General features: G+C 32.5%; 2 protein-coding genes and 1 pseudogene across 3 annotated transcripts; 2 read left to right on the top strand and 1 right to left on the bottom strand.

Moving 5' to 3' along the window:
* Nucleotides 1–22,429: 22,429 nt before the first annotated feature.
* On the top strand, nt 22,430–36,165 carry LOC114270622 (small ubiquitin-related modifier 1). Its single transcript, XM_028212150.2, has 3 exons — nt 22,430–22,694; nt 35,491–35,640; nt 35,810–36,165. The coding sequence occupies exons 1-3, from the start codon at nt 22,605–22,607 to the stop codon at nt 35,873–35,875; spliced, it is 306 nt and encodes a 101-aa protein (XP_028067951.1). The 5' UTR covers nt 22,430–22,604; the 3' UTR covers nt 35,876–36,165.
* Nucleotides 36,166–37,044: 879 nt separating this feature from the next.
* Nucleotides 37,045–48,112, bottom strand: LOC114270623 (G1/S-specific cyclin-E protein). Of its 2 annotated transcripts, none has more exons than XM_028212152.2 (10): nt 47,763–48,112; nt 47,553–47,650; nt 45,956–46,097; nt 45,570–45,866; nt 45,340–45,487; nt 42,821–43,798; nt 42,472–42,710; nt 42,312–42,385; nt 39,843–39,948; nt 37,045–37,557 (listed from the first exon to the last, which is right to left on the bottom strand). In XM_028212152.2, the coding sequence occupies exons 2-10, from the start codon at nt 47,606–47,608 to the stop codon at nt 37,510–37,512; spliced, it is 2,088 nt and encodes a 695-aa protein (XP_028067953.2). In that variant the 5' UTR covers nt 47,609–47,650; nt 47,763–48,112; the 3' UTR covers nt 37,045–37,509. The 2 variants fall into 2 exon arrangements, with proteins under 2 accessions (XP_028067953.2, XP_028067952.2); XM_028212151.2 differs by having other exon boundaries at nt 47,553–47,624; nt 47,763–48,109.
* A 1,883-nt stretch (nt 48,113–49,995) lies between these two features.
* LOC145796121 (uncharacterized) lies at nt 49,996–55,015 on the top strand (annotated as a pseudogene).
* The last annotated feature ends 17,074 nt before the right edge of the window (nt 55,016–72,089 follow it).

The raw sequence follows: 72,089 nt of genomic DNA, 5'->3' as shown, positions 1-72,089 counted from the left end.
ACCAAGATAGGCTTCCAAGTCATACAAGAATAGGGGACCAAAGATGGATATAACATGAAGTAGCACATGGAGGTCCCAAACAAGGATGAGGCCTTCTTCAATGTTGAATAGGGGCTCAAAATAAGCCTACTTATAGTTTACCTCATGCTCCAAAACAGATCATACACAAGCTAAAAATATCATGCAAGAAAATGACATTTTAGAGGGATAATGAAGCAAGTGCAAGATAGAGGGCTCAAATAGGGTTGAGCCCTTAATGAGACATGAAAATGAGCTCAAAAAAATGACCTTCTCAGTTTTGGTCGGAGCTCAAATATACAAGCATGTATGGCTTGCAAAAGATCCAAGAAAAGGGCCAAAAAGGGAAAATTGCAACTCACCGTTGAAGACCAATTCTTTTGTTGCTTCTTGGGCTAAATTTGTTGCCTCTTAGCTGCTGGAATTCCTCCCCTTGCTGCTGGATTGGAGTGGTGGTGGTAGAGCTTGGTGGTGATGAAGGAAACAAGATGTAGGACTTGGAGTTTTCAAGGAAAATGAGAGAGATGGAGGGAGGATTATGTCTCAAGGCTTGAAGACCATTTTTTCTAACCCTTGTATGCAATGTTGCCAGCTGATTATATGGACAAAAAAGGGGGAGTAAAGGAGGGGCAAAAGGTGGGGGAAAATAGGCAAGTTTTCCCCACAAAATATCCCCCGGATTGGGATATTTTCTGGGGGATAAAGCTATACAGCTGTAAAGTGAACAATGTGAGGATCATGGCCGACCAGGTATTTTTGTTTCAGGTGGCCGGCCGGCCACATCCCCTAGCCGGCCGGCTAGGGGTCAAAAGGGTCAAGTTGATTTAGTGGCCGGCCACCACACAATGGTGTCCTCCCATGTGCCCTCAACACAACCCTGTGGTTAAAAGTCCAAGAAAGTGGCTCAAGGGTGTTCAACATTGGCCCAGAAGGAGGGCTTCAAAAGGGTCAAGAAACATTAGTGGCCGGCCACCAACTTTTAGGGTCCTCCCATGTGTGTACATCACAAGTATGTGGTTCAAAGTTCAAGAAAGTGGCCCCAAGGTGTTCAACATTGGCCCGGAAGGAGGGGTTCAAAAGGGTCAAGAAACATTAGTGGCCGGCCACCAACTTTTAGGGTCCTCCCATGTGTGTACATCACAAGTATGTGGTTCAAAGTTCAAGAAAGTGGCCCCAAGGTATTCAACATTAGCCCGGAAGTGTGAAAAACGGGCATCGGAGGGCGTCGGAGGATATATAACTGGTTGTTGCAACAATTACTAGCCTCCCACCCTTCTACGGCCTTCCCAGTGATAAAACAGAGGTACCTGCCAAAAATGAACGAAAACCGTTGCAAAACGAATGCTCGGGGGCCAAAACGCACAGTTCGGGGTCCCAAAAATGGGCTGTTAAGCACCGAAAGTGGCATTCGGCCACGAAGTGGGTTTCTCAGACCCCAGTGTCCCTCAAAAGGGAGAAAATAAGATGTATGCCAAAAATCGGAGCAAATGGAGATGGTTAAGCGGTCCCGAACCGGGGCACACGGCCAACGGTCCCGAAAAATCGGAAACCGGACTCCGAAATGGGCAAAATGGCCTACGGCCACCAAATGTAGCCCACGGCCACTGAGAGATGGTCTACGGGACTTCTCCCTCCCCTCAGGAAAAGAAACAAAGAAAACTAAGCCTGGTTCGCAAACCGAGGCAAAGCATAAGAGAGGGTTCGGAAGTCCGGAGGCAGGGCTCACGGCCGCAACTCTGAAACTTCTGAACGAGCACATTATACAACATCACCAAGCGCTCAATCAGTGACGTCTGAGTCTTAAGGTCGGTCAAAAATGGGGTGTCTACAGTTGGGTCTTGTTAGTAATGAATCTTGCCCTGAAGGATTTTTGGAGTTGATAGAAACTTTTCACTGAGGCAAACTCCAATTTATAATACCATCTAACGACTAATGGTCCTAGGATGCTCGGAAACATTCAGCACATGAGTGCTTCATCGTCAGCATGCAATGTCATCACTTACTTGGTGCTTTAAACTTTTTAGGCAATATAGCCCTGGCAATATGTCGGACGAAAGAATCGTGTTTATCCTCTTCATTCGAGCCATCATCTCCTTCTCTTCGCCTGTAATACACATATGGACTTCCCTCAGATGAACTAGGACATGTCAACTCGCCCCTTCTTCCTAGGTTCCGGAGATGATGAGTCAGAAGTGCTGCTACTGTGGTGTTTCCAATGCTAGCGTCGTTGATTATCCTTCTTCTTCCCTGGCGACCAACCCTGGTCCTGGTGTGGTACGGTTTGTTGGGATTTTGCTAACTCCGTGGCCAGTTCCTTGTGTAAACGTTCATTATCAGCCGCCTTAGCTTCCAGATGTTACTCATTTCGCTTTGCTTGATCCATTATCATCTACATGGTTTCCTGTTCTAAGGTCGAAGGCAAGGATGGAGCTAGCGCATTAAAGTTCAAAGCTCTTCGTGCGGTGATATTTTCTGGACCAAACATGGTTCTTGGTGTAACATCATCTGCAACAAGCGAAGGACCTTTTGTTGTGTCTGCCATAGACGAGCTTAAGTATTCCCAAAGACGGCGCCAATTGTGGTGAAAGGGTTTGGAAATACTCTCTGATCCTGACAGACTTCCTTGATCCTCAAGATGATACCTGAAATAGGAACAAACACTTTGGTCGGTGATGCCGGAATCAGCACTATGACGAATAAGTTAGTAGTCACTTAAGTTTACTTTAGTCACAAGTTATCACTGTTTTCTCACATACCTATCATTTGGCTACTGCTCCTCCTTTTACATTGTTCTCTAGGGGCCCACTCTCTTGCTATGGACATTCCTTCCTCACAACTAGGCCTCCAGACGCTCCATAGAAAATGTTGCCTATTTGGCCCTTGAGCTAGGTTCTGCTCAGCCACGGCTTTATTCAAATGAATCCGGTCACAGGCCGACTTGTCTGCATCCGTCTTCTCGGCAATCTCATCTCGAGAGTGAAGCCTAGTTTGAGCCGACTTATATACGTCTCATTTTATTTTCGGCCCCCAAAGCTTTAAATTGGAATTGTTGCTTTTAAGTCACTAGTTTGGCAATCTAGGGTTTGTTGTTATTACTGTTGGAGTGATGTGAGAAGAAGAGTGAGTGAGTGTGATTGTGAGAATCATGAATTGTCGTTTGTTGTTTAGTGCATCCATTAGCTAAGACGATGTCGTTTATACCAAAACGATGATGTTGTTCTAAATCTCTGGGTTGTACAGAACGTGGACTCCTCTTCACCGCCTGATCTTGTCTGTGCCATGCATCTTCATCCTGTTCAATAGCTGGACCAATGCTAGATTGGGGAGTGTGGGAGAGAAACCAAATCCATAATTTCATACCCTAATATAGTAATAATTTCGGAGGAATTTACTTATTTTACTCATGAGAGTATTTGGGATTCCACATTCATTAATCTCGTAGGTATATATAGTCCTTCCGTCTAACATATACCAAATAATTATTGAGCTTAGGTTTTTGTAGTGGCATACAGGGAAATAGGAAATAAAACTATTAACTACTAGTTTTTTAAGTCAAAATTCATAACTTTTTATATGAAGGTCAAAGGCACTGACCTAATTAATAGGAGGAAGGGATTTACCTAGGTTTGCTTTGGCAATATTTAAAAAAGTCAATTTTTTAGTCTTGTGGCATTTTAAATAAGTTTCATTTATACCCATGCCACGATAGATATTAGTGGTACCTTAGTGACACTTACAAGTGCCACTACACCATCATGGCTAAAGACTTTCAATGACACTTTGATGTCATGACATACACTATTTGTGACACTATCAAGCACCATTAAAAAAGATTTAGTGACAATTCAGCGACACTTGTAAGTGCCATTACACCATCAAGGCTAAAGACTTTCAGTGACACTTTAAATGTTATGGTATACATTATTCGTGACATTATCAAGTGTCATTAAAAAAGACTTACAATCTAAAAAATGCCACTATATGAATTTTTAATGACGCTTGTTATGCCACAATTGATATTTTTAACAATTTCATAAATGCCATTAAATCCAATTCATTTGTGCCATTAAATGGATATAAGTGCCATTGGAGTTTATTCTAGCGACACTTTGCAAAGCTACTACCACTACTACGAAATGCCACTTATATGTTCTTTTCATTGACACTTTTAAAAGCCACAACTAAGCATGCGTAAATGCTTGTAAAAATTAAATTGATTTTATAAAAAAATTGAATATTAATTGCCACATCTTATATTAATTTGACATTCATTCATCCTGTAATATTTTCATAATAATAAACAAAAATATTACTACCATAGGATCATCATATCAAAAATAAAAAAAATTCAAACCATAATTAATTTTTTATCTAAAAATATAAATTTATTTATATTGCATTAAAAATCATAATCCAAATTATAAAATATTCTACCACACTAACAAAGTTAAAGCAAAAAAATTTAAAAGAAAATTATTCCAACCATAAGTTCTGAAAAGCCATAGTGATATCCATATTCCTGAGAGACAAATTAACTAAACAAATTCAGTTCTCAAATTCTCAACCTCACTTGTATAAATATTCTTGGCTAGCATCCATAACTTGTGAAATCTACATCCAAAAGATAAACATATAAACGTAATTGAAACTATATTAAGTTAATATAAATTTGTTAATGAAATTAATATTTAAGAAAGAAATATACCACAAATAGAGCAGGCCAAGCAACATGAGCTCCAATAGCTTGTCCAATTGTTTTGACAAGTCCAAATGATCGGATCAAGCTCTTAATAGGTTTGACTGGCACTTTAACATGTACCTCACAATAATCAGGTCCTAGTCCTTCCCCTTCTACTTCTTTAGATGGGTTTGTCCTTTTAAGTAATCCGATTGCAACTATTTTTGTTGGCCGAATGATACTTTTTAGAACAACTATATCTCCCACTTATAAATCAAGATTTTGCTATTTAAGTAATTATATATATACAATTAATAAATAATATTTAAAAAATAAACTAGTACAAAGTGACAGAGTGAAAATGATCACAACTGAAAATGATATGCATTTCTCTAGTAAGTAAGCAAGCCACATGATTTAATCACTTAAAAGTAACAACCGTAAGTCTTTAGACCATATCAAACAATAGCTTAAAAAATTAATAACAACCAAAGGTACCAATCAACAACAATCAAAACCATGCCCATTATCAATATCAAGATCCCTTAAACTCAACAATGTAAATCAACTGTAATTATGAAAAATGACAATCAACTAATTACTTTCAAGCAAGATTTTGCGGGAATCAGAAAGAGCTCATGCGGTAATAAATTATTGAGAGATGTCTTGTTGAAGCTTCACAAGAAAATTATAAATAAATAAATAAAGCACAAGTTTCGTCATGTCATGATTTTTAGTATGTAGCACATTTTGTCTAGATTTAAACAGTGAAATTTAGGTCCACAATATTCATTCCTTGGTTAATTATAAGACAAGTTTTGCATGATATACTAAAATAAAAGTGGAAGTAATGTGATATATATGATTAGCTCTTAGTAGGTACCTAAGTAAGAGAGGCATCTTGTATCAATGACAAGGACCATACTTGATGTCAAGCTGCCATGTTAAGAGGACTGGAAGCTGTTGTGACCTAACCAAATTTGAACTAATTAATTTTACAAACACACACACATAGATATATGTATGTATGTATATGTGTAGGAAAACATTAATAACTTATAAATTCTATTAAAAAAATTACCTAGTTAGATGTGTTTGTTAAGTTATTCGGAGCATGGGAAACTTTGGACCTTAGCTTCGAATTTTCAGCTTCCATAACATCCATTGTTGTGTCTTGGTTTGCTTTATGACCAGATGTATCTCTCTATAAATTAGACGAGGAGACACCTAATCCATACATGCGAACTCGTCCATGTTTTTTCTTTACCCATCACTTGTCCAAATGTATCATTTGGGCCCTCATTTGATAAATTTGCATTTAAAGTTGTTCTCTCATTTATATCATCCTATAAGGTTGCAATAAACATGAATTAATATATACATTGCAATCACTCAACACTATAATGTGGGAAGTGGGAATTTTAACTAATCTACAAGTTCAAATGGACAGATAATTATTTGGTACATACTATCATTGCTTTCGCTGCCTTAAGGGTTCCAGTCATCTTTGTATAACATACTTTAAACATGTGAGCACGTGTTGGAGAATGTCCAAACTTATTCTTCTACAAAATAATATATTCCAAAATATAAATTATATCATTCTATCACATCATGCATACATTATCATATTAAATATACAACATGAAAAGCTTAATTAACCTGCTCCTTTTGAACACGTGAAAAACTTTTTGTTCCAGTGGTATGATTATACTTTCGCTCTACACGACTTGTTTTATTTTTATCACTTTGTGCCTAACATTACAAATGCATAAATTAAAGGTGCCCAAACTATTGCAAGTAAAAGAACATATAACCATCAGATCAAGTATACCTTTATTTCTTCGATGGCCCAATACTTAATAAGGTGTTCCCACTGATCAGCATATACTCTACTATCTTTAAAATGGTTTTGTTGGTCAAAACTCAAGTGGTCTTTATAATAATTTTTCTTTATGTTTGCTTTCCAGTTTTTTAACTTCTTACCAGAACACTTCATAACCCAAGTCCTAGCACAACTTGGAAGATCAAACTTTGACTGAAAAGAGAGAGTGAGAGAAAGAGAGAGAGAGAGAGAAGAATAAAATAATAGAAAATTAATATTTCCACATGAAAAATTAAATATACAAAAAAGTATAAAGAGTGTTGTTTTAATCATATTACTCATGTTCACTATTTTTCACATGTGATCTTCGCACAATATTGTGTCATTTACCTATATAAGTGCTCGTATGTGATCTTTGTAATGTTCTGGGACTTTATGCCAATTCTTGTAAGTGAATGGTGTATTTTTCCCATCACGCACAATAGTTGCAATGAACGATGATAACTTTGTTGCCAATTTGTCATTAGGTTGGCCAAGTTTGTTCCAATTGACTGTTATGCATTTGAGTGGGACCTCTAGCTTTCTTTTGTCCACTGGCACCATCTAGTTATAAAAATAAATAAATAAATAATAACAATAAAGTATATACGAAGAAATAATATGACATTTTTATAAGGTTTGAACTTGCATACCTGCATTATCATTAGGTTGACTAGAGTTTGGTTGAATATTAGATGGAGTTGACTCATTAAACTCACCAACATTGCCTGAGCGAAACTGAAGATATGGGTCCATTGGCTTTTTGCTTTACAAATGAATCCTACTATGATTCAAGCAAAATAGACAAATCAAATTGTAAACTTAGAATGATCAAAATAAATTATTTGCAAATGAACAAAATATTTTAAGGAAATAAAACTCAAAAATTGTGTATTCACCTTTATTGCGTTGCTATTTTGATAGTGACTAAATGTAACATATACTGAATAAATATTTTGTAGTCACATATGAAAATGGCACAGTTAAATTAAAAATGCATTATTCATTCCTCAAACAATCAATTAAATTAACAAAAACAATTATAAAGAAAGAGAGGGAAAGAAAATTATAGAATTTTTTTCAAATATAAATAACTAGCAATGTTCAACAAGTTTAACAGTCACATCAGATCTAATTCTTCCTCATCTCCATCATCATCTCCATCATCATGAATATCGTTGTCTCTTAACACTTGAGAAAGTGGTGCATCTACAATTGTAGCAGACATGTCTATCCTAACCAAATGACAATTGACGACATAACTTCTGTAAGTGTGGAATGAAATTGAAGTTAATATCAAGTCAAATTTTAAGGAACTTCAAAACACTACTTACATGTTTATGAAACCATGTTGGAAATGTTTCACTATGAATGCGATCAATGGCCATTTCACGAAGACGTGGATTTTGCATAGCAACAAGTCTACGATGTTGTCTGTATGCCATATAAAAGATTTGTGAGTTTGTCAAAAAGTATGTAAAAAAAAAATAATAATAATAATAATAAAATTGATTAAAGATGTGGAGTGGCTTACTCAATAAATTTGTTGACTGTCTCACAATTAAATAGCACATATCGATGTGCCTTTTTCTTTTGTGCCATCATCTATTGTGTCTATTACGCCCTTACCTAATGGTCGGCCAGGTATTGAGAAAATAGATAATCCTTCTGTACCATTACCCCCCTCATCGTAATTTTGAGACATCCGGTTGAACCGTGTCTCAACACCTTCCATATGCCTCGAGCAAAATGTCAAGCATTCATTTGCAAGGTACCTTTTTTCCATACTACCCTCTAGTCGACTTCTATTTCGCATAGATGACTTTAATCTACTCAAGTACCTATGTTTTGGTCAATTCAAAAACCAAAATTTTGAATGATGTTCAATAATAACAGAAGTAAAATATCATAATGATGGTAAAGAAATATGTAATTTAATATAAACTTTACCTCTCAATAGAATGCATCCAATGATAATGCACAGGTCCTGCTAATCTAGCATCAGATGCTAAGTGAACCACCAAATGCACCATAATATCAAAAAAGTTAGGGGAAAATATTTTTTCAAATTTATAAAGTGTTATCGGAATTTGCCTATCAAAATGCATAAAGTCTTGTGCCATACCAACTTTAGAACATAACTCTCGAAAGAAATTACTCAACTTAATCAAAGGTGAAGTCACATGTGAACTCAACATTCCTCGAATTGCTAAAGGGAGTAATTGTTGCATCAAAATATGGCAATCACAAGGATTTTACGTTGCTTTAAATCGATACATCGTGAAATATTCGCAGCATAATCATCAGGAACTTTAACAGTCTTCAAAAATTTACAAAAAGCATCTTTTTCTTGTTTTTTTAATGAGAAACAAGAAGGAGGCAAGATGGTTTTATTTGTTGCATTTTCTTTTGGATGGAGTTCAGGCCTTATACCTTGAAGTTTCAAGTCAAGACGTGCATTTAGATTATCCTCTATTTTCCCCTCTAAATTCAGTAGTGTTCCAAGCACGCCCCTGCATACATTTTTCTTAATGTGCATCACATCAAGATTATGACGCACTAGATTATCCTTCCAATATGGTAATTCAAAGAATATGCTTCCTTTCTTCCAATTATATGGTAATTCTGGATTAGTACTCATCTTTCCATAAGTCATATTTAAGCCATGTAACATATCCAATACCATAGAACCAGTTAAAGGATTGGGTGCAGTTCTTTTTTCTTTAGTACCATCAAAAGATCGCTCATCATCTTGAAATGAATTATGTTTGTCCAAGAATCGACGATGACCTATGTAACAATGTTTTCGGCCATACTTCAACCACTGAAAGCATGTGTCTTTGTGGCATGAAGGGCATGCATACTTCCCCTTAGTACTCCACCCTGACAAATAAGCATAAGCAGGGAAGTCGCTGATAGTCCACATTAATGCTACACGCAATTGGAAATTTTGTTTACTTGATGCATCATATGTCTCTACTCCATCCACCCATAATTCCTTTAATTCATTTATTAAAGGTTGCAAATACACATCAATATTATTTCTAGGTGCACTACGACCAAGGATAATCAATGATAATAGAAAATTAGTCTGCTTCATACACATCCATAGAGGCAAATTATATGGTATAAGAATTATAGGCCAGGTGTTATACATGCTGCTCAATGATCTGAAAGGGTTCACACTATCATACGCCAAACCAAGTTTGACATTTCTATAATCTGCTGTGAAATCAGGATATAAGTGGTCAAAAGTCATCCAAGCTGGAGAATCGGCAAGATGTCTCATACAACCATCATTAGTGCGACCTTCTTTATACCACTTCATAGATGATGTTATTTTGGATGACATGAATAACCTTTGCAGCCTTGGTATCAAAGGAAAGTAATGTAGAACCTTAGAAGGTGTTTTATAGCTGCCTTTTTTAGAGGATGCCTCATTGTCTGAATCATTTTGGTCTGTTACATACCTAGATGTATGGCAAACATAACATTCAAAATCGATTTTGTGCTCATTCCTATACAACATGCAATCATTGGGACATGCATGAATCTTCTCATAACTAAGTCCTAACTCCATAACTATTTGCTCAACTTCATAAACAACATTTAGGCAGTGTTACATCCTCTAGGAATGCCTCATTCAATAACTCTAATAACATAGTGAACGAATTATTACTCCATCCGCCTAAATTCTTTATATGAAATAACTGAATGATGAATGAGAGCTTCGTAAAATTTCTACATTGTGGATAAAGCTCCTTTTGTCCATCATGTATCAAGTTATAGAACTTCTCTGCTTGTGGATTTGGTATATCTCCCAGATCTTCAAGGTTGTTTCCATCGACTCGGTCATCGTCATTTGAGATTCCAAATGCCTCGTGTACTAATCCATACATACTAATATTTAATTGTGGCCCATTCTGCATGTGCGTACCTATTGTAATAACAGATGATGCTTCACCATGTAAAACCCATTTAGTGTAACCCTTTGTGAATCCATTACATACTAAGTGATCATATGCAACTAACCGAGTGACAGGAAGGGTAAGTCCACGTTTGATGCATCAATATATGATCTTATCCTCATAACTTGCATTAGTAAATGAAAAATCAAGAAACATGTCAACTCCTTTCTAGTATGCATTACTTAATCTTGATCGATGCATCCATGTCTTATCCATAAGTAAACAGTCTCGATTAAATAAGTGTCCAAAGTGTTTCTACAACATTAAAAAATGCATATATCAATAACAACTATTTGTAAGTTATGATTGACAAAAACAACTAAACTTTATTTTGCAAGAACTATAAGATACTAACAACAATGTAGAACATTTTCTTAGTTCATTATATTGGTGCATGACTATAAGGCAACTCATGTCCAGAGAAAACATATAAAATATTTTAAGTATTGCAAAGTCAATGCAATATCATTATTTTAATAGCAATTCAAGTGGTGGTGGCGATTTGGGAATGTGAAGAAAGCATTGTACAAAACTGGTGTTATGTATGAATCATTGTGGTGTAGTTTGAAAGAGGCACAATATTTATTAAAAAAAAAAAAAGTAGTTAAACTATTTATAATTATGTCCAAATATTATAATTTTTTTAACTTGTTTTGTTGTAGAATCACACTAATAATCTAACTCAATTTTTAGTTATGTTTACACTAAACCGCTACAATAAGTCAAACAAAATTAAAGCGCCAAACAATATTCTGATTTAGTGCCTAAATGGAATGAAAGAGTATATCAAAAATTTAGTCCCCAAAAAAATGTTTAACTCCTTCATTACAACTTTGTGCCCTGGTCTATCTATAGTTCTTTTACGAAGAGAACCACAGTGAGTTCATCCTCCACCGTGAGTTTATCATCCACAAAATTATGCAATTTGATTTATCCTGTTTTTTTTTCCAATCACAAAAATATATATACATATATTTCAGATTTCATAAAGAAAAAATTGTGATCTATTTTGTATTACATCCGATTTCTAGATCAGATTTCAAATTTCTACTGTTTTCACTTTTATTTCGAAAATGCAAAAGTGAAGGTTGGGAATGGGGAGTGAATTCATTTATGGACTGATAAGTGGTGGAATAGTAGTAGGCTCAGTGAGGAGTTTCGAAGATTGTTTAGCTTATTTGTGGAAAAGGAAGGCTCTCTGATATAGTACAATCTGAGTAGAGACAGCACAGGGGAATGAAATCTAGTATTTAGAAGAGGACTGCGAGCATAGGAAGAGGTAGTGGTCAACAGGTTGTGTGTGGCTGAGTGGTCGTATATATACAAAGTTCATGGCAGAAAAATGTTAAGATGGAAGCCAATGAATTGACAAATATCAAATTCAAGAACTTCAAGTGGTGAGGTTACAAGATAAAACAATCCAGAGAAATCTTTACTATTAAAGGCCTAGATTTTATCAAGTTTATAGGTATATGTATCTCGATTTGAAGGTGAAGATCTCAAATGTAGTGAACCTAATGACAGGATTCTAAGAAGCAAAAAGCATTTTCTTGAGAGAGAGCTTTGTAGAAGATCCACGTGGCTTGTCCTTAAGGTTTAAGTTTGTTTTTAGTGAAAACTATGTTTGATCATGCAAGTAAAAAGGGTCATTTGTTTAGGTAGCATTATTATATAGATATAAATTGTTATCTGTGAATAATTTTAAATCTGAACAGCCCAATGATTGGCATATTAAGGAGTGGTCTCTTCCTCTTTCTATTATACAATCAAATGGCTAACACTACTACAGGTATATTGAAGGTGGAAGGGGATTTTGCTTGCCCTGATATTGTTGATCTAATTTGATCAAATTTGTTGTTGTTCTCAGTTGGATTTGGCAGTGATCTAGCTCCAGGCAAGGATTTTATATGTTATTTTGTAAGCTAACTGTTGTAGGTTTGCCTGGCCTCTTTTAGGGAAGTGTGTTGAGTGATAAGAGCCATATAGATAGGAAGTGAGTGATGTACAGAGCTTTGTGGGTTATGTGATATGAACCCTCAAATGGTTTTCTTATGTTTGATCTAATTTGTTCTAATTTGCTGCTGATCTCTCTTGGGATTAGTTTTAACTATTTGTTTGCAACTATGCTGTTAGCTAACTGTTTGCAGGTTTGGCTGGCATTTTTTACAGTATGTTGAGTGATGTGAGCCATAAAGATAAGGAGTGAGTGATATAGAGAGCTTTGTGGCCTCTTTTAACTTTTTGATTTGTAGTGCTTTTCTTCTTGGTTGGTAAATTGCCAAGGGGTGCCCCTTACCCCCAAAGGCCAATCTATAGGCTAGACTAAAAGGTTAACTATTCAAGTTTTGCTACTGGTAAGACTACTAATTCCCAAGCTATGGCCACCTATTGATCAGGAAAATACATAAACGGAATGATGAGTCCAAGCATAAAATATTTTAAACAACAGAGCAAAATACTTATCAGAAAAGTTCTGATCAATGTTTTTCCTAACTTGGAAATCAAAATACTCTTTCTTAAGTGAGAATTTTATTTGTGGATTTAATGAAATTTTTCATTTTTTATGCTAAAAATGTATTTTTTAATATAGTTATGTACGATACAATTGCTATAAAATAAATAATTATAACTTTATTATCAAGACAGCATGTTAACTCTCACGCACAGAGAGTACTTGCACTTGCATATCTATTAACTCACACACACACACACACACACAGAGTGCTTGCACTTGAAAGAAATAATAATAAGACAACATGTTTTGGTCAGTACTTGCACGTGCGTATCTATTAACTCACACATACAGAGTTATGTTAGAAATGAAAAGCTAAATTGCTAAATATAAATTTACGTCTCAGAGACAAAATTAGTAGATATCAAACAATTACATTATTAAGTCATAGCATTTTGATTCCAAAAATAGCCTTTCTGTAAGCATGGGAGATTAAAGCCATCTACTTGACTCTTTTAGCTTCCTTGATTAACATTACCAGCTTTGGAAACAAAAGACATAGATCCCTTCGATATGTAAGGATAGATATGATTGTTGGGCAGATCCACTCTACCACCAAGTTCCATGTGATAGAACCAACTATATGCTCCTAGAACGAACCTGGATCCACTATTATTTTGCTCTCCCCTCCACCTATCATCAGTGTGTGAAAGGGATAACAACAAAGTAGTCACCATTGTTAGTTCCCAAAAGCCCTTTCAGGCCAATGAATCACACATAGTGGATGCAGTAATTTATAATGAAGTGGATAAGAAAGAGCTAAGTCCTCCACCCTTAGGAATTCCATCCCAAGTTTGGTGCTATTTAATTGTGCTATTCAATAGTAAATTTTATGTATATTATGGTACCCTAAACATTGGATCACATAACTAACTTGGAAAAATAGAATTCATCTACCCATATCACCAAATTATTATCCACAAACACCCAAAAAAAATGTTTAAAAAAAAATTCATCAACAGCCACAAGAACATTGAATAAATATCTAATATAAAATCAAAACAAAATCTAATTAAAAAAAAATTCTTATTCATCCTTACAACAAAAAAAAATAAATAAATAAAGGGAAAAAAAAGAGCAAAATAATGCAAGATCTCACTGAGACATTTAAACAAACACTAGTATGTCATTATATAAAATCACAACATAAATACAATAATAGTAAATCACAATTAACACTTGATATTAAAAGATGAAAATTAATACATTCATGGGTTAAAATATTAGATTTTCATATTATATCAAGTTTTATACGAAGATCATAAATAAGAGAGAAAAATGGAGGTATTCTATGTGTGAGAGTGAGGAAGAGAGAAAGAATACCTAATAAACTCAGTAGATTGTAGAAGATGAAAAAACTACAAATTTGTGGTGTAGATGTTAGATAAGAGTGGCGTGAAAGATGAAGAATGAAAAATCATTGCTTCATTATTTTGCTCCCGCCTCTTTATCCCACCAAATTGATTTTGCTTCACCAATTTCAGATTTGTTCAACTTGTGGATTGGGTTATTGAACTCAGATTTGTCGGATTCATGTAGTGGATTGCTTCACCAAAATCAATTTTGTCCCACAACTGCTCTAATTCATTCGGTGTAGTTTAGTGATTTTTTTTCCTTTGTTTTCCCGTAAGTCTTAGTCCCCCTGTTTTTATCCAAAAATATATATATATATATATATATGGAAAACTAGTAATGAAGTGATGAATCAGTGTACCAAAAATTTATTTATTTATTTATTTTTAAATAAGTTTGTTAACATCGTAGCGTCAAAATAAATAAATATCAATTTTGGTACTTACACTCTTAATTAGATTAATTTTGATTTTTAATTTTAAATTTTGTGTCAATTTGGTCTAATTGATTATACCGTTAGTGCTTTTGACGAAAAATGATTACTGAATTAATTGAGATTAACTTACTAAATTGAGCAAAACTATAATTTTGCCTCTAAAAGAATGACATATGCGAATTTTTCATATAAAATATGCTAACAAGTAGGGCAAATTACACTGTCAGTCCTCTATTTTGGCTATTGTGTCTCTTTAATTCCTGCAATTTCAATTAAATCGATTTTGACATTAAGTTTTTTTATTTTGTCTCAAATTAGTAACTTTATCATTATATAGGAGAGCAGTTTGAAATTTTATTTATTTAGTTAATTCATATAAAATCGTTGATCAATTTTATACACGTGACTAAGTACAGCTGAAAAACATATTATATTGAGTTCAATTTATTTCTTTATATTTATTTTGTGCATTTAAAAAAATTTAGAAATATATTGGCATTTTTTTTAAAAAAAAAATGCCATTAGATAGCTTGGAAAGTTTTTGACTTAGTGGCATTTCTCAAAATGCCATAAAAAATAACTTACACCTACTTAGTTTAGTGACATTTAAAAAAAAAAAATCATTGCTACTAAAGTTTAGTGACATCTGTTGATAAATGTCACTAAAATAATTTCTTGTGTCATTCTTTTATAAAATTTCATAAAATTAATGTGACATTTCTTTATTGAAATGATGAAATGTCACTAGGACCTCATATGTTTGTGGTTCTGTGGCATTTTTCTAAAACGCATTACCAAATATTATTTTTGTAATATTTTTTAAAAATATGCCACTAGTATAGTGCCACTAAAGTATGTTTTTGTTATAATGTTATGTCATTTTCTTTTGTAGTTATAAGGTGCATATATATAAGAAATTTTATTTCTATGGCAATTTTCATTGAGGAAAATTCTAATATACACACCCTTGAAAAAGGTATATTATATGCGTCCCTAGTTATGCAATTTTTTTCTTTAGTTATAATATTATTTTAATTATGACTCATAAGAACTTTAGTTACACCTCATATTGTATTTAGTTATGATATTTTTTATAATTATGACTCAAAAATATGGAGGTATGCTATTTGCTTCTTTAGTCTACCATAATATTTCCCTTTGATTGGGTTGATTTTGATTGGGGGTCTTTCAAAAAATAGGTAAAACTAATAAACTGGACCAATCTGGTTTAAATTATCTATTGGATCTAATCGTTTGAGAATATACTATTTTAATAATTTTTTAGCTTTTTAAAAAGTAGAGAAAGTGATGGAACAATTTATAGTGATTTTTTTTTTTATTAAAACTAAAAATTGCCAAACAAGACTAGTTACAGTTATAGTTCTAGTTTTGATTTTGAAAATGATTGAACCTTTCAAATCAATCTAACCTTTTTAATATTTTTGTATGTAAAATAAAAACATAGAAGTTACAAGTGAAATTTGAATGTTAATCTTGAATGTAAAAATTGACAAACTCTAGTTGTGTGAGTAATTTTCCGACCACACTGTTAACTCAATATTTAGCTGGAGAGCACTGGCAGAATAGATGGCACTTGTCAGACCTGCAACAGAAAGAGAAGATTCCGGCGGTGGTTCGTCCACCCGGGGGCACTCCGACGATCAAGTCAGTATATCTCTCAAAGATAATCAATAGTGTTAAACTCACTATTCAGAATATAAATTGCGTACCTTAGACCCATGGAGGTGCCTCTCTTTTATAGCAAACTCAATCCTAGTCCCAATAGAAGCCTAGCTCTAATGGACTTACGATTACTGCTAATCTTGGACTCCCAGTAGGATTAGGATAAACTCTCTAAGAGTCTTATCTTTACCCAAACTGAAGTCTTCTCCCATTCTAGGACTCTTATCCCTTATCCGCTTATCTCGGATTCTGGTATTGCCGCAGAATACCTCGGCAGTGCCCCAAATATCTCGGCAAACATGATCTGCCCATGTAGCACCTCTGCCACGTGGACTACCCAAAAAATATGTCCCCACAATTGCTCCTAGGTTCTATTACCTCGGCAAACTGAGGTGATGAAACCTATATTATCTCTTTCATCTAGCACGTCGGCTAAGCTTGCTTCATCATTTATTGCCGAAGTCAGAACTCGTTGGCTCAATATGACCCAAACCTATAGTCTGCTTGCATCAAGGCTTTGGAACCAACAACCAAATTCGTTCAAGTTTCTTAGCCGAAACTGTCCTTCTAGCCGAGGTATTTGTTTCATTAAATCAAGAACTTCAAGAGTTTTCTTCATGCGTATGAGCTGGCACGTATAATTTTTTAACTATTTCTGCCACGCATCTTTCCTCTACTGAGCTGTGTCTGATACACGTCATTAAGTCGCCTTGCATCTGTGTATTTGATCAAAATCTCTCCACTCTCTTCGTCTTTTCACTTCTCCATCTTCGTTTTTTTTAAAACTTTCTCTTTCAAATCCTCTATTGCTGCTTTTGCGAAACTTTCTACAACCAGTTTCACTCTCCCCTCTAGTGAGGCTTCTGCTGGACTTCCTTGCTTACGGCCACCGTCTGATCCCGGCGAACTTTACTTCGGCTTCATTGCTTGTACTTTTTTGTTGCTTAAACAATTTATTCTTCAATGTCAGGCCGAAGTGCCTTTTTTTCTTATCTGAATGCATTTTTTAACTTCTTCTTTCAAGTGTTTTGAATGTTTACCCTCTTCTTAATGCCTTGTATGATTCCATACTTAGAATATAATTTGCATGTCTTCAACATACACCTTAATTGTGCAATCTCCCCAGGTTAACATACCTCGGACAAAACTTCCAACCTTGCTTATCTCGGTCTCGGTTTAACACTTGAAAACATTGTAACAAATATTTTCACAAATGTTGCTTTTATTTCTTAAGACTTCTGTCTTCCATTATCTTCCAAGTCTTGGTAACATAGTCACCTCGGCACGTGTATAGATACTTCTATAACCTTGGATTTAACTTCAACTTGTAAATTTTCTCAAAATTTCAACAAGTGTTAAATCAATCTTCTTTCTCGGTTTAACTTCAACTTGTAAATTCTCTCAAAATTTCAACAAGTGTTAAACATGATCTCGGTTTAACTTCAACTTGTAAACTTTTCTCAAGTTCCAACAAGTGTTAAACATCATCTCGGTTTAACTTCAACTTGTAAACTTTTCTCAAGTTTTAACAAGTGTTAAACATCATCTCGGTTTAACTTCAACTTGTAAATTCTCTCAGAATTTCAACAAGTGTTAAACATCATCTTGGTTTAACTTCAACTTGTAAATTTTTCTCAAGTATCAACAAGTGTTAAACATCATCTCGGTTTAACTTCAACTTATAAATTCTCTCAGAATTTCAACAAGTGTTAAACATCATCTCGGTTTAACTTCAACTTGTAAATTCTTTTAGAATTTCAACAAGTGTTAAACATCATCTCGGCTTGTGAAATTCCAACTCCCAAGCATCATTCTTCAGTCCTTTGCCCCCTAATGTGAACTTAAGTTCCACTTGGGTTCTCATTAGGCACGTGGCTTTGACCTTGATATTGCTCTATGGGTAGGGGATCTGCCCCCTGCATGGCTTCCACATACTCCTTTGTGGAAAAAAAAAAAAATTCTTTAACTTAGGCCAGGCTTTTCTTTTCTCGGACTTAATCATCTAAGCCGATATCTTGTCTTCTGGGATCTGGGATTCCAGATCTGGAATCTGAGATCTGCTCACTTGGGCTAGGCTCATGTCTTCTCGTGTCTAGTATTATCTCGGCTTTGCTTCGGCGAACCATTTCTTTTCTCTTGTTTAGACGCCTTTGCCCCCAGCGTGTCTTCCTCGGCTCTGGCATACTTTTCTATTCTGGCCATCAGCTCCTCCATGCTTTTCGGCAATGTCTTTGCCAGTGATTTTTGAAGCAGGCAGTTATCCTTCAAGCTGTTTTTAAACGACATGACCGCCACCTCTTGGTTGCATCCTGATATTCGGCTGAATACCTCATAATACCTTTTGGCATAGGCCCTACGGCTTTCATCCTCGCCTATCTTCAAGGCCATTAGGGCGTCTACCCTCAATGGCTGTAGTTTGTTTGTCACGAACCTGGCCACAAACATCTCGGCCAGGCCTTTCCAGGTTTTCATAATTCCTTTCGGCATCTTGTGAAACCAGTCCGATGCAATTTCCCCGAATGATAAGGGGAACACTTTGCAGAGTAACGGCTCGTTCCCAGTGTATAATGCCATCGCGTTCAGGTATAATCCGACGTAAAAGTTGGGGTCCGACTTCCCATCGTATATCTGGAACCTCAGCATACTGAATCTCTTCGGGACCTCAACTTTGTCTAATTCTTCCGAGAACGGCGTTCTCGGTTTGACCGGGGAGGTTACCTCGGCATCTTATTGCTTCCTCTATAGGTGATCTCCCAGATCCTCTTTAGCTCGTCCAAGGGCTCGGCTATCTCCGGATTTCAACCTTTTCGGGGCACTACATCTAGTGTCATCGTGAGTCCTTTTGCACCTCCCTCCACTGGTCGTGTCGAAACGGAGTTCCTTCCCCTGAACATCCCGATGTTCTTTGGTGCAGGTTTCTTTTGTTCGACGTGCCTTCTAGGATTCTCCATTCCCGATCTCCCGCGAAGACCGGTGAGAATGTCCCTTGGTCCCGCCATGCTGAGGGACTGCAGGAACCGTTTTCTGCCCCCCTTTTTGGGCACCTTTCTTGGCCGCTGGAATCGGCGTATCTTGTAGCGAGAACGATGACTACATGACGTTGTTCTGCATCATAAAATTGACGACCGTTTGCAAGTCCGCCAATTTGTTCGCCATTCTCTTTATCTCGTCGTCTCTCCGTAGGCATCTATCTTTCTATACCTGGAGGTTGTCCTCGCTATAATACCCGCTTCGGCCCGATTTCTTCGGTATACCGCCCTCCTGGCCGACGTCCTTTCCTCCGTGATTCTTATCACGAGTCTCTTTGTTGCAGTTGTTTTCTTCGACGTCAAGGTCAATATGTTTCCCACTCTCGGTAGGGATGCCGTCCCCATCCTTCTCTTTCTGTCCGTCGTTGGCCATCTATTCTCCTTTCTTTCCCACATACGACGCCAAATTGTGTGAGTGATTTTCTGACCACACTGCCGACTCAGTATTCAGCTGGAGAGCACTGGCAGAATAGATTGCACCTGTCTAACCTGCAACAGAAAGAGAAGATTCCGGCGGTGGTTCGTCCACCCTGAGGCACTCTGACGATCAAGTCAGTATATCTCTCAAAGATAATCAATAGTGTTAAACTCACTATTCAGAATATAAATTGCGTACCTTAGACCCATGGGGGTGCCTCTCTTTTATAGCAAACTCAATCCTAGTCCCAATAGAAGCCTAGCTCTAATGGGCTTAGGATTACTGCTAATCTTGAACTCCTAGTAGGATTAGGATAAACTCTCTAAGAGTCTTATCTTTACCCAAACTGAAGTCTTCTCCCATTCTAGGACTCTTGTCCCTTATCCGCTTATCTCGGATTCTGGTATTGCCGCAAAATATCTCGGCAGTGCCCCAAATATCTCGGCAAACATGATCTGCCCACGTAGCACCTCGGCTAACAACCTCGCCCACGTGGACTACCCAAAAAATATGTCCCCACACTAGTCATAGGCTTCGTTTGGGAAATTGGATTGGTTTTTGGCTATTTTAACTCAAACTAAAAAGTTCATTTTTGTTGTTGTTTTTTTTTTTTTTTTTTTACTTTTGAGAGAGAAAAAGTAAAATGATTATGATTTAAATGCGATATTTTGTCTTATTAATTTTTTTTCTATTTTCTCTTTTGTGATTAATTTAACTAAAAAGTCATCCCAACCCAATTGTCAAACGACACCATATTGACTAAATTAATTAATTGTTATTATTATGTTTATTATTGTAAAATATATATATATCATATTTTTTATTATATAAAATTTTAGAATCATAAAATGGAATGGAATCAAATTGATTTCTATGAATTAATTGTGATCCAATTACATAAATTTAACATCTCGAACTAATTCGATTATTAATTTATTCTAAAGTTATATCAATCTGATTAGTTAACTTTTATTTTGAAACTTCAAGGGGTTATCCTAGTGGCTTGAGACCTAGGATTTAGGGGTTTGCTCTTTTTTAAGTCTCAAATTCAATTCTCCCAATTAACATAAAACCATAAGCATATATAAAAATCATACAAAAAGTTTGACAAGAATGATATGTCAATAAAATTATTATAAATAAATCTATCTTCAATAGTCTTTTGTTTTGAAGTAAAAGATTCACAATAAACCACATTATTATGTACGAAAATTACGTATGAATTTTTTATTTGTGTAGTATTACTTTTTTTTATTAATCCTCACACTAATAATCTCACACAATTTTTATTATTATTATTATTATTATTATTATTATTATTTTGGATAATTGAGTGTTCGGACCAGCACCCTTTCGGAGTGTCGCACCTCGACTAATCTCAGGGCCTTGAGCCGATTGACCAGGCAAAGACGCAGTGGCCCGCCAGTAACCAACTGAGGGTGGGATTCAAATCTGAGACTAGGGGTGTGCATTGTGCGGTTTGGATGGTTTAAAAATAAAATTACAAACTAAATGGCGAGTTAGCAGATTAGCGGATTTTTGACGGATTGAAGAATATTCCAACTAATTATCATACATTTGTATAATATTTTTAGATATATAACACACAGTAATTTTACATAATATGTTTCATATATATAACCATTAATTTGTAATAAATTTCATATATTAAATCACTTTCACACTCATTTTTACATTGATATTTTATTAGAAGTTAAAAAATATATATGTATTAACTATAGCGGAGTGGAACAGTTCGGTTGATGGATTATAAATTTTAAAGTTTAAACTGCGGTTAGCAGTTAGAGCGGTGTGGATTGATGCAGATCGGTGCAGTTTTAGCGAATTTTGTGGTATTTTACACAGCTCTACCTGAAACCTAGAGAGAAGCATACTCCTATATCCCTGATTCTTTGCTCTCAACCAACTGAGCTACCCTTACGGGTTAATAATCTCACACAACTTAACTCTAAAAACAAACTAGCTCATCTAACTCTAATAACAAACGAGCTTTTAAAGTCACCACTCGCAAGAAAACTTGTTTCAAAAGGTATGTTTAGACTATAGGGAGTTAGTTTGATGTGTGAAAACTGACCCAAAATACCCTGCATAACCTTAAAAAAAAAAAAAAACTCTTATTTTGACATTATAACCTTTTCTCAGGTTTTATTGTGCGAGACAAAGCACAACAATGAAAGAATATTCCATCTATTCTTAGTTTTTTATTTTATTTTTTATTATTTTAAAATATTAACCTTTTTAAAAAAAAATTAATAACTAAAATGATATGAATTCCTTATTTTGTTATTTTTCTAAATTCACAAATACAAAAAACTTATGATAATTAATATTTTCAAAAAAAAAGTTAATTTAAAAAATTAATATTTTTAAAATATAATAATTACACTACTAAAATAAATAAATAAAATTTAGATTCTCAAAATAAGAATTAATATTTAAGAATTAAAAAAAAACAAACAAACAAATAAAACAAAACAAAACAGCACATGGAGACGAAGAAAGCAACGAAACCCTCCGTATCTGTGTCTTCTATACATATAGACACATAAGTGTGTCCAATCAGAATCCATTTTAACATTCGATCAAGAAATTATATAGAGAGAGAAAGTCTAGAGAGAGAGAAAATGTCGGGCGTTGCGAGTCAGCCGGCGGCGGAGGAAGATAAGAAGCCCAACGACCAATCGGCTCACATCAATCTCAAGGTCAAGGGCCAGGTCTGTAAACACTCATATATGTATATATGTCTCCGTCTCTCTCATGAGTGTTTGTTTGTTGATGAATAGTCTTTTTGGTGTTAAAAATAAATGATTTTTAGAATTCGTTTTTAGGGTTTTTTGGTGGAAGTGTTATTTGCTTTTATGATTAAGATAATTTGGGGCTTTGTATTTGTTTAGTTTATCATTGATTGATTGTAGGCTTGCTTAATTCACATAGGGTTTCGTGTTTTGTGATTGTTGCATAGCAGTTCATATCATAGTCCTAGTGGATTATAAATTAGGGGTTTGTTTTTTGGGTTTTTGTTTCCTACTAATAATTTTGGTGTTTTCTTGTGTATCGTGGGTTAGTTTGATGATGGATTGTAATTTTTTTTGTTTACATTGATATGGGTCTGTAATAATTTACTTAATATTTAAGAGTTTTAATTTGGTTGATGGGTTTGCTGAGTTTGGTTGTGCATAACATGTCTTGCGTTTACAAGTCTTGTTTGCCACTGCATGTAGTGTTTTAAGTCCAAGTCAGTTGTTTGAAGTAGTGAGATTGCTGTGGTTTAGTATTTAGATGCATCATCACAACATTAAGCCCTTATTCCTCTAGTGCATATTGTGTTGTGCTAACTGGACTGTATTTTGTTACTAATTTATTATGCCGTTATTAATTCAACAATGAAGGAATTGAAATACTCACCTATATATTGAAATCTTTACATATCCTGACTAATTTACTAATAACAATTAAAATCCTCACTAAAATTCTTTTTAACATTAATAACAATATCAATTGGCAAGATTCCGAAAAGTGAAGGACTCATGCAACAACTAGAAGGTCAAAAAGGAACCGCGTATCTAGACTCCAGTCAATATCCAATTGTAGTTGGTGTTAATTTTCCTATAACTAGAAGGTCAAAAAGGAACCGCGTAGAGAGGGAAAGGTTGTAGATTCAAGTTTTTGTTTTTGTGATTTGTTGGAGAATTTTAATAAGCAAATATGTGATACTCAAGGAAGGCTAGACTAGGAAAAAGGAAAGTAATGGAGAAGATGAATGAAAAAGGAGCAGGAAAAAAATATAGCTGACAATGAAACCCTCGTAGAGCCTTTGGGTTGTGAGCTAAGTAGCACTAACATGTGACACAGATTTTCAAAAAAAATATAGAACACGAATAAAATTGAAAGATGACGTGGTATATTAATGTGGATAATGATTTATGAGAGTTAAAAGCTGTAAGACAAGAAATAATTAGTTTTTGTCTAACTATATTTGAGAAATTAAATTTTATTACTCCCTCCATTCTAAAATATTAATCCCTTATTTCATTTTTCATTGTCTCAAAATATTAGTCTCTTTTCAAAAATTAAGGACAAAAATAATATGAATTTTCTATTTTTTCCTTCTTTTAAATTCATTAACATAAAAAATACAATTATGACAATTGATATTCTCTAAAAAATGTATTATCAGAGGGTAATTTTGAAAAATCAATTTTTTTAAAGTGCAATAATTGTATTACCAAAAACAGTTGGATTCCACAAAAGGGATTATTTGTTTTGGGACGGAGGGTATATATATATTATAATTTATACATACTAAAATATTTAATAAATATAATCAGAGTAGGGTTGGGGTTGGAGTTGAGGCGGGGGAAATTGTCATTCTTGGGTGAAGGATATTGGAATGGGAAGGAAACCGGAGATGGGTTGGTGAGATTTTGTTGATATTTGACTGCAATCCAAATCGATTTATTTGCGATTTGGTGATGAGATTGACCAAGAGGGTGGTAGGTGTGCATCGGGGTTCGTAGTTGTGTCGGGTGTGCACCAAAGGTTGGGATTAGAGGAGGTGGGGGTTGTGGCGGTGTGTCAGTGATGTTAGTGGTTGTGTTGGCTGGCGCAGCGATGAAGGGATGTTGTTGAAGGCATGGTTATCAAAATCGTGATCCGGATCCTACGATCCTAAATTATAAAAACGATCCAAATCGTTGTAGGATCGATATTATAGTGGGATCGCATATGATTGTATGGGATCATGTAGAATCGTATAGGATCATAGATAGAATTGTAAGTAGGATCGCTGGTTTTATGATTTTTCACCTTATTTTTAATATATAATCTTGATTTGTATTCTTAGCTTATTTTTAATAGAAAGTAGAATCTTACGATTCTCGATCCAATCCTACATCCGATCCACGAGACTCTCTCACTGATTCTATATAGGATCTCTATTTTAACAACCTTGGTTGAAGGATATGAATAAGAGAGGTAGAGGGGGGGAAAAGAGGAGCAGTTGAGTACATTGACTAGTAAGGATCAAAATTTCATTATAAAATATTGTAACTAAATTGGATAGTAAAATGTTAATTTGTATTGAAAATAGTTAGAAAATAACAATTTTTGTCAAATCTTTTTGATCACCTTCAAAAATAAGCTGGAGTTCCATCTTGACATTATGGATGTTGGATAGTGCCCACATGCAAAGAGGAGAAGTTTTTAGGCATTGTGTGTTTTGACGTACAATTCAATTAATCAAAAGAGTAGATCAAATCTTAATAATTTCATTAGTCATTATTAGTAATTGAGTGCGGGAATTAATTTTGTTTCTTTTAATGCGTTAAGGATTTAGAAAGTTTGGTTTATATGAATTATGGAAACAATAAATAAAATCTCTCATTAAATAAAAATAAAGAAAATATTTGTACGGGGGAAAATATTCATTACCTTCCGTACTCCTCGCTCCCAAGCTCGTCTTGCTCCAATAGAATCCTGTCATACTGCAAACAAACAAGGGTGAGCTACTCGGCGGTTGGGTTGCCAGAAAACCCCTTCGACAGTTAAGTTAGCTTTCTTGGAGAAGAAGAGAATAGAGAGCACTGTAGAGAGAGAGTGGCTAAAGGTTGCTTACCCTTCTGAATCTGGTCACACCCTTTATCTAGGCTGGCTATGTAGCCCCAGATTGTGCTCGCACTACCTCTGCTGTTATTTGCTGGACGCGTGGTTGTACTGCCCTCTCCATTCCTCACACGTGTACACGTCAATACTGCCAAACAACATTGGCCAAACCGCTAAACAATATTGATGCGTGCTCAAAGCGGATTTTTCTTCTTCTGCCATTAGACCACATGGAATGCCCCAACCGAACGATCACTTCCAGCACCAACAGAATGCTAGCTTAGGATATCTTTATGCCTAGCTAAATCACGCCGGCTCCCAAGTCGGCTTCGTGCTCGATCAATGCCTAAACGGTGCTGCACTCTTATACCAGTTGGTCTCGGCATGTCGGTCGGCATCTCGGCTATAGACCGCGCCCCTTGCACATCTTGCTCGGTCCTCGTATCCAGTTCACACCATGCCTAGTTCAGCCCATTCTCGCAGCCCAGACATGACCCTCTTCAACGTGACGCCTAAGACCACAAAGGTCTAGATATCGTGTCCATGTTGGTTAACTTGGCCCAACACCACATTTCGTGCTGGTTTGGCTCAACCCAACACCACGTTCCGTGTTGGTTCTACTCGGCCCAACACCACATTCTTCATTGGTTTAACTTGGCCCATTGTTCAGCACAAATCTCCCTCTCAATATTAATTATTGCAAGTGTAATTAGGATAATAATGAAGAAGGGAGCTACAACCTATGAAGCATGGACACTCCAAAATTGATGCCGTAGCAGTGTCTGACACGCGGACACGCCGGGGACACGGGGACACGCCGTGGACACGTACGGGACACGCCAGATGGCGTGTCCCTTTAATTTAATGATTTTTTTGGAAGGGGACACGGCAGGGACATGGAGGGGACACGCGTGTCCATTTCTGGACACGCCATGGGACACGGCGGGGCTCGTTTTTGAATTTTTTATATTTATTTGGGGTCAAAGTATAATATTTATGAAGTAAAAAAAAAAAAAAAAAAACAAGCCCTAATCGACACTGAGTAAGAGAAAAATCAAACCTGCCTTCTCTCTCTCAGTCGAAGCCCTCTGAAGTTGATCGAAGCTCTCTCAGTCGCAGACCTCCGACGTCGATCGCAGCTCTCTGACATCGATCGAAGCCCTCCGACGTCGATCGAAGCCTCTGACGTCGATCGCAGCCCTCAGTCTCTCCTTCAGTCGATCCAATCGTCTTCGAGGTGAGCCCCTCTCTCTCGCCTGTCTCCTACTCTTTCGCTCTCTCTCTCTCTCTCTCTCTCTCTCAGCTTTCGACTGATGAGATTGAGTTTTATTTTTATTTTTATTTTTTTTTACGTTTATGTTTTATTTTTATTTTTATTTTTTTTTACGTTTATATATTATATGTAACATACTCTTTTTTTTATTTATTTTTTATTTTGATATATATTAATAAGCCTCTTTTTTTTTTTTTTGATATATATTATATATAAGACTCTTTTTTATTTTTATTTTTATTTGTTTATATGTTTATATATATATATGTAAGAACTTTTTTTTTTAATTATATGTTTATATATATATGTATATATATAAAACTGTATTTAAATTCTGTTTTTTTTATTTAAACTCTTTATTTAGATGAGACTGTTTTTTTTAATTATATGTTTAAATTCTGTTTTATTTAAATTCTATTTAAGCTCTTTTTTTTGTTTTTTTTTATTTTTTTATTTATCCTTCTAATGTTAATGTTAATTTATAGGAAATGCCTACTTCTTTTTTTTCTTCTTCTTTGTCTCTTATTTAGTGTTTTTGTGAAAAATATTGTTGGATGTTTTCCCCTTATATTTATTGTTGGATGCTGGATGTTGAATCTTTTGCCTCTCTTATATTTATTGAATTAATGGTACTATATTAGTGTTTGTTAATTTTGATTTAGAATGAATGTAATACGAATCTACATAATAACACATAAAAATATATATATATATATATATAAAAAAAAATCGCCGTGTCCCCTGCCGTGTCCGTGTCCCCATTTTTTGGAAATTGCCGTGTCCCGTGTCCGTATCCGTATCCGTGTCCGTGTCAGTGTCCGTGCTTCATAGGCTACAACGTTTATGAATATTTTAACCTACATAATGCAATCTTTGTTTAAAATTTTCATGTCTTGAAAAGTTAGAAGAAAGTTAAACTGGAAGTCAAAAAGTGTTGATTTGGAGCTATAACTGAAAATAAAGCATAAAAAATAAATAATGAATGCTCATGCTATGAATTGGAGAAATAAATAAATTAAGCTTTTTTGTTCTTTTTCTTTTTCTTTGGTACACATTTATGAGCCTTTTTATAGGATATAACGTTGTGACTTGAACCCATGCCACAAATTTTCGAGAATGGGCCGAAGACCACAAGGATATCCACAAATGTGTTAATTGAGGGCCCCATATATATATATATATATATATATATTTTGATAACTCAGGGTGTTTGAGCCAGCTTGCGTGCACCTCTACCGTCCACTAACAGGGGACCCAATTAAAACCAGAGCAAAGTTTCATATGAACTAGCGAAACACAAGGATTGCTTCTCTCTAGGTCTCAAGGTCAAAACCTCTTAGGTGCTAGTATACACCACTAGACCAACCCCTGGGGGTTAAGGGCCCCATTCATATAACTAGTATCCACAAATTTTGAGGGCCTATTTTATGTGAGTAGCACATAAGTTTTAGACATTGAATAAAAAAATGAAAGCACAAGGAGAAAAGAAAAGGAATAAAAAGCATGGGTACTTTAAAAATATTATCATAACAATGCGCGTACTGATAAGGCTGCACATGTAATGGGTATGTGAAATATGTATATGGTACTTTTTGAATGTTGGAACGATATGAGTACATTTTGGTTGCTTTTGTGTGTACGTCAAGGCATGAATGTTATTTTTAAAAAATATAGGGGTATTGGAGGAACTATATTGTGCCTGTTTTTAATAACTTATATAATGTATTTTTGCAATTAACAATTTTTTTTAAAATACTTGGGATCTAAGAAGCATGGACATGGAAACGGAAATGGACACAAATAAAGACACTGGTATGGACATGTGACATGGTGATTTTGAAAATATTAAGATACACACACGGCGGAGACAAGGGAAAAAAATTCTTATGTATTTTTATTTGCTATGTATATGAATATTAATTTAAGGCATACAATTTTATTATTTTTTTTCAATTACTCTCTGTGTTCATATATTTTATAAAAAGAAACTCACAAAGGTGTCTTGCGGCGTGCCCAAATAGAGGAAACGAGCGTCCACGAAATTGGCAGGTTGTGTGTCTTGTCCGACATTTGGACATGGGTGTCCTCGGCGTGTTGGTGTCCCATACGTGTGCAACACGGATCTGACACCCATTTTAAAGTGTCAGTGCTCCATAGATTGGGATTCTTTTTTGGCTTCCTCTTCTCTTTGACTCCCTCTCTCCACCTCGATTTTTTTTAACAATCCTCTTTCTCTTGGAGTATCTATCTTTATCTCTATTTTTTAACCATCTCTATTACTGTTCCAATTGTTACTTTTATTTTTTAAAATTTATTTTCTAATTGTTAAATTGTTGGGATTTTCTATCAATATGAAATGGAAAAATAAATAAATTATTAACTTGGTTTTTGTCTTGGGAGCTTCATTGGGATTATGGATGGCAACAGGTCGGATTTTTAGGGTTTTGCACGCAAATTATTAGTTTAAAACTCGAATATTTTGGTAATATAATTTTGTATTTTACTCTGATCCTGACAGTTTTGACCCTCCTGCCTACATAATTTACCCTATCCTATCAATGTTCTCCCAAATTTTTTTTATTAAAATAGGGTTAGAACAAATATAATCGGGTCGGGTAATTTTGCCATTATATATATTTATTATGGAATATTGTGTCATTAATTAGCAACCTTTGGAAGATGCAATGGTTTACATTTGCTACATTGATGACACGGTTTCTTCATCTGCAAAGGGCTTCTAGCATTGAAGAAATGAGAAGGCAATGCATTGGTACATGCATGCATGGAGCTGCCGATTTTGTGGTAGTTCAAAGGTTGTGTGAACAGTGCAAATGGTTCTCACCATTTTGATATGGGGTGTATGAAATGGGTAGAGTGTGAGAGAGGGGAGGAGTCTCTCCTATGGGGGTGAGAGAGAATGGTGAGGAAAATGTGTAATAAAGTTGTATACAGTGAGGGGAAAATACAGTAACACTGGGGTGAGCAATGGCTCAACTACATTGATATGAGGTTTAGGTAGTGGTGTGGGTTTTGTGTATTTTGGCCATCTCACATGTACTCTATTTTATGTTTATAATGGATTTATGTATCTCCCGTGGATGTAGGCATTTGAGCTAAACCACGTTAATTATTGTGTGTTTCTTTTGTGTATGCATATTTTATTGGGTATGCTTCTATTGACACATGGGTTCATATTTTAATGGAGTATCAAAGCTTAATAGGGGATTTATTCTCAACACATGCATTAGTACAAATTATAAAAATATATTATTTTATGGGCGTACCCCTGCCATACCAGTATCTTATTTTTGCAAGGTTTTGCAATATTGGTACCCATAACATACCCATGCCCACACTTGTACTTCTTATAGATTGGAAGAGTGTTGGTAAGAAGAGAGAGATGGAGAGAGTGACCTTGAGTCCATGACTGAGGATTTTAGATGAAACTAGGGATGACAAAAGACTAGGTATGGGACAAAGAGCCCTTCTTCCTGACTCTACCTCATCTAGGAGGACCCGTCCCCTCCCCCACTTTGCCCTAGGAAATGATCTCTTCCAGCCTTGACCCCACCTATCTAACAAAAAAAAAAATTTTGGTATGATCACTACAATTTTCATTTTCAATAATGGGGGTCTACGATCAATAGTTTTCACTTTTTCGACCGTCTTTTCTTCCATATGTATACATGTGTAATGTGTTAAAGGGAGTATATACTATGTACCAGATTTACTTCTAGTCATGGAAGGGGCACAACTTTGGGGTGTATTTGTGAGAATATATTTGCCTATATTTTTAGGAATTATTGTATTTTAGAAATTTGGAATGGTTTTAGGCATTCGAAATGGTTGTGATTATGTAATTATTTTGTGTAATTCATATTTCCTTTTTAAGCTTAGGGATTAGAGTTCTATATAAGTGATGTACTCTTTATTTCAATTATTCAGTTGAATATACAGAAATATGCAAAAACTTACATGGTATCAGAGCTAGGGTTTTATTCGAACTTGTTGGTCGAAGCCTTCCCGGTGTCACGAAGGCCTTCTGTGTGGTTCTTCGAAGTTGTGACATCCTTCTGATCTCTAGTCTGAAGTCACGACATCTCTGGTCTAAAGTCACGACCCTCTGCTCTGGTTCGTCTTCATCTTTCTCCCCTGTGCAAGCCTGCTCTCCCTCTGGTTCAGCCTCGCGACATCAGGCCCTTTCCTGGTTTGCAACTTGGTTCGCAATCTCTCTCTCATCTCGGCTTCAGGTTCTCTCCTTGATTGATATTTGTGGATGATTGGGTCAGAACTTTGGTTATTATAATTTTGACCTAACAAGGTTTTGAAGTCACGACCCTCTGCTCTGGTTCGTCTTCATCTTTCTCCCTTGCGCAAGCCTGCTCTCCCTCTGGTTCGGCATCGCGACATCAGGTCCTTTCCTGGTTTGCGACTTGGTTCGCCATCTCTCTCTCATCTCGACTTCAGGTTCTCTCTGGTTCGCATCCTGGTTCACGATCTCGGCTTCAAGTTCTCTCCCTGATTGATATTTGTGGATGACTGGTTCAGAACTTTGGTTATTATAATTTTGACCTAACTAGGTTCTGGTTATTATAATTTTGACCTAACTGGTTCTAATGCACTTCATTTTGACCTAGTTAGGTCAAAACTCTCCCTGATTGATATTTGTGGATGATTGGGTCAAAACTTTGGTTATTATAATTTTGACCTAACTGGTTCTAATACACTTTATTTAGGCCCTTCATAATTTTTCATAATATTGTCACCATGTTAGACAACAAAATTCAATTTATAACTTGCTACTGGAGCCAATTATGCTTCTTGGTCCACTGTTATGAAAAAACTTTTGCTTGGTTGAAAAAAATGGGGATATGTTTTTGGTTTTGTTTCTTGTCCATCGGATCCAAAAAAGGATGGATATCAGGCTACCTGTGACACTTGGGATTGTGATAATGCCAAAGTTTTAACTTGGTTTCATAATGCTATGGATGATTCCATTGGGATGATGTTCTCTAAATATACTACTGCCAAAGAGGTTTGGGACTATTTACAAGGGGTTTATCAGCAGTTCAACTTTGTCAAACAGTATGAGTTGGAAACAACTATTCAGAATGCTCGTCGGCAAGATCAGTCTACTCAAGATTTCTACATTGAGATGACGGGACTTTGGGATCAACTTGTTCTCATGGAACCGTCTAGTCTCAAGGTACTAGATGCCTATCTGCAGCTTCGGGAAGAGGATCATTTGGTGCAATTTTTAACGACTCTCTCCCCTTAGTATTTGGCTATCCGTTGTGGCATCCTTCATCGGTCTCCTCTTCTCTCTTGGGATGCTATTGTTCGTGACTCCTTTCTGAGGAAACCCGTCTTAAGATGGCTAGTCAGACTTTGTCTCCATCTGGCTTCTTGGGTCTTGCCAAATACTCGTTCTGATCTTGCCTATGTTATCCATGTGGTTAGTGAATTCATTTTTGCTCCTCGCTCTACACATTGGGCTGCTTTGATTCGGATTCTTTGCTATCTTCGTGATACTATCTTTCAAGGCTTGCTCTTATCTTTTATTTCTTCCTTAGACTTGGTGGCCTATACTGATACTAATTGTGTTGGTGATGTTAATGATTGCAAGTCTACTTCTGGTTTCTGTATGTTTCTTGGCGATTCCCTGATTTCTTGGAAAAGTAAGAAACAAACTATTGTTGCCCGTTCTACTGCTGAAGCTGAGTATCGTGCTATGACTCATGCTACTGCTAAAATTATTTAGCTTCGTAGTCTCTTATCTGACTTGAGTGTCCCTCAATCTTTTCCGACCTCACTCTATTGTGACAATCGAAGTGCTATTCAGATTGCCCATAACACTGTCTTTCATGAACGGACAAAGCGTATTGAGATTGATTGTCACTTCGTCCGCAAACATCTACAGTTTGGCTCTATGTTGCTTCCGTTTGTCACTTTGACTCTGCAACTTGCTGACTTTTTTAACAAGACTCACACCATTACTCGATTTCGGTTTCTTCTTGACAAACTCTTATTGTTTTCTACTAGAACACCTTGAGGTTGAGTAGGGGTGTGAAAATATATTTGCCTATATTGTCTATATTTTTAGGAATTATTGTATTTTAGGAATTTGAAATGGTTCTAGGAATTTAGAATGGTTGCGATTATGTAAATATTCTATATAATTCGTGTTTCCTTTTTAGGTTTAGGGATTAGAGTTCTATATAAGTGATGTACTCTTTGTTTCAATTATTTAGTTGAATATACAAAAATATTCAGAAACTTACAGTACCTCCATTGGTAGCACATTGAGGTGGTGGATAAGACAATGTTGTGCCTTCAATGGCACAAACGAGGGGGATGCACTACAGAAATGGTTGCAGCAGCAGTAAAGAATATAGCACATCTCTGTTTATGGAAAAACCCTAATGTTATGTTTGGTATGCTAGAATGGGCTGGAATGAATTTATGCATTCTCTTTCTCTTGTTTAGTATGAATTATGCAAGTGGGAATACCTATTTCCTCTTCCAAGTATAAAAGTATGTATTCCATTCTATTATGGAATCACCCTAAAACAATGAATTTGTTAGCCTCCCCTCTATTGTTTGCCACAGCCATGCACCACCCCTACCATCCCCCCCACCGTCTCCGTCGCCCCACCACAACCACTAACACCATCATTGATCTATGATTTATTTAAATTTGTTGTTACTAGTTTGGTAAAAAAAATAATTTCATTCTATCAGCTTAATAGGTATAACCAAACATAAGACTAATCATTGTCATTCCATGTTGACCAGCATTCAATTGCGTTCACACTTGAATTCTAGCTCCACTCTCATTCCATTCTCACACCATTCAATTCTTGCATACCAAACCTGCCCTTATACTTTCAATGGTGATAATGGGACATCATAATAAATTGGTGATATTTAGTAGTTTAATATATAATCAAGCCAAGGTGAGGTGGGTGTATACCCTTTTCCTACTCTACCCCAGATTAAGTTGGGTTTATGATTTTTACCCCTGAAACTTCCCTTACTCCATTTGAAGCCTTCCCAAACCCATTTCAATAAGGTCAGGGTGGGTTAGGGACTCAAACTTCCAAGCAATTTACCATACCTGGACGAAGCAAAGAAGAGGAGGGAGAAAAGGGTACTTGACACAATTGTGAACGTGACAATCAGTCATGAAAGTCTTTTTACATTTGCATTTTGAAACACCAATAAAAATATGGTTGTTGGGTTGTTTGGTTTTAATTTTAAACAGAGCTCCTTGGTTTGTTATTCCAATTTCCAACGAGGTTGACTGAGGTATTTTACCTATATGGTTTTGTTTTCATTTTTCGGGAAACACAAAAACTTGTTTAGCAAAATGTTTTCTAGAAAAGTTCAGGAAATTTTTCTAAAAGCCACCTTTGTAGGAAACATCAAAAAATTTCTTTTGCAAATTTCAAGTTTTCACACAAAAAGAGAAACCATACGAAAATGATTTTTTTAAAACTTTTCATTGCTTTGTTTCTTAAACAGATGAAACAAAAACGAAAACAGAACCATTATGTTCTGGAATTAATGCCTTGGAAATGTACTTTTGGTTTGCTTATAAGGTCAACCCGCATTATAATATAGATATTATCTTACCCAAATGCTTTGGCTTACAAATGTATGTTTGCTTTCCTTTTATTTTTGCAATTAGTAATGGGGGAACTTGCGTCCCAAGTCCTAATATGTAGATTTATTGTCCAATAGGTCTTATGATAATTAATGGCGTTTTACATCAAACACTATTAAAAAACGTCACTAATTATTAATTTTCAGCGACAGTTTGAAAATTGTCACAAAAAATGTCACTAATTATAATTTTAGCCACAGTTGAATAAAAATCATCACAGAAAAGCATCACTAATTTTTAACTTTCAGCGACAGTTTGAAAAATTCGTCACAGAAAAACGTCATAAGTTTTAGCAACAATTTATAAAAATCGTGACAATAAAAGTAACTAATTGTTAATTTTTAGGGACGTATGCAAAAAAATCGTCACAAAAAATTATTTTTAGCGACGTTTTTAGTAAGACTTATTTTCAATAGAACTTTATGGGAATTAAATCCAACTATTAGGACTTATTGGTAGTTTACCGTTAATGGTGTGTAGTGGGAGACTTACATGTAGGTCCCAATATGTGGACTTATTGTCCAATAGAGGCATTAATATCAAGAAATACAATATCGATTAAGGTGCTTGCCGGTTCTCCCCCTAAGCATTATGATATAGGCATTCAATTACGCAAATACTTTGCCTCGAAAGTAATTTTGTTGATGCTCTCTCTGTCATTACTAAAGGGGAATTACTGTTAGTTGATCCAATTGTTCTCTAACCTAGCTTTTGGCATAAAAAAAAGTGCTTGAATTTCTGCATTCAGATTTTCAGTATTGTGGCTGTTGCGAACCTTTTCTCACTGCTTTGATGAGAACACATTGAAATGACATTCTTTGATGGCCAAATGCTGCTTTTTCCATGGCCTGTTAATGTTGACCCTCTACATAAGTAATGATTTTTCTTCTATATTTTCATGGAACAACTAATGATGGGTCTGTTTTTTGTCTTCCTCCATACTAGTTGACCAAGATGTGCCTTCTTGTAGGATGGTAATGAAGTTTTCTTTAGAATCAAAAGAAGCACCCAACTGAAGAAACTTATGAATGCTTACTGCGATCGACAATCTGTGGAGATGAACTCAATCGCCTTCTTGTTTGATGGGCGGCGTCTCAGAGGGGAGCAAACTCCTGATGAGGTCTCCTCTCTCTCTCTCTCTCTCTCTCTCTCACACACACACACACACACACACACAGCCGGAAACCCCTTCCTTACCCACATACTGATGCATCCAAAGATGCCTCCAAATCGCATACGTTAGCTTCATGTACATTGTAATTATTTGTCTTATTTTCTTGTTGCTTCAGCTGGAGATGGAGGATGGTGATGAGATTGATGCGATGTTGCACCAAACTGGTGGATCAACTGTTTGAACAATGCACTACTGCTCCGTTAATTATGTGGATTTTAAACTTTCAGTACTTGAATTTTACATTTGGATGTTTGCTGGATGTTTAATGAATGGGCCAGTTATGACCAATGGATGGACAGTATGACTTGTGGTAGCAAACACACACTCTCTCTCTCTCTCTCTCTCTCTCTCTCTCTAAACTGGTATGTTGTTGTGGTGAGCCAAGTAATGAGGTTACCATATGTACTTATTCTGAAGTATTGTGATATGTGCCTAATTTTTAATTGAAATTGGGACTACGCGTTTCAGATATGGATAATTTTGTTAGGAAGATGTATTGGCTACTACAGTTATTTTGTTCAGTTTGTAGAGAAACCGACAAGTTGAATGGGGCTAGGGGTAAAGCCTGAGGCTGACGGGGAGAAGAGAAAGGGCTTGAAGACGAAAGATGGGCTCTCTTACGTCAAATAGAAGGTAGTGTGATGTATTTTTGTGGGACTCTCTGCTCCTAATTGCGGACATGATATGATGAAACAGAGGACTTTTTGGATTTGTGGATGGAAAAAGTTAGAAAATAGATAAGAATTCATTCTTTTTAGACCAAAAGTTCAAGTCGTGTGGGGGTCAGTTAAAAAGGGTAAATTGCAATTTACTTTGGATTATTATTTCAAATTTGAGTAATTTTTACTTTGGGTCATTGTTTCAAATTGAATAATTTAATTATTATAGTTTTAATTTGATATTTCCAGTCAAATTGAATGTTAAAATTAATTATTTTTGGATACTTGTAAATGTTTAATATGTACACCAAAGAAAAAAAATTAAATTAGTATAGGGACCAGAATTGTTAAAATTAAAATAATAGGGATTAAAAATGAAATTTGAGTCAAACTATAAGTATGAAGGTGAAATTTACCCATTTAAAAACTTGCTCAGAATTTATTTCCTCATTCCACCAACTAAAGTAAGCATTGTCTTTCATAATCAACACAATTCCAGCAATATCTTCCATTTTGATCCTTTTCAAAAGGCTGTGCCAAAGCTGACAATTATTTTTACAATTAGTTTTGTAAAACCTAATACATATACATGCATATATTCAATCCCTACTTGTAACCAACCAAACCGTATTATTTTCTTCCTCTTTTCCTTAGTCCAACCAAACAGAATCCAAAATCCAAACAGCATAAGTTTAACCTCAACTAGTTTTCAACAATTGCCACAAACAAACAGATTTATGAGTATTCAAAAATTTATACATGAGCTGGCTACATGTACATATGCTCTCTGTATGAAAGAAAATTTGAACTTAAAAATAATTATAAAAAAACACATATTAAAGAACAACACAAGACAATTAACTAAATACAACAAAACCAATGCTAGATGGAACATCTGGAAAGGAAGGAGGCGTTCGGGAGAGAAATTTTCTGCAGCCAAACTAACACAAGTTGAATAGGAGACATATACAAAGCTCTTCCTAATTGGGGGTTAATTCGGTGCTCTACCTAGAGTTGCTTCTGTATATCACTGTACAATCTACAAGTCAGATTCTGGGTCATGCTACTGTATTGGTATTGGTCACGTTTAGTTTTCTCTTATGCCAAAGGGAATGTATTTGCCACTGGAAATAGGTTTGTTTGCACCGTGCAGGTGTCAGTTCCGCTTTTTATCGGGCTTCAATTCTTGTGGACCTGTCTCTGACTGCAAACATGAAATTAACCAAACCAAACAGCGCCTAAGTAAAGACAAACACAATACAGAGCACAATATGTTGTGTGCAAATTCTATATTGCAAGGTGTAAATCGCATTCATAAACATATAGAGAAGAAGATTAGCATACTACATTATTTAAATCAACTTTATTTTCATGTATCTGTTAGAAGAATGACTGTATGCAATTGTCAATCACAAAACTCTGACAGCGAAAGACAGATTCCAAGTGTCTTGCTATATATCCGTTTTCAAGAAATATTGATTACCTACTTGTAAATGCCACAGAGGAGGGGGGGGGGGGGGGGGGGGGGAGAAATTCCCTTGAATACAGAGGAAAAGAACACAACATTTCACGCAGGTTCCAGAACCCTAACTGTTACCCATTTCTTGTATAAATATACGATTAACTGAAAGCTGGAATCCATAACTGACCAATTATTTGAATAGATAATCAAACCAAACATCCACTAAATGGTGAACGAGCACTGTAAGGGACATGAAAACAACATTCCTAAATTATTGATCATCACCTATTCATACAAGCCATTCTTGTAATGAAACGAGCATGACACGTCCTCATTTCCACAATAATGAAGCAAAGAGTGATGGTGATGCTCAAAGCTCTTGCTGGTATATTTCCGAATTGGGTTCAGTTTCTCTCAAATTGTCATCTCAACTTGAGAGAGTGTTTAGATTTGATAAGCCCATTTTGGGATCAATTTCACCTCACCTCTCTACTTTTCTGCATATCTTTTCGTAAAAAGACAGAAAGTACACTTATTTAAGTCATCCCAAACAACCCCAAGAGAAATGTATCCCGATGTCTATGTGGTTATCCATCTATGAGTGGAAAAATTCCATTTCTCATCTAGGTGATTTTTTGTCATTGTATTGTGTACAAGTATAGTTGCTGTGGAGCTTAGGAGCAAAATTTATGTTGTTTAACCAATTTGAAATGTCTATGGAAAATTACTAGAGAAAGCAACGCTATCCCACCAAACATTATAATAATAACAAAAACAAAAAACCATACTTGGCATGTAATAATAATAATAAAAAAAACTAATAAAACTCCATTTCATTGTCACCTCACCTCTCTCCCTCCCTCTCTCTCTCTATATATATATATATATAATAATAATATCATATATATATCAAGAAATTTCCCATTACGCGTGGACTGTAATTTCCCTTCTTCCCTTCATTCCCATTTTAGTGCATCATTATAGGACAGTATACTTCAGCCTGCATCAGTAGGCTTTAGTGAATCCTCAACCCCAACATCATCCCCTTTGCCTAAGACACAAGGAGTACCTCCTGCTGTTGTCTAGCCCAAAGTTTCTAAAGACGAATGCATAACACGAGGCATTTACCCCTCGTGAGGCGAGATGAGGCATAAGATGTTAATATATATATATATATAAAGATATAAATACTTTTCTCTTCAAGGCATCGAACATTCATTGCAGAGTTCTCATCAAAGGAGAAATCAACATGCTTAGTTTCAATTATCAAGCTTCTCACTTGAGTCTTAACTTTGAATTATTCTTTCGTTGGTCATTTAACTGATTTTTCCCACTATAAAAAATATTATGAAAGATGTTCTTTTTTATGTTTAAATTATGTATTAGACTAAGTTTAAACCCCAGACAAGCTCTCCACATGCATACTCTTAGTATGCTTATGCACAAAAGTCATACAAGGTGTACCTAAGGCGCACACCTCAAATTGTGATTGGCAAGCCTTCGGAAAGTATCGCCTAAAAATTGAAACCTTAATGCATTTTGCCTTAGCCTCACCTTGAACAAGCCTCAATGACACCTTTTAAAACTTTGGCCTAACCCCACAGCCACCTAAAAACCACAAATGGAAAAGAAAAAGTTTGGGACGAATCGATACCTACCAATGTGATTTTTTCTCCCTATTTATCAAGGAAATGACGTATGCTGCTAAAGATCAAGCGAGTTGTTCTTACTAAAATAAGATCATAGGATATACAAAAGCAGTATTTTCTGACCAATGAGCAACAGTAAAATATAAAATTATACTATAATATATAAAAATAACAGAACAAATCAAAATATTTAGTTTCCTGGTACAAGAAGGAATTGATAGAGAAAGCAATCACAATGACATCCTCAAACTGTAAGACCATAAATTAGTAACTACTATGGAGCCTGGAGATGGCATATGTTTGAGGTGAAGTGTACCCGAAATATATTATTTCATAATTGGAGCTTACAATGAAATTGCATAGATATAGAAAACTCACCAAATTTTGGGTTCCACGTGTTCCTCTATGACTAGAATCTGCAGGTCTTAATACCTGGGTTGGGCGAGACAGCCTTCGGATAATCTCTTGGGAATGATTATAAATGCTGCAAACATTGAATAAATTCCAATTGGATTGGTACATGACTAAATGAACTGAAAAAGAATCATGAGCAGTAATTTCCAAGGTAATAACAGAAAAGGAAATGTCAGCGCAATGCATGAGAATGGTTGTTAATATATAATTTTTTTTAGAGTTGCCAACGGTAAGAAATTTCTGAAAAGAAGAAAAACTTCCTCAAATACATAATAAATCTCTCAACAAAAAAGAATTTGCAAGAAACTTCAACATAAAAAGAGTTATTTTTAACTTCTCCAGCAATAATTTAAAGCTGCCTTCTTTGAAGCCAATTTGGTGACAGATACTTCAATTGTACAGCATGAGAGAGAACATTGCACTTAAGAACCAAAAGGAGTCTATTAGTCAACAATCATCACACATTCAATTCTTCATGATTGTCTAAGAAAAATTCCCAAAATTAAGCAAAGGCAAAATAAGGAATTTTGTGCTTTAATAAATGCACAATGTTAGTACAGTGTTCTTTAGTCAATGCACAATGCAAAAGAAGCTTTGCACATTTTGTGCTTTGAATTGTGCATTGACATGCTTTGAACTTTTGGCTTGCAGTTAAAGACCACAAGAATAAAAGACTGTTGGTAAACAATGCTACTCCCTGTGACTGCTTTAAAAATAGGCCCGCGGGCCGTGATGTCAAATGCCATACAAGACATAAGTGAACCCCGGGCGTGATGTCAAATGCCATACAAGACATAAGTGAACCCCTTCTTATCACCCATTGGTTTTAGGAAAGATGGTGGAACCTAGTCTGACAAGTGATATCAGAGCCAAGTTGTCATGTCATGGGTTCAAGTAGGGAGCATAATAGGCCACAGAGCACAGAGCACAATGTCAAATGCCATAAAAGACACAACTGAAGCCCTTCCAATCACCAATTGGTTTTAGGAAATATGGTGGAACTTGGTCCAACAAAGACAAAAATCATGATATGTATATCCATACATTGAATTACAAAACACTTAAAAAGCACCTTCTCACTCAACTGATGAGTTTTTTAAAACCATCTTTTGTGGTTAATCAAACCACATAACAAAAATGACTTGCTCCAACTATTTCTCATCCACTAAGATTCACTAAACACTTGCTTATTAATTAATTATCATGTTCTCACCTTGCTCATGTAATGCCCTACATAGAATCATCTTTCAAGTTTTAACTCAGCATATTCATAACAACCAAAACCTCATCAACTAAAACCATAATCAGTGGGCATACACCACAGGACATCTTACCCTAAAGGCACAGATTACATGGGCTTACTGACAAGTCTTGACTGGTGGCTGTGCTTTACCTCTGGCTCTTTGGAACCTCTCATAATTCACGAGACATTGAATTCCACCAGGTGCCTCCTTTATTAAGACACACAACACATGCATACAAGGCATGAAAATGCTTTACCTCCAAGTTTGAATTATCTCATTCAACCAAGTTTCTTAATTGATATCCACTGGCTTTAAATTCCTTGAGGCCAATCACTGTGATCCACCAACACTAGTGTTTTCTCTCCAGGCAAGAATCTATAACAATGGACATTACTCACAAACTGAATTCTTAACAGCTACCAAAACCAAAATCTACCAAATTTGCAGAAAATCTGTTAATTTCTCCATATACAACTAGTTGTTTGCTATTGTCCAAATATCTGTCAATCTCATTTTCCTACATGATAATAGCTTCCGTTTTTTCCAAAATACATAAAAGGGAGACTGCGAATATTATTCACAAAGGGACTTCTATGGTAACAGGACTGTAAGTTGATCATCTCCTACAAGTTAGCCAATGGTGGTACGAAATTTATAGGACATAGGAACCTTTCCAAAAGCCTCATTCTTTTTCTCACTAAAATTCCGATACCATACTACAATAGGTAGAATGATTAAACAAGTAAAAAATGCTGTTTCTCTAACCATGCTAAAGACATGCAGCCCATCAGGGACTCCAAATAATTGAAACTCAACTCTTAACTTCTCATTGTTCAAACCATATTCAAGCACGTATTCACTTACAGTTCCTATCAACAGAACACCTCTTTCAATTAACTAAGGAAACCTATCCGAATCAGTAGCCTCATCTGAAGTTCACATATTTATGTCACCCTGATAAAAGTGCATAAAGGAGATAAAAATCTGAATTCTGTGAGGAAATTATTTCAGATATTATTATTTGAAATAATATCCGCACAGAAAAGTCAATGCTGAAAAAGTAGTTGGCTGAGATAAAAGGGCCTTAAAGGTCACCAGAATAATTTTTGGTGGACTGAAGCCATTTATAGAGAGAAGGAAAAGACAAACCAATAAATGACATCCATCAGAAGTTAAAGCAAAGCCATACCTAAGGCGGTGTCTATTGCAAGCTGTGAAGAAGGCAACAAAACCATTTAAAATACTCCGTACAGCACGAAAAATCTGCAGCCAAAAAAAAAATTTGAGCAGAATAATTATTTGACTATATAATATTTGGTACCACATACAATTATATAAGGATATACAACCTGGGAGAAAAGGTCACTCCAAAGTGAACGCCACACAGAAACCTCATACGAGCTCACTGTCGCCTCTGCATTTGAAGCTAACTTGACTACGCTACTTATAAAATGCCATATGTCTCGAAGAAAATCATGTGTGCAAGTAAAGATGAAGGTCAAGAAACTGGCCACTGCAACAACCACACGAACAGGAGCAAAGAGTATCTCACTGAGGATCCAGAATACAGGGTATATTATGGACATTGCTACAGTCAGGCAGAAGCAAGCAAAGTGTTAATAGTTTTCATAAATTGGATAGCTGCCACATTAAAATAACTCACACAAATGCATATTTATTATCAGTTTATTAGCCTACCAACGGTCCAAGTAGATGATAGGATGAACCACACTGGCAACAATACAATCTCAACAATGTTCTCTACCAGACTGAATGAAGAATCCAACACAAACCAAATGGCTGAACAGAGGCCCTCCACTATTTCTATACACATACTCCAAAAAGGAAGGGCAAAATCCAAGCACTCCACAAGTGGTCCTGCCATTGGCTGTGTGAGCATTGAAATAAAGGACCGGAAGGTGCGTGTGAACATCAGGAACCACTTAACAGCCTTCTCGAAGTTGTGTAGAAATAACATTGTCCCCAAGTACTTGATCCTCGATACCATCTCCCAAGTTTCTATCCAATCAAGAAGAGGACCACACAAGCGAGATGCAGTAGCCTTGAGGACTGGGACATTTTTGTATAAATCATAAAATCCAATAAGTACAGTTACAAAAGAAATCAGCACATACAAAGTTCTTGCCAGTGGGCACATCCATGGACGATAAATATGGCAAAAAACTGGGTATGATTGAAGGAAAATAACCCACGATGGAAGACCAGATTCCAATAAAGTAAGTATCCTCAAATCAGACATAATTATTTCCTTCAATGTAAATGGGAGGTCACGATCATCAAACCGAAACAGTATCAAAGCATCCTTGTACTGGGTAGCTTCAACCGCATCTTCACAATCACTCACATAAGAGTTCTGAGAATGCAATGGTGAATCAACAGTCTCACCATGTGTTTCTTCAGGATATATATCAACATCAAATCCAGAACTAGTGGACTTCATAACTTTTCTTCTCTTATAAGGCCCGTCAGGAGGAGGTGGTGTGTGCGGTGTGTGTGGTGTGCTTGATCCATTTTCCATGTTTGCAGAATACAAATAAAATCTGCTATCAAGATAGCAAGGAGATTGATCCCCAGCACACACATCATCATTGCAGATATTTTCATCGAAACTGCTGGCTTTTGGAAAATTTTCCTGAGCATCATAGAACACATCTCCTGTAATAAGTTACAAAACAATCAGGAATTAAATAACGTTTCTCCTCAGTCCACATCCAAAAAAAATGTAGTGCTTGGGTCATGATGTCATCATGTCACATACATATGTGGATCAAACCTACAGGTTAGCCAATTGGACAAAGGAGACTCTAAAACCAGTCTGTATTGATTGTCTTTTTAAAAAAAATAAAAAGAGGCCAGAAAACACAATAATGCTACTTAAACCTTCAACATCAATTGTAAAAAAAACTATAATGGCTAATGACAAAGGTGGGAAAAGGAGTTTTGACAACCCTGAATTATTTGTACAGAAAAGACAGTGTTGCTGAGAAATTAAGAAGAAAATGGAAAATATTCCTAAGTTAATAATCTAAATATTAACCTATCTTTAGGAGGCATATGCCTTGAGTACAGCTTAAAGTAAGAGATTATACCTCACCTTGAGGCTCAAACTCATGGTCCTAAAAAGTTCACTTAAAAGCTACTGGAGCTATCTTCAGGGCATAAACCTCATGCCTTAAAAAATACTGGTCCATATTGTTTTTATTGTGTAAGGCCACCACAGAACCATTAGTTAACCACATAACCTTAAGCCATATATTATAATGCATCGGTACTCTAGTTTGCTTAATATATCAGAAGATAAAGTAAAAGACCGAAAGAAATGTTGTTTATAGAATTCACTTGAGACTTACTGCTTATACCTTGATGTTCAACTCAATACAAACCATCAGGCTTAACCTACCTGACAACTGCCCTTAAGATATAGAACACTCATCAGGCACACCCAGATCTTAGTGTCTACATCTTTTTTTTTTTTGGGTAGGTCTTAGTGTCTACATCTCATTCATAAAGCAACTATATGGGGCTTTATCAGAATTATAAATTATAAGTTTCTCGATAGTTGACTACTTTAGTACAGCTACAATTGCTACAAACAGAAGCACCCCAGTTGAGCAGTTAGAGATGACCTCTGACATACACAATTGTTGACAACATGTCCCTATTCAAATTTGTGATGAACCTTTAATCCAAGATTCTTCATGCCTTATGATTCCTTAAAAAAATTGCAACACTAAATTATTTTCAATATGACGTTATTCTTTCAACATTTATAACAGGTAATGCATAAGTTAATTGTGTCCATAATATTCTCTGACATTTTTTAAGATTTTAACTAGGATGAAATGAAATTTGTTATGCTTTGGTACATTAGGAGACAAAAGGCTTTGCCTTCCCTACCTTCTATAATGATGAAAAAATTGTATTCTTTGCATTGTGAGCAACACGATGACATTATTATTTGATTCTTCAACATGCACAGCTGCAAAATGATACAAGAATACACTATGCACTGCTCATGCATAATGAACATAGCATAGAAAAAAATAGACCATACGCATGTGTCTATTTAGACGTTGCAAGGTTTTGTGACAAACACCCCACTGAAGCAATACACACATCTGTGTCCAGAGATTTTAATAATCCAAAGGAGCTGCTTGATTCAAATTAAACTAAAGTCAAGTCTAGAAAAAGTTTACCTATGGCAGATTCCAAATATCCTTTCAAGAGAAGTTGTTCATGGTGTGTTCCTGAAAACCATGAAGATATGCATTTTGCAGCTTGTTCTATACTATCAAATTCCCATCTTTTCATGAATATAGCCTCTATAGCCAGGGATGTATCAGTCTGCAAGTAGGATGAAAATCATTAAGCACAACTCCTATATTGCAATGCATATAGAAGATGCAACATTAAGGTACAAGAATACCTGAAGTTCATTCAAATAATTAATGCCACGAACATCAGACCATGCAACTTCAAAAACAATAAAACCATATAAGGTCCTATGCAACTTGCCATTGAAAGTTAAAGAATTCCTCAACTTCTTTACAGGTAACAAAGCCCTTTTCCGAGATAATGTTGCAGCATCAATCACTGAGAACCATCTTCTGAACTTTTTTGATTTACTTGTTGTAGATTTGGGATTAGCCTTCAAATCAAGCGACTCCCCTTTTTCCTTTCTCTCTTTCCGTGCTTTAGTGTTTGCAAATGGGGATAACCTAGACTGTAGATACACATAAACGAAATAAATTTTATCAGGCTACCATCTTAAAAGAAAAATATAATGGCAAGACTATAGAAGTTTCTAGCAACCTTAGTGACCATCAATTGCCACAAGTGTGCAGACCGTGGACCAAGGTCCTTGAGCCATGGTCTGTTGTCCACCAAGATATAGAACTTCTTACTTTCAGGGGCTAGAAAAAGGCTAAGATGTGAAAGATAAGACTGCAAGTCCCTGAAAAACATAGCAGAAAAACAATTTTAGTATCAAATCACAAACATTAATTTACAATCCTCTCAACCATTTAACTAACTTCAAGTGCAGTTATTTCTCTTCTTGATTTCATGGTTATAATAATAAGTCTACACAAATTTGAAGAACATTTTTCATATCAATCTCTTCCTCTCTTCTTTTTTTCAGGAAAGAAAAGGTGAACCCTTAAGGCACCTGGTTGCAGTTTGGTGACATATAAATTGAAGCACATCCTTGGCATCAACATCACTGGCTTTCATAGTTTAATACTAACTCACTTTCAGTTTCACTATCTAATTATCCATCACTTCAACCCTTGCAGAGGTTGCAATTTTCAATTAAATCTTTTTTCTTAATAAACAATGCATATGCAAAGATTAATTATGCTTAATTTTAGGGTAGCACAATCTTTTTGTGGAATGCTTATACCCTAGACTATAATCAAACCATATACACACTAAATTGGGAAAAACGTATTTGCCAACAGTGTTCATGATAATAAATTTAGGGAAAATTACCCCACACCAAAAAAAAAAAAAAAAAAAAAAAAAAGAAAAAACCCTCAAAGGTTTGACCTTGTAACAAAACAAATGGAGTTGTTAGTTTTATCAATTTAAACCCTAATATTTTGATTTATTTTCAATCTAAATCATTTGCTTATTTTTGTTAAGTAAAACTGACAGAAAAATAATATTTCAATCATTAAACAAAACGAAAAAGGGTATTTTGGACATTTACAACCCAACGAAAAATGATATTTTAGACATTTTATGTTCACTTATATTGAGTTAGTTTAATGATTAAAATACAATTTTTACGATAGTTTTACTTAACGGAATAAATCCAATAGATTGAAAACAAATAAAAAGTTTAGTTTTTAAATTGACAAAATTAAAAACTGTTTTGTTACAAGGTCAAACCCAGTTTTTTTCCTCTCTCTTTTTTTTTTTTTTTTGTAATTTTCCCTAAAATTTATAAATTTTCCGTCTGGTTCCATGAACTGTTATGAGCTAGTGAATTTATTAACATTAGCTAAAACCTACAGAAAAATACAGCATCAACAATCTCTATCGAGTAGAATTTAAAATTCTCATAAATTCAGTTCAATCTAACCTAAACATACTAACAAAGAAACTCTCAATATAATTCATTAATAAGCCACCCAACCCAAGCTTGATTAATATACTCGAAAGCCCCTTCACTCATTGCCAATTGGTTCTGAGTTGGATGTTATCATTATCAATCACAAAATCAATCTCCAAATTCTAAGAATTGATCATCATTCCCCCCCCCCCCACCCCCAAAAAATAAAAAATTAAAAAAGATTTTTAAACAGTTAAAGAAAAATTAAACTTAAAAATGTAAAACATAATAAAAATTAATGTGTAAAACAAGAAGCAAAGAAAGAAATTGATAAATGACGAAGAAGAATCTTACCCAATTTGCAAGCTGGTTAAAGGAAATAGATATCGGCGATGGTTGACTTCCGCCATTGAAATTAAAGCCCAACTTCAAATTCAAACCACCACAAACCACTGTTCAATTAAACCCATTACCACAAAATTGACACCAATTGTAAACAAATAAAAATTCAAAGTAAATTCGAAAATTTGAACATTCGAAGAATGTGATTGACGATGATTTCACCTGGTAGAAGAAAAAGAGAATTCCATGAATACAAATACGACGATGAAGATGAAGATGAAGATGAAGAAGAGAAGAGGAGGAAAGAAACACCGCCGAACTTCATAACAGAAGGAGGGACACGTTGACGGCGGAGATTGGTGCGCCGCCTAGAGAGAGAAAGAGATCAACGGACAACAACACGAGACACGCGCATCGAAATGACGAAGCCACAGAAGCACCCCCTCCCAGAACAGAGACTCTGAGCAATTAACAACCAACAACAGATAATTGATGCAAGTCAGGTATAAAGGCAAAAACTAAAGTTTCTCTCTCTCTCTCTCTCTCTATATATATATATATATATTTATTGAGTAATGATTCATCCCCTTTTCTCCCCACCCCCTTTGACCCCTCTCTCTCATTGATTACTTTTTCTTTTTCTTTTTCTTTTTTTTCCTACTCCACCAATCACCCCCTGCCACGTGGCAAAGGGGTGAGGGGTGACCCCCAAAAGGGGGTCCCAAGCATTATTCATATGTATGTGTGTGTTTTTCTCTCTCTAAGTTTATTATATGTATATGCATGTATGCCTATAAAGGATATATATATATATATACGTGTGTTTCTCTCTCTATGTTTATTATAGATATATGCATGTATGTCTTGTTTTGGAAAGTGGGGGATTATTTTATTAGTTTTTTTTAGTTATTTTGATAAATTACACTAACAGTTCTTATAGTTTAGAACTTGTATTACTTTGGTTCTTGATTTTTTAATTGTGAAATATTTGACCTTAAACTTTGAATTTTGTTTCAAATAAGGATAATTGAAGATATCATTAAATTTTTCAAGAGTAAAATCGTTAATTTGATAAAATATAAACTAATTTGACAAAAGTAAATGTCAAACAAATATTTTTAAATTTTTAAAAATTATTTCTATCCACTAAAAATAAAATTATGTAAAATTGATAAATCTTTTAGATATTTATTTATTTTTTTAACCAGATAATTTTTATTATATGTTTGTATGATAATCATGTAAAATTAATTTTTAAAAATTAATCATGTAATTTTTATTAATTTTTATCAATTTTACATAATTTTATCATTGGTAGATAAAAATAATTTTAAAAAAATTAAAAATATTTTTTTAACATTTATTTTTGTCAAAATAGTTTATATTTTATTAAATTGACGATTTTGCCCTTAAAATTAAACAATGATATCTTCAATTGTCTTTATTTGAAACAAGATTCAAAATTCATGATCAAATGTGTCACAATTGAAAAGTCAGGAACCAAAGTGACACGAGTCCTAAGCTATAGGGACTGTTAGTGTAATTTGCAATTTTTCAAAAAATTTAAAAAAAAAATAAAGAAGGGATATGATATAAAAAGTTAATAAATTATTTTTTTTATGTTGTCATATTTTAAAAAATAAGTTAAAAGTTGATTTTTTTTTAATTTTTTTAAAAATTATATATAAAAATAGAGATAATGTGACTAAAAAAATTAACTTCTAACTGTATTGGTACAATAAGGTGTTAAAGTTGAAAAGTGAAGACTAAAAATTAAGTATTAAAAATTGAATACTGAATTTTTTAAGTTGAAAAGCTGCTTGATAAAAACTTAAGTGTTAAATTAAAAATAAGTTATTTGATATGTGTAAGATAAAATTTAAAATTTATTATTTTTAAATTGTATGTTTTAATTTTTAAATTGTGATGGTGATGGTGGTGGTGGTGGTGGTGGTGGAGTGGCAGAGTGGTGGTAGCAGTGGTGGTGGAAACAATGATAGTAGTAGTAAAATGATGGTGATATACATGACAATAATGACAATGGTGATGAGAATTATAACAGTGGTAGTGGTGACAATGACATGATGGTGGCAGTAGTGGCATAGTAGTGGTGGTAGTGATAACAGTAGTAATGATGGTGATAATAGTAATAGCAGTAGTGACATGATTGTGGTAGTTATTGTGGTGGTAGTGATAACGGTGCTAATGGCTGTGACATGGTGGTATTGGTGATAGTGGTAGTAGTGAGTTTATAATAGTATATATTAATATTTATATTTAATATTTATAAATTTAGTTAGAATTAAATAAGTTTTATATGATTTATATTTTTTTTAAATTTTAATCTATATTTTAAAAAATATTTAAATTTTTAAATAATATCAATTATGATGATTAAATAGATTTAATTAATTATTATTTAATATTTAATTTTAAAAAAATTATGTTATCAAACATGTGTATGCGTGGATGCTTTCTCTATCTAGAGTTGGGGGGAGGAATCGCTTTTGCTTCGGTTGCAAGGAAGGCGAGTTGAGGAGAGAGGGATTTGAGCTGATCTAGGATAGGATTGGGAAGGGGGGAGGGTTGGGAATTGTAAAATGCCTTCGGACCTGAGAGAATTCCCGCGAGCTTCGTTTGTTGTCTTCACTAATGACAGAGGGTCCACAAAACAAAAATGATCGAGAAATGTTTTGTTTTTTAGATCTCCATAATCTTTTTAGATTTCAATCATTAGTATAGGCCTTACACTATTCCACACATATATTAATGATTAAGATTTAAAAGAGATTGTGAGGATTTTAAAAAAAAAAAAAAAAAAAAAAAAAAAAAAAAAAAAAGATTCCAAGCATTTTTTTTCACAAAATATAATTTTAATAATTTTTAAAATAATTTGGATTATTCATTGTGAGAGATAAAAAAAATTAAATAATTATGATTTAGATGTTATCAAATTAAAAATTTTATTTTAACTCTTTGTAATTATTTTAGTTAAAAAAAATTCTATTTTAAAAAAAAAAGGACAAATTACATATACCCCTCGAGGTTTGGTAAAATTACAAATACCTCCTGAGGTTTGAGAAATTACAGATACTTTCTGAGGTTTGAGAAATTACAGATACTCTTTGAGGTTTGAAAAATTACAGATACCCCCATGAAGGTACTATTTGCATAATAAATTAGGAGGTAAATTGTTATGAAAATATAAACCTCAGAGGACAATTTGTTATGAAAATATAAACCTCAGAGGGATATCTATAATTTCCGAAACCTCAAAAAATATTTGTAATTTAGCTAAATTTTAAAGGAGGTATATGTAATTTATCAAAACACAAAAAAAAAAAAAAAAGAAAAAGAAAAAAAGGAGGGGGGGGGGGGTGAAAACAAAACAAGGGAGAGACGTGCGCGTCTGGGAATAGATACTACGCTGTGGCGCGTTGTATTAAACGAGACATGTACTCTTCCTTTCTACCATCCTCTCATTACCGTTAATATACGTTTGTTTTTAAATTTAGTTTAAAAATTGAAAGTATTTATTTATTTTAAAATTTGTTAATAGTAAACTATAGATTTATTTTAATACAAATTGTTTGTTATAATTTTAAAAATTACACATACTCCCTGTCATAATTTTTTAATTAATATAAATTATATAAATAATCAATTAAAATATATTTATGATATCATTAATAATTATTAATTGATTTGATAATTTATTAATTATTTATTATTCGAATAAAAAGTTGAAAGAGTAAAATATAATTTTTAGAACTATATGAGATAATTCATATCGGTGGTATTATATGTACCAATTAGTGTATTAATATATGTTATGATATTATTATTGACTCTACTCATTATACAAATTACAAATATTCAAAATCTTTAAAATTATATCACATAATTTGTTTGTACACTAATTGATATATCAATTGGTATATATAATATTATTCTAATTCATATTTTAAACAAATTTTAAAAAGTATATTTATAATTTATATTTTTAAGGTGTATTTATATTTTATTAAAAAAATATAGCTAATAAATATTGTCAAGTATCTTTAAAACACATGTTGACATAATAATCTTTAAAAATTTAATAATTTTTAAATATTACATATTTATTGTTACCCTCATTTTTATGCAAAATGTCATTTAAGTTTTTAATATGTTTCTCAAGAAAAAAGTTTGTATATGCAAGTTATGATATTTGTGGGGTTGATAATCATAAATATTTACAAAAATGAATCCTAACCACACACATTAAGATATAACTAATAATATTTTGAATTATAACTAAAATAATATTATAACTAATATCACAATGAGTCATAACTAATATCATAATGAATGATAACTAAGTAATAACTAATATCATAATAATTTATAATTAAATATTACATACATCATAAAAAAACATATGATACACATCTTAAAAGTGATGTATATTATAGAATTTTTCTAAATACTATATATTAATAAAATATTTTAAAATTTTAAAATACATGTTAAGAAACTTCAAAAAAAATTATACATCTTGAGTACAAAAAAAAATGTATAACTTTTGGGTTAAGTTACACTGACCTTCCTTGATGATTGAAGAAACAACAGTAAGCTCCACGAATTTAATATAACTACACTGAGCTCCTTTAAGATTGATTTTAATTAATATAATATTTGATCAATTTATTATTCCATTTGTCTCAAAATAATAGTCTCTTTTAGAGAATCTAACTTATTTTTTTTAATAGTACAATTGTTGCACTTTTAAAAAAATTGATTTTCAAAACTACTCTTTAATAATAAGTTTTTTAGAAAATATGAATTATCATAATTGTACTTTTTATTATTAATGAATTTAAAATAATGGTAGAATAGGAAATTTATATTATTTTAGTTCTCGGTTTTTGAAAAAATGACTAATATTTTGAGACAATAAAAAATGGAATAAGGGAATAATATTTTGGGACGAAGGGAGTTATAAATTCCTTAGTTGTATAAATAAAAATAATAATGTTATCATTTGTATTATATATATATATATATATATATTTTAATCTATTTAACTTTAGTAACAATAAAATTATTATAATTAGATTAAAATTATAAATTTGTTGTATATTTTTAAATTTTAAAAGGTCAATAATTTATCCAAGGGTAAATTTTAAATACATCTCCTGAAATTTGTTTAAAATATAGATTACTCTTTGTAATTTAGAAAATTATAAATACCCCGTTGTTAGAATTTTTTATTTCACAAAGTTAACTAAAAAAATGAAATTCATAATTGTTCTCCTATATAATAATAAAATTATTTAAATTATTAATTGAAACATATTTCTAATATTACTAAAAATTATTAATTGATTTAATGATTTATTAATAAAATGAGCGATTTAATCATGAAATTAAAAATTTTAAAGGATAAAATGTAATTTTTAAAACTATAAAGACGATTTTAATCAAATTTTAAAGAATATATTTATAATTTATACTATATATTACGCAAAAAAGGATTTTTAACCCTAAGTATTGTGGGAGTTTCAATCTCACAATCTAAATTTTCTGATTTTTTTTATTTAAAAAAACAAAAACTTAGCATTTATTAACTTCTCCCAACTCCCAAGTCTTACCCTCATAATAACACTTTAATACATTAAGAGCAAGCATAAAAAAAATTCTTTAAAATCCAACACATGAATTCCTTGAAAAATCTCAACACATATGATTATTATCCTTCATAATAACACTTTAATGCATTAAAAACAAGTATAAAAAAAATTCTTGAAAAGTCCAACACGTATGATTATTATCAAAATATTAAATATTAATATAATCTATACTTACTATATATTAAGCAAATGGGGGTTTTTAACCCCAAGGTCTGTGGGAGCTCCAATTTCCTAATCCTAATTTTCTAATTTTTTTATTTAAAAAAAAAACTTCAGCATTTATTGACTTCTCCCAACCCAACCTCAGCATTTATTGACATCTCCCAACCGACAATGCCTTTTGACTTCTCTCATAATTATTGCAACACCCTTTTCAATTTCTCCCATACACTATGGTTACAATAAAAAATAAAAAATAAAAAGACAAGAATTTAGCTATAAATCTCAAAAAGATATAACATCTAAATTTGAATTATGATTCAATAATATAATTATGTATTTTTTTTCTATGTATATCTATCAAAATTTTAAATCACTTAATGGGAAAAATTAATCAATTTTTCAAAATTATTAATTTTTAATTTACAAAATAGATTAAAAAAAACTATTGACTGATTTATTTATTTAATAACAAAAATATTTCATAATCTCTCCCTCTTAATCTCTCTCACAAATTTTCAAAAAAAAAAATATTAAAACTTGCATTCTTTTTCTCTTCCCCAAAAAATCAGATAATCCACCTACTACACCTACCACCACCTACCACCACCTACTACACACCTACCACTACCACCTACTACCACCTACTCCACTACATCTCCTATATAAGGAGCCCCTCACCATTTGTAATAAAAAACATTCAATCAATCAATAATACAATCAATATCTATACAATTCTCTATTTTTCTTTATACATTAAATTTCTACATGGTATCAGAGCAGGTTTAGAACCTAATATTTTCGCTTCCCCGGCGGGCGGCAACCTCACCTTAGCCGCCCGCCGGACCTCAACCTATTCCGCTTATTTTCTACACATACCTTCACTAAGTTGTAATGGCTCTCGAAGCTCTCAACTCACCCACCGCAGCAACCTCTTCGTTTTCAAAACCCGTCTACAATGTCGTGTATGCGACAAGGCCTTCGGTTCCTACCAAGCCCTAGGCGGTCACAAGGCCAGTCACCGGAAGCAAGCCGGAGGAACCGACGACCAGTCAACCCCCTCCACCGGTACCGGCACCACCACAGCCACCGCCATCACCACCGACGGAAGGACGCACGAGTGCTCCATCTGCCACAAATGCTTTCCATCGTCAGCCACAGTGCTTTCGATTTGCACCTCCCTGCCTTGCCGGAGTTCTCGCCGGGATTCCGCGACGAGGAGGTCTCGAGTCCTCATCCTGCGAAGAAGCCCCGCTTTCTGTTGCCGCCAACACCCGAAATCTCTCAAGCTCACTAGATTTACAAGCCCACTCCAAATCACATTGACCATTACCCATAAAATATCATCATTCCACCATTCTGAAGTGAATAGTGCTGGTGAGCCCTACCACTAGCAATAGCAATTTATAATCATAAGTTCTCTCTCTCTCGTGAGGGAGAAAAGGAGAGCCTGGAGCTAAAGCTTAAAACACATGCACACCACCATCACTACACCCCACTTTCTTTTTATTTTATTTTATTTTATCTTTCTTTTTCTTAAAACAGAACCAACACCAGTCCACTTGTCAACCCATGTGACCCACGATGCAACATATACTTTTTCTTTTCATTACACTCTTGTTCCCCACTTTCTTTATTATATATATATATATATATCTCTTTTTATTATATTATATTAAAAAAAAAAAAAAACACATCATCATCTCTCCTCCGTTTGATTTCCAACTCCATTATTTTTATTTATTTCCCCCATCTTTCATTTTTGATTTCAAATATATTTTTATTATTTTTTCTTTATTTTTCTTTCACATTCTTTTTAATCTTTTTCCAATTCCCTTCATACCATATAGCTTTGCACACCAAACCATATTTTATTCATCTCAGGGATCCACCCCGATCACAATTTTACACACAAAAAAAAAAAAAAAAAAACAACAACAACAACAACAAACCACCACACAACACCAAAAGCTTTGTTTTCTTTTCTGCAGCCGGCCACCAACCGACCTCACTTCTTCGCCTATTCCGCCGGTCTTTTCTTCTTGCCTCCGTCCTGGGCGGCCCTTGACGGTGTTGCCTCCATGTTTCCCACTCCATTGGGCACGATCACTACTCCCTGCTCCTCCACTGCAGCATATGGAGGACCTCCAAATCGGAACATCACGGTGGCCTTCCGCTTCAGCTCCTTATTTTCCACCTTTAGCACACTTATCTTTGCTCGTGCATCCTTATACATGCGTTGGAGCAGAGCCAGTTGGGCGTTTAACTGCTGCACCTCATTTGTCCTACTCTGCAGCGGGTGCGACAAGTTTGTGACCGCCATCATGGTTTCCATACATGACTTCAAAGTATACTGATTGGCCTCAATATCAGTTTGCGCCGCCATTTTTTGCTCCACCGACAGCATCGGAAAGTTCAACGGAGCAAAACCAGAGGCGCTTGGTTGAGGTTCACTGGCCACCGCACCAGTTATCTCTCTTGTTGACTCGTTGAGGTCGGGAAAGAGAGTGAGCAGACCACGGGACGAAGAGGCCATATTCTGGGTAGCTGAACGAGAAGACGAGGCCATGTTATGGGTTGCTAAGTGTTTCAGAGAAGGGTTGGTTACAGAGTGTTACAGAGTATCTCTCTCAAGACAACGAAGAGTTTCTTAGAGGTTTTTAGCCAGTTTTTTGTCTTAGCCTCTGCCTCAGCCTCAGCATCCGTCTTGGTTAAATAGCCATGGCAGACACGTGCATCGCGCGCCACTTGACGCCAGACGACAAAACGGGCGCGCAAGCCAATGTGGTGACGCGCCTCGCCATCATGTCCGACACATCTTTTTATGACTTGGGCTCGCCTTTTAATGGCACGCCTTTTTATGGATTGGGCACGCTTTTTGATGGCACGTCTTTTGAAAGATTGGGCACACCTTTTGAGGGTGCGACTTTTTAAGGGTCCGACAAGACTCTGTAAACTGTCCCAACATTGATTCCGGTTAGCTCCTTCATGGGTCCGACAAGACTCTGTAAACTGTCCCGACATTGATTCCGGTTAGTTTCTACAAGGGTCCAGCAAGACTCCGTAAACTGTCACAACAACTGCCACAACATTGTCTGCTACAACGGTCCGCCATGACCCCATAAACTGTCTTCTACATCGGTCCAACACGAGCCAGTGTCTTCTACATCGGTCTGCCATAACCATACAGTCTTCTACAACGGTCTGACACGGCCATACAGTGTCTCCTATCCATTTTTTATTTTTCAGATTATTTTTCTTGTTTTGTTACTCTCTCCAAACTCAAGTTGGTTAGTTCCTATCCCCCTTGAGTTTGCGGGGGGCTGTTAAAACCTACCATCACCTACTCCACCTACTACACCTACCACCACCTACTACACACCTACCACTACCACCTACTCCACTACATCTCCTATATAAGGAGCCCCTCACCATTTGTAATAAAAAACATTCAATCAATCAATAATACAATCAATATCTATACAATTCTCTATTTTTCTTTATACATTAAATTTCTACAATATTTTTTTATTAAAATTGTAGATATCTACCTATATTTTATAATATTCTATTATAACATAACAACAAAAACAAAAAAAACTATTTTTTTTAAAGTTTATCTAAATAAACTTTAAATCAATAAAACTCACATGTCTATTATATATCTAACTCACATCATAACTTACCTAAATAATAATAATTAAAAACAAATGAAAACCACAGATAAATTAAATTTAAAAAAAAAGATACCCACAACTCCATCTTAAATAAATTGGAAAAAAATACCCGAATAGAAACCACAAAAAAATAAAAATAAAAATAAAAAGATATATCTATCTATCTATCTATACTATATATTAAGCAAAAGGGAGTTTTTAACCCTAAGACTTGTGAGAGCTCCAATCTCCCAATCTAAATTTCTTGATTTTTTGATTTAAAAAAAAAAAACCTTAACATTTATTAACTTCTACTAACACCCAAGTTTTACACTCATAATAACACTTTAACGAATTGAGAACAAGTATAAATTTTTTTTTTGAAATCCAGCACATATGAATTCCTTGAAAAATCCCAACACATATGATTATTATCCCTCATATCTATACTATATATTAAGCAAAATGGGGTTTTTAACCCCAAGCCTTGTGAGAGCTCCAATCTCCTAATCTAAATTTCTTGATTTTTTGATTTAAAAAAAAAAAAAACTTAACATTTATTAACTTCTCCCAACACCCAAATTTTACACTCGTAATAACACTTTAACGAATTAAGAACAAGCATAAATTTTTTTCTTGAAATCCAGCACATATGAATTCCTTGAAAAGTCCCAACACATATAATTATTATCCCTCATATCTATCTATACTATATATATAATAGAATGTAGTGGTGTTTCCAAAAGCCTTCAAAATGTTATTCTAAAATTCTCATAATTTTAAAAAATACGTGGCAGCTGTCTTTTCAGTTTATAGTTCATTTCTTCTCCTCTCAAAGACTTTCGGAACAATAAAAACTCCTAACAAACCCATCCATAAAAGCTGTCAACAAAAAAAAAAAAAAAAACCAAACAAAACATATCCATAAAAAGCTATAAAAAAAAAATCAAGACTTTCACTCTCCCACAACTCCTACAATAGATACATATCCCTCTCCCACGTTATTCTCCCACCTCGAACAAATTTAAAAACAACAAACACCCATCTATCCATATCCTTATAACAGATAGATATAAAGACTTTCACTCTCCCACAACTCCTACAATAGATACATATCTAAGATATAGATATCCCTCTCCCACGTTACTCTCCCACGTCAAACAAATCTAAAATATACTTCATTAACTTCCTTCTTCAGCAGTGAACATCAGCAGTCCCCGAATTCAGCAGTCCGCCTCTCGATCGAATGCATGTCTCGGTTCTTCTTTTTCTTTTTCTTTTGCTTTACTAATTTAATTTTTGTTCCAACCATTTGTGATTTTGTATTTTGACTATAAATATTGCACCATTTGCGATTTTGTATTTTCATTATAAAGATTGCAGAAAAAGCAAATGTAATTTACCCATAACTTTACGTGCAGACATAGGCAGATTAGTCTAACAAATCCAGCTGCACTTACGGTTCAAAAATTACAAGCTTAGAATAACATGCGCATGGGCTGCTGAAGTTGCAGATTTTGAAACCACAAATCTTTTAAGTTTTAAGAGAATTTCAATCCAAACAACTTTCAAGCCCAATCTACAGATTCATTATGTTTATTCTCATTAATGGTGTACTTTTATTATTGACATGCCTTGAATACACTTGCACAAAGACACATTTTTGTATTTATTGAGAAAAGTATAGGTTTGATTTGCATTACGAATTTAAATAGTGTTCATATACATTTTATTTTTGGCAGATTGTAATTTAAATTATGTTCATATAAATTCTTTTGGTAGTAGTATTGTTCTTTTTTTTTTTATTTTTATTTTTTACATGTCTTACTTTGAGATATGGTAGGCAATGGTTTATAACGGTACTACTGTGGATGGTACTATGAATGTTCCTATCAAAATTTTCAATCTTTCATGTTTTATTTTGTTTTTCAAAATCCAAAATATATATGTACATACTTGGTTTGAAAATTGGAAATATTTTTTATGTTTTGAAATGAAAATTTTACCATATTAGACATGATTTCAATTCTTTTGTTTTTTTTTTTATATTTTTTAATTTAAGATTAAAATTTAATTATTTTCATTACTTCTTTAATTTCTTAGATTTCAAGAATCTATTAAATTTAATACTATGTTTTGTTTATGATTTTAGTGGACAAATAATTCAATAAAAAATAAAGTTTAAGATGGTTAAAAGTATATTTTGATAGGTATTTGCAGTGTTCCACCAACAAGATAATGCAAGTTTACCATTATATTAACAATACATATTAGTTTTATTTTTATTTTATGTTATGAAAAATAAAATCAATAATTTTACGCATAATACAACTAAATTTATTTTGGGTGGAGTAAGGGGAAATTAATTAATTTTTATGTATATTATAAAATGATAACAGGTATATTAAGTCATTTGTGCATTAAACTCATAATTTTTTTAATTTTTTTTTTATAATTTTACACAACTTTTAAATTCGTATTTTTATTTTTATTTTAAATTTACAAATAATACTCTATTTGGTTTGGAGTTTTCAAAAACAGTTTTTTGAATTTTCAATTAATCTTGATATACTTAAAAGTTATAAAATTTGTACAAAAACCTTTAAAAGATTTATTGAAGACAACAAAATGCGAAAATGTATTGAATTTTTTTTTTTTTTTGGTGTGTGTGTGTATTTGGTGAATTTTTTAAAAGTTTTTTTTATATATAAATATTATACTTTTTAAGTGTATCTAGATTAAGTATATCTAGAAAATTTTAAAAAACTAAGTAAAATATTAAAAAAATTACTAAAAAATAAAAACTTAATTTTCTAAAAAGTGAGCTAAATTAAAAGTTTTATATAAGAGAAACAAAATGATTAAAAAAAAAAAGAGTATAATATATATCGACAAAAAATATTTATTCCGTGCATAGCACGGGTGAACGCTAGTACTATATATTAAGCAAAAGGGGGTTTTTAACCCCAAGCCTTGTGAGAGCTCCAATCTCCCAATCTAAATTTCTTGATTTTTTGATTTAAAAAATAAAAAACTTAACATTTATTAACTTCTCCCAACACCCAAGTTTTACACTCATAATAACACTTTAACGAATTAAGAACAAGCATAATTTTTTTTTTTTGAAATCCAGCACATATGAATTTCTTGAAAAGTCCCAACACATATGATTATTATCCTTCATAATAACACTTTAATACATTAAAAACAAAAATAAAAAAAAATTCTTGAAAAGTCCAACACATATGATTATTATCAAAATATTAAATTTTAATATAATATAATAAAAAAAAGACATTTAATTTCTTGAAAAGTCTAACACATGTGATTATTATCTAAATATTAAACTTTAATATAATATAAAAAAGGGAAAAAAAACATTTAAATATATATATATATATATATTTAAAAATCACAATTTATATATATATATAGATAATTATAAACGCAACCCGTGCATAACACGGGTGATATGCTAGGATAATAAAAAAGAAAAGACATTTAATTTCTTGAAAAGTCCAACACATATGATTATTATCAAAATATTAAAATTAATATAATATAAAAAAGAAAAAAAAAGAAGACATTTAAAATAAAAAAAAAGAAAATATTTAAAAATCACAATTCACATATCTATCTATACTATATATTAAGCAAAAGGGGGTTTCTAACCCCCATGGCCTGTGGGAGCTCTAATATACCAATCTCAATTTTCTAATTTTTTGTTTTTTTAAAAAAAAAAAAAATAACATCAACATTTATTAACTTTTCTCAACCCACAAGACTTTTTGACTTCTCTCATAATTACTGCAGTATCTTCTCCAAAACAAATAATTTGTATATTAAAAAAAATTTAAAACAAATATAAATATTTATATCTGTATGTATCTATTTATTTATATCTATCTCTAACCCACAAGTTTTGTGAGAGTTCCAATATCTGAACCTTAATTTCTTAATTTTTTTGATTTTTTTTGAAAAAAAAAAACATAGCACTTATTAAATTCTTCAAAGTCTTTTTAACTTCTCAAATACACACACTTTTTTTAACTTTTCACATACGTATTGCAAACAGTGAGTCTCCTTTTTGTTTTCTCCTTCTTGACTTCTCACTTTCTACACTTTCAACTTTAGTGACCACGTATGCAAACAGTAAGTCTTCTTTTTGTTTTCTCCTTCTTGACTTTTCCTTTTGTTTACTATTTTAATATTGTAGTTAGATAGCGCATAAAAATATTTGTGATTTGTCTTGCGAATAAAAAATTATAATTTGATTTTTTAATATGATTATAAATTCTCACAAAGAGAAAAATGTGATTATAATTAGTTGAATGTTTTTTTTTTTTAATGTGATTGTAGTTAGTTTAATAGTTCTTTTTTTTATTTATTTATTTTATTATGGGAAAGATGTGATGTGATTGTAGTTTGTTCAATGGCTCTTTTTTTTAAATATGATTGTTGTAGCTAGTTTAATATTTTTTTTTAATGTTATTTAATCTTTTTATTTACTATTTTAATTTTATTTTTAATATGATTGAAGTTAAATAACCATAAACACTCATAAAGAAAAAAATGTGATTGTAATGTGATGTGATTGTAATTTGTTCAATGATTTTTTTTTTAATATGATTGTTGTAGTTAGTTCAATGGTTTTTTTTTTTAATGTTATTTAATCTTTTTATTTACTATTTTAATTTTAATTTTAATATGATTGAACTTAGATAAACATAAACACTTACAAAGAAAAAAATGTGATTGTAGTTAGTTTAATGATTCTTTTTTTTAAATGTGATTGTAGTTAGTCAATGGTTCTTTTTTTCATTTATTTATTTATTTTTATTATGGGAAAAATGTGATTTGATTATAGATTGTTCAATGGTTCTTTTTTTTAATGTGATTTAATCTTTTGTTTACTGTTTTAATGGTTTTTCTTTACAATTATTTATAAAAAAAAATATGATTGTAGTTAGATAGCATAAAAAAATTTGTGATTTGATTTATTTTTTTCTGATTTGATTTTTAAAATACCAAATATTGATAATGATTAGATTGTATTTTGAAAAAAAAAATTTAATTGATTTTTTTAACTCACTGTGTTTTTTGTAAAAAAATTTATTGTGTTTTTTTAACTATCAATTCACTTAATTTGTGATTTGATTTTTAACTCACTGTATTTTTTGAAAAACAAAATGGATTGTACTCATTAGGGTCACATAATGTACCAATTATTGATGATGATTAGATTGTATTTTGACAAAAAAAAATTGTAATTGATCTTTTTAACTCACTATGTTTTTTGAAAAATAAATTTGAATCAGTGTGTTTGGTTTGAGTTTTTTGAATTAAGTTTTTTGAAAATTGAGTTTTTTTATTTTCATATTTTTTTTGTTTTTAGTGAATATTTTTAAAATTTTAAACATTTTTTTTAAAATTTTTTAGATGCACCTTACTTAAATGTATCTAAAAAGTAAAAAATTTGTGAAAAAATATTTTTAAAAATTAATAAATACATAAAAATACAAAAAATGTATGATTGAAGTTATCAATTGACTTAATTTGTGATTGATTTTTTTAATTATTGATGATGATTAGATAGCATTAAAAAAAATTGTGATTTGTATGATTGAAGTTATCTCCTTTTGTTGAAGTTATCTCCTTTTATTTATTGATTTAGTCAAAATTTCTTAATCAATATTTATTAACTTTTTTCAATCCACATGTCTTCATTTATTGATTTTGTCAAAATCCCCTGATTAGCATTTAAAATTCCCCCATACAAATAATTATAGATACAATCTGTGTATAGTTACTGCAGTATCATTTTTAACTTCTCTCATACACTATGATTAGTGATAAGATTGTTAAATTATTTTTATAAAAAATCTTAAAAAACATAATTTATATATTAAAAAAAATCAAAAATAAATATAAATATCTATAATTATCCCGTGCATAGCACGGGTGATAGGCTAGTACTATATATTAAGTAAAAGGAGGTTTTTAACCCCAAGCTTTCTGGGAGCTCCAATCTCCCAATCTAAATTTCCTAATTTTTTGATTTAAAAAAAAAAATCTTAACATTTATTAACTTCTCTCAACTCTCAAGTCTTACCCTCATAATAACATTTTAATGCATTAACAACAAGTATAAAAGAAATTCTTTGAAATCCAACACATGAATTCCTTGAAAAGTTCCAACACATATGATTATTATCCATCATAATAACACTTTAATGTATTAAGAACAAGTATAAAAAAAATTTCTTGAAAAGTCCAACACATATAATTATTATCAAAATATTAAATTTTAATATAATATAATAAAAAAATAAAGACATTTAATTCATTGAAAAGTCCAACACATATGATTATCAAAATGTTAAACTTTAATATAATATAAAAATGAAAAAAAAGAAGACATTTAAAAAAAAAAAAAAAAAAACATTTAAAAATCATAATTCACATAAGGAAATGGGGTTTCTAACTGACAAGCTTTGTGGGAGCTCCAATACCTCAATCTTAATTTCTTCATTTTTTAATTTGAAAAAATAAAAAAACTCAACACTTATTAACTTCTCCCAAGTCTTTTTGACTTCTTCCATAGATATCATTTTCAACTTCTCTCATACATATTTAATTATTTTGAAAATAATAATTATCCCCCATTTTCAACTTCTCCCATACCTATTTAATTATTCTGGAAATAATAATAATCCCTTAATTTATGGATTTCAAATGGAAAGATAACAAAAATATTTCATAATCTCTCCATTGTAATTCTCTCATCGATTTTCAAAAGAAAATTAAAATTTGCTTTCTTTATCTCTCTCTTAAAAAATCAGATAATATTTTTCATGAGAATTATGGTTATCTATCTATATCTTTTATATTATATTATAACATAACCAAAAAAAAAAAATTTAAAAGTCAAATATACAAACAGATAAAATTAATAAATATGATTTTTATTTATTTTGTTAAAACCTTTCTTTTGCCTCTCAATATCCAATTTAAAATTTTAAAAATCTTTAAAGTTTATCTCACACCATCACATTTTAAATCAATAAAACTCACATATCTATCACATATCGAACTCAAATCATGACTTACCTAAATAATAATAATTAAAAACAAATAGAAATCATAGATAAATTAAATTAAAAAAAAAATCGAAATCCAGAACTCCATCTTAAAAAAATTGAAAAAAATAAATAAATAGAAACAACACAAAAATAAATGAGATAAAAATTGAGATATAGATCTCAAAAAGATATATTTGAATTATGATTTAATAATATAATTATCACTTAATGGGACAAATTAATCAATTTTTAAGTCTTATTTAAAGAATAATCCGATTAATCATTTTAACTCCTAGACTTCGCTAGCACTGGTGGAGGAGCTGACGGATTAGGCGGGGCGATGTCTAAGTTGTTAGGGGTAATATCCTACGACTCCATAAATTTATATGTTTTTTAATTTTATTTTTTTCCCTGTGTGATTCTCTTTCTCTGATGTTGGTTTGGTTTTGTTTTTGGTTTTAGTGAGATTTATGTGTTTGTTTACATGTTTACATAGTGGAGAAGAATTATTGGTGATGATGGTTGCAATCAAAGTGTCTATGCCCATTTTGTGCTAATGATTTTGATTGGATTTTGTTTATTTCAATAAAAACTGTAAAATTGAAGTAAGAAAAAATGGGTATCAATTTTTTTTATTTTTTATTGTCATTTTATTTTATAGAAAATGTGAAAAATTATTGGAAATTCATGATTGTACTATAATATTATATTTTTGTATAACTAGGCAAATTTAAAACTTGTAAATATCATTGTATTTTTTATTTTTATCCTCTTTCTATCATATTATACCATTACTGATTTTTGTTAGTTTATTAATCATAATTCAATTAATTGAAAATGAAAGCTTAGTATAATTTTTAATATATATATTAATTAATTTGTTACCAGTATATTTGTATATAATAGCATATTATGTAGGAATAATTTTCAAATATAATTTCTATTTTTTATGTGATTAAAATAATCCATCTTAAAATAGTATATAGAGGAGTTAGATGACTTCTTTTATCCCCCAAAAAATCCAATCTATTTGTTTTTTTTATACTTTTTAATTTTTTAAATTGAAATAATCAGTTGTTTATGTCCACAAAACAAAATTGATAAATACATATCCAAAAGATATATATATATATTTTTTGTTTCTTTTCTTTTCTTTTCTTTTTTTAATAGGTAGGATATTTACAAATGAAAAATGTTTGACACCTCAAAAAAAATTCAATAATCTGACTTATAATGATGTGGTCATAAATGTCAATATAATTCCAATTAAGAAAATTTTCAACTCTTAATATTTTTTTATGGAATTATAATTTGATAAAAATTTAAAAAGATAAAGCGTTGAATTTTATTTTATTTTTTTTATCAAAATTGATGAAAAGAAAAAAAAAATTGGGACAAGAATGAAAGTTCTTTTAAAAATTGATAAAAATTTAATGAAACAGTTAAAGTAATTCATATCAAATCAATTTTTTTATTTAAATTTAAAATTAATTTAGATAAAAAAAAAATTAAAAGAAAATGATGAAAGATTGGAAATATTCTAAAACTTTTTTATTCTTAAAGATTAGAAATTCGTGTGCGTGTTATTTTCAAATTGTATTTTTAGTTATAAAATTAAAACCAAAAGAAATGTAACTTAAATTATTGGATTAATAACATAAACATCATATCAATTATTGTTAAATATCACTTCACTTCACATTTAATAATAAAATTTTATATTTATCTTAATTATAATTTTTAAATTTATCTATGTTCATAACAAGAAGAGGTATATCATAACTCATTTAACCTCATTTAATTAGGTTTTTTTTTTAATTATAAATTATCAAAATTACACTAAATAGATTTATATATATCTTTTCAATTTTTTTAAACTAATAATTTAAAAGCTTATAAATATAAAAATTAAGTTATAAATTTCATATATACCACGAGACAAAATATTAAATTACTTTAACATATTTATAATATTTTTTTTTAATTTACAAAGTCCTACGAATTATTACTAGTATAGATAATTATAAACACAATTCGTATACCACGGTTGATATGCTTAGTTTATCCGAACCCAAACATTTTTTTGAAGTTTGAGCCGAGTATATTTGACTGTGCTCGAACAGTAGGCGTTATTATTTGCAGCTAGGATGGTCCTACGTCTATGCTGTACAATGCATTTATTTTTAGGAAAATGGCTGAGACCCCGGTGGGGTGACTCCGCCATCCCTACTAATTTTTGATTGATTGAATTTTTTTTTTTTTCCTTGGCTCATAATCTCTCACGCGGAGGTGAAGGTGGTGAGGGTCACCTCACTGGCGGTCCAGCACGGTTGTGATTTTTATTTATTTATTTATTTATTATTATTATTATTATTTTATTGGAGTCAAAACTTCTCACACATAAAATTGATAATTGAGCATGTGGCCTCACGACCTATGTTAAAAATAAAAAATAAAAATAAATTATATATTCTATTCGAAAGTTAGTATAATAAAAAAAATGTATGATATCTATGGAAAAAAAAATTAGAAACTTTAAAAAAATTATTAAAATCTTTCCTAGGCTAAGTTTAGTGTAATATAAAAAAATTTAAGTCACATCATCTTATTTAAATCACATCACCTCTTTACGATATTACTTTAAACCCAACTCATATTTTATAAAAGGTCAAAAAATACACTTATTTAAATAATCCCAAAATGTCTTGCCTTATTTTATTTTTAAACATCTCTTATATATATATATATATATTAGATTGTGTATTAATGAGATATTTTTCACATAATAAGTGTTATTTAATTATAACAAAAAAAAAAAAAAAAATGCAAGACACTTTGACTATTTACAAAATATATTTATTGATTTCAATTTTTTATTTTGATATTTTCATCATTTTTAAAACATTTTACCTTAACTATCAATATCAAACTTTAAAAACGTTAATCTCATGGGATTGGCTTAGTGGTGCAATTTGAGGCTTGAGACATATTCTCTTTAGATCTCAAGCTCAATTCATTACTAGGTGCTATGAACTCCTTGAGATCATACTTGCGGGTTCAAACGAGACTTGAGATTTGTTTGATTCACGTAAATGAAACATTTTGTGTGAGTTTCGAGATTAGTCATATACCATATGATTGTCAATATGAGGCCAAAGTGAGAGAATTCATTATCAACCTCGAGCTAAATTTTTTAGCTCAATAAAAAAATGACTAGAGCCTAAAAGTCTAGCTTGAACCTTGCCGAACTTGGCTAGACTTAGGGTTGGTTTGAGATATTCTAAAAAAGTACACTTTTTGACTTACTGGCTTATATGGGTTGGGTTTGATGTGATGTGTTAGAGAGGTGATGTAATTTAAATAAGATGATGTGACTTAAACAGGATAGTAACTTTTTAACTTTTTATATTATTTAATAGATGTCAAATTTGACCTTAATTTGTTTGTATCTTTACATGCATCGACGTTTACTTTGTTTTTTTTAATTGCACGTACAAGATAGATTCAACAAAGTAGATTATATAAAAAAAAACCCATTTTATCAATCACTTGAGTTGGGTGTCGTTAGATGCCCCAAAAAAATCATACCCTAAGAAAGCTTACCCAACTCATCACTTAATTTTCAAGGAATGAAGACAAAAAAAAATTTGTCAACTCATAAAATTGTCTCGTATGTATCCACATTCAATCTTTCCTTAACCCTAATGCCATTAATATACGACATTTATTCTCATTTTTATTACATATTTTTTCATAATTTAATTATTTTATATATTAATTTATAAAATATTATTTTAAATTTGATTAAGATGGTTGAGAAGAATCCATGCTAACGTAACTGGACTCGTCAAAAAAAAAAAAAAATCATTTACTCCAACGGTATAAAGAGTGGATAAGATGCCACGTATCCCATGAAAGTACACTCGTTATTTTGTTTGTTTTTGTCCTACTACTTTCCTTGCCAATTATTATTTTTTGGTTAAATTATAAAAATACGGTTTGTTCCTTATAAAAATTACATATGGTCTTTTGAAAATTTTAATTTCATAATAAATTATTATTTTTATTAATAAATTATCAAATCAATTAATAATTTTTAATAATATCATATATTTATTTCAATTAATAGATATAGGAGAAAAGTTAAAAATTTTATAAATGGTGTCATATATATATAGGAGAAAAGTTAAAAATTTTATTTTTTCAGTTAATTATATTAAATAAAAAATTATAATAAAGGAATATTTGTAATTTTTTAAACTATAGGAGATAATCTCTATTTTAAACAAATTTTAAAAGATATATTTGCAATTTACTCTTTTTTTATTATATATATTTCGAACAAAAAGAGGCTCACATTTTTCCTTTAATTGTAATTTTTCAAATTTCACACTCAAGTGGGTCTCGTTTAGGGATGACATATAAGAGTATCTCCACTCAAATTTTCAAAATTTGATATGTCAATTTTTTTTAAAGGCTTAAGTGACAAATTAACATATGTCAATTTGACATGAAAACTCTTCACTTGATATGTCAAATCTATTAATTTAAGAAAAAAAAAAAAAGAGGCATGATAATGACAACCACAAATTATAACGTTGGATGCTTTTATTTGAAGACAAAAGAAAAAAATAAAATAAAAATTTGGCATCAAGGATGTTCATGTCAAAATTGGCAGGAAGTGATGATACCAAAAGTCATGTTATCTTTTGACATATAGGGTGGAGTTCAGGTTTAATGTCAAAATATAATTACTAAAGTATCACATCAGATTTAAAGTATTGAATGGAGATGTTAAGTGCCGCATTTAGAGATGACTTATACGAAGTTAAATGGATATTAAAAATTTAATGTTATTACAAAAAAGATTAAATTATATATTATTTATGTATAAGTATATTTAATAAATATAATCTTAAGAATAGGGTAGATAAAACAAAACCTACCCCACCCTACTTCATTGATGCGGGAAAAATCAGAGCTGGATAGGATAAAGGATGTGGGGGCGGGACACGTAAAAATTATTGTATCTAATCTCATTGGGTTATTTGGGAGGTAAATAAATATATTTTTTAATTTTTTGGATTAAAAAAAAAAGAAAAAAAAAATTATTTGGGATAATTTTTTTATTTTTTTACGAAAAAATATATATTAAAACATTGTATAAAATAGCAAAAGTATAAAATTATCCCTATGTCCTAAGCTAGTATAGTTGCGTTGACTTTTTCTCTCTTTTTATTTATTTTTATGTAAGTGTGGCTTACATTGTGTCACGTTTTGCACTTTTATGAGAAATTGTGACTGCTGCAACAGTGATTGCACAGCCTGATCTGTTTTAAATTTTTTTTTTGAACAGATTTCCTAGCAAAAAATAGGAGAATAGTATGAACTTTTTTACTTTTTTAGTAATTTTTTGACTTTTTAATTTTTTTCTATCATGCCAAATCAGCCCTTAATACACATTTTAATACATTTTCCAATACATTATCTAGATTAATAAATATTTAATATATAAATTAATATAAGTTAAATTTTTATCACTTTTATCAATCAATAAATATTTTAATATACAAATTTAGTAATTGCCCAGATACTTCTATTTTTTGTCGCATCCACACCGAAAATCAAAGGAAATCATGGTAGGTCTCACAATCCACCATTGGTAATAAGAAACATATATATATTTTTCCTATAATTATATATTTTATTAATTTAATCTTCATAATTATATACTTTATTAATTTATATATTTATTAATTTAATCTTTATAATTATATACTTTATTAATTCAATCTTTATAATATAAATTTGTCAATTTACCTTTAGTTTTTATATTATATATTTTTTAGTTAATAATACTGATTAAAAAATTAGACAAAAATCAAAACTAAAACAGTCTATCCAAAAGGCAACATTTTATTTTTATTTTATCGTTCACATGTCTATAAAATAATAAGACAAGACATATTAACATGCGCATGAGATTATTTAATAAGAAAACATTATCATGGCATACACTTGCACCTGCAAGTCCACATGCACCTATAAATATAGGTCTAAAATTATTATATAAATTAATAAAAAAATTATTCATAATTATGATATCCTATAATATAATGAAAATTAGTTGAATAGCAAATTAGAAACAACTGATATGAAATAAGAGAAATTAAAAAAAATTATTAATTTGTATAATATCACTCCTATAATATATTAAGACAATTCATATCAATAAAAAAAAAAATTGTAAAATTTATTAATTGGATAAATTACACTAACTTCCTTTAAAATTTGAAAAAAATATAAATAACCCCACAATTTTGGCATAATTACTTGGGATTCCCTTGAAGTTTCAATTTATATAATACTTAGCCTCGTTTCAATCAATAATTCTTTAGTCATATTAATGAAAAAGTAATATTATCATATCTTTTACATTTAAAGTATATTTTCTCTTATTTATCTTTATACTTTCACACCATTTACATTAGTTTCGACCTCTTTAACCATACGAGAAGAGAAGTTAGTACAATTATATTACAACTATAAAACTTATTATATTTTCTTCAAACATTAAAAAAAAGTCAATATAATTTAGCCTTATTAATTTATATAATAAGATCTCGTGTATATATATATATATATATTGGTTAGGCTTCTTTATGTTCACATCTTAATATGAGAGAACTTGAGGAGCTTATAGAACTCACCACATGTTTCGTTTCGATAATCCAAGCCATTCATATTTTGGGACACGTTGAATAGAATGTTCATGCAAAAAATAAGATGATCGGACATCAATAGCTATATGTTTGAATCAAATTTGTATTACAAAAAATGAATGATAATTCTTAAAATTATATTCATTGTTTATTTTTTTTAAACAAATATGATTTAAATATATAGCTACTGATATTCAATTATCTTAATTTTTTATATAAATATTCTATTAAATGAATTAAAAAAAAAATAAACGGTTTAAATCACTAGAATCAATTTCAAAATAAACTTATCAAGTCTAGATGCTCTCCTAAATTAAAATAACAAAATAAGAGAAGTCAATTTTTTTTTAATATATATTAATGAGATCTTATATGGGCTATAAGTGGCGTGCGGATCCTCTAGAGTAACTCTCTAGAGTGATCTCCTAAAGTGGATGATCGGACGGCTCTGCTTAAGCCTCACCAAAACGACGTCGTTTTGGTGAGTATTTTCAAAAAAAAAAAAAAAACATTTTTTCCGATTTCAAAATTCCCCCCAGGCTGAAGAGGTATATCAGACGAGCGGGAAGAAGCAGAGCCGCGAAAGAATGAGAGAGGGAATAAGAGTTAGAGAGGCTGCTCCGTCGTGCATCCCGTTGGCCCACCGTCGCAGTCGCCCCGCTGTTGCCGCCGTCCCGCAGTCGTCCCGTCACCCCACCATCGCAGTCGCCACTGTCTTGCCGTAAGCTTCGGTCTCTCATCTCATTCCCTATTCCTCTCTCTCTCTCTGTTCTATTCTTGTCTACCAACAAGTTAGGGTTTTCTATTTCATGTATTGCTTAAATCATTGATTTGCACCCTTTATACACATATATGTGTGTAGATATATATGTATTTCAATCTTATTTCAGTTTTGCTTGTAGATTTTACACTCAATAATCTCTAGAAAATTGGTATATGAGTTTGTTCTTTGTTTCTTTACCCTCTGTTTGGTTACTTGGAAAACGAAGAAAAAGAAGGGAAGCACCAACATTGTTGTCTTACTCACTCAGTTGGAATGCTCACACACCAACTGTTTGATAATTTGCTCCTTCGAACTCTACACACATTACGCCCAATCCTACCTCAGTTTCACTATTTGTTCTAGTCCATTAGCTGTTAAATGAACTCTTCATAGCTCTGCTCAACTTTCGTACCTGACTCAAATGACACTAGTGTTTTTTAGAAAAAGTGGCACCACCTTCACACCGATGGTGAATTCTTGTTCTTTAGAAGCTTC

This window comes from Camellia sinensis, chromosome 7 (genome assembly GCF_055761805.1).
Source record: "Camellia sinensis isolate YWXY chromosome 7, ASM5576180v1, whole genome shotgun sequence".
Lineage (NCBI taxonomy): Eukaryota > Viridiplantae > Streptophyta > Magnoliopsida > Ericales > Theaceae > Camellia > Camellia sinensis.
This window is presented reverse-complemented; position numbering and strand designations above follow the sequence as displayed.

Coding starts and splice junctions, on each gene's coding strand:
- LOC114270623 (XM_028212151.2), bottom strand. CDS start 47,788: ATGGAATTCTCTTTTTCTTCTACCAG. Junction 42,711..42,820: donor ATCATCTACTTGGACCGTTG/GTAGGCTAATAA, acceptor GCCTGACTGTAG/CAATGTCCATAATATACCCT. Junction 39,949..42,311: donor TGCAATAGACACCGCCTTAG/GTATGGCTTTGC, acceptor CAATGTTTGCAG/CATTTATAATCATTCCCAAG.
- LOC114270622 (XM_028212150.2), top strand. CDS start 22,605: ATGTCGGGCGTTGCGAGTCAGCCGGCGGCGGAGGAAGATAAGAAGCCC. Junction 22,695..35,490: donor ATCTCAAGGTCAAGGGCCAG/GTCTGTAAACAC, acceptor GCCTTCTTGTAG/GATGGTAATGAAGTTTTCTT. Junction 35,641..35,809: donor GGGAGCAAACTCCTGATGAG/GTCTCCTCTCTC, acceptor TTGTTGCTTCAG/CTGGAGATGGAGGATGGTGA.